The 65269-nt window shown below is 30.7% G+C and overlaps 7 protein-coding genes and 2 pseudogenes across 16 annotated transcripts in view; 4 read left to right on the top strand and 5 right to left on the bottom strand.

Moving 5' to 3' along the window:
* The window catches only part of LOC149882829 (uncharacterized), a 1657-nt gene extending 1148 nt beyond the window's left edge, over positions 1-509 (bottom strand). The window contains exon 1 of the mRNA XM_090100960.1: positions 1-509. This exon is cut by the window's left edge and continues 467 nt beyond it. The gene's annotated coding sequence lies outside the window, so the exon portion shown is untranslated.
* Positions 510-5361: 4852 nt separating this feature from the next.
* LOC149882828 (uncharacterized) lies at positions 5362-6551 on the top strand. Its single transcript, XM_090100959.1, has 2 exons — positions 5362-5712; positions 5794-6551. The coding sequence occupies exons 1-2, from the start codon at positions 5379-5381 to the stop codon at positions 6549-6551; spliced, it is 1092 nt and encodes a 363-aa protein (XP_089957085.1). The 5' UTR covers positions 5362-5378.
* Positions 6552-11443: 4892 nt separating this feature from the next.
* LOC149882827 (uncharacterized) lies at positions 11444-13963 on the bottom strand (annotated as a pseudogene).
* Positions 13964-14812: 849 nt separating this feature from the next.
* Positions 14813-18628, bottom strand: LOC149882826 (uncharacterized). Its single transcript, XM_090100958.1, has 5 exons — positions 18260-18628; positions 17752-18170; positions 16325-17512; positions 16068-16230; positions 14813-15097 (listed from the first exon to the last, which is right to left on the bottom strand). Exons 1-5 carry the CDS (start codon positions 18626-18628, stop codon positions 14813-14815), a joined length of 2424 nt encoding a protein of 807 aa, XP_089957084.1.
* A 1170-nt stretch (positions 18629-19798) lies between these two features.
* Positions 19799-22595, bottom strand: LOC149882825 (uncharacterized; annotated as a pseudogene). Its single transcript, XR_016444525.1, has 2 exons — positions 22343-22595; positions 19799-22205 (listed from the first exon to the last, which is right to left on the bottom strand). The product of XR_016444525.1 is annotated as an uncharacterized LOC149882825 (transcript).
* Positions 22596-23837: 1242 nt separating this feature from the next.
* Positions 23838-24733, top strand: LOC149882824 (uncharacterized). The gene is made up of 2 exons (XM_090100957.1): positions 23838-24298; positions 24577-24733. Exons 1-2 carry the CDS (start codon positions 24144-24146, stop codon positions 24731-24733), a joined length of 312 nt encoding a protein of 103 aa, XP_089957083.1. The 5' UTR covers positions 23838-24143.
* An 11480-nt stretch (positions 24734-36213) lies between these two features.
* LOC149882821 (von Willebrand factor A domain-containing protein 7-like) lies at positions 36214-65007 on the top strand. 5 transcript variants are annotated; one of them, XR_016456178.1, is made up of 12 exons: positions 36214-36618; positions 55582-55693; positions 55945-56150; positions 57079-57261; positions 57432-57599; positions 57712-57801; positions 57983-58176; positions 58309-58570; positions 58683-59047; positions 59186-59659; positions 59877-60059; positions 64495-65007. XR_016456178.1 is itself a non-coding variant. In XM_090099640.1 (12 exons), the coding sequence occupies exons 1-12, from the start codon at positions 36306-36308 to the stop codon at positions 64863-64865; spliced, it is 2877 nt and encodes a 958-aa protein (XP_089955766.1). In that variant the 5' UTR covers positions 36220-36305; the 3' UTR covers positions 64866-65007. The 5 variants fall into 5 exon arrangements, 3 of the variants coding, with proteins under 3 accessions (XP_089955766.1, XP_089955767.1, XP_089955768.1); XM_090099640.1 differs by having other exon boundaries at positions 36220-36618; positions 58727-59047; XM_090099641.1 differs by lacking the exon at positions 36214-36618 and adding an exon at positions 52944-53186 and having other exon boundaries at positions 58727-59047.
* On the bottom strand, positions 37785-54300 carry LOC149882822 (uncharacterized). 3 transcript variants are annotated; one of them, XM_090099647.1, is made up of 3 exons: positions 54157-54300; positions 39367-39542; positions 37785-38996 (listed from the first exon to the last, which is right to left on the bottom strand). In XM_090099647.1, the coding sequence occupies exons 1-3, from the start codon at positions 54190-54192 to the stop codon at positions 38957-38959; spliced, it is 252 nt and encodes an 83-aa protein (XP_089955773.1). In that variant the 5' UTR covers positions 54193-54300; the 3' UTR covers positions 37785-38956. The 3 variants fall into 3 exon arrangements, 2 of the variants coding, with proteins under 2 accessions (XP_089955773.1, XP_089955772.1); XM_090099646.1 differs by lacking the exon at positions 54157-54300 and adding an exon at positions 39706-40075; XR_016456180.1 differs by lacking the exon at positions 54157-54300 and adding an exon at positions 40961-41116 and having other exon boundaries at positions 38986-38996.
* On the top strand, positions 41188-42593 carry LOC149882823 (ribitol 5-phosphate transferase FKRP-like). 3 transcript variants are annotated; one of them, XM_090099645.1, is made up of 3 exons: positions 41209-41578; positions 41670-41912; positions 41990-42377. In XM_090099645.1, the coding sequence occupies exons 1-3, from the start codon at positions 41275-41277 to the stop codon at positions 42067-42069; spliced, it is 627 nt and encodes a 208-aa protein (XP_089955771.1). In that variant the 5' UTR covers positions 41209-41274; the 3' UTR covers positions 42070-42377. The 3 variants fall into 3 exon arrangements, with proteins under 3 accessions (XP_089955769.1, XP_089955771.1, XP_089955770.1); XM_090099643.1 differs by having other exon boundaries at positions 41188-41578; positions 41670-42489; XM_090099644.1 differs by having other exon boundaries at positions 41283-41352; positions 41670-42593.
* Positions 65008-65269: the final 262 nt, after the last annotated feature.

Below are 65269 nucleotides of genomic sequence, written 5' to 3'. Positions count from 1 at the left end.
CAATATTTGTACAAAATCTCATTACTCTTATCAACAGGAATAAAACTATAGAATTAGTGACAGAGAAACATTGTTTAAATAGAAGTCTCGAATGTGTCAGTGGCTACTCTAACAATATGGTTTCATTAACGGGTTGTTTTATGATGCAATCGCACAGGGCATGGCTTTTTTCTGAAAGTTTTATAAAAATCTTTAATAAGAATATTGTTTGTTATATAGCAGCGCCATAGCAATTATATATGCTTTTTATTAAATGTTATGATTTGCGAGCCGTTTTATCTTTTGATTGTATACAACAAGTTGATGAGCAACTGCAAAAGCATGATAGTTTGCGTTTGATTGGGTTGATCTGTGTTACAATATCAGGTAAATGTGCTAATATGAAAATAATATCATGAGAATGTTATGATTTCAGAATGACGGTATGCAAAAAAAACAATTCTGTTTACAACCATTTGGAATTTATCTGTCGCTGCCAAATAAATCATAACGGATCATCAGTTGCAATTGAATCGGCTGGGGCACAGACATTTTCAAATGCTCTTTTTTTAAAAAAAACATTTATTTTCAAAAAATTTTTGGGCGATGGTGTTACAAGTTTTTTTGCTGATGTATTAAAAGTTAGCTCATACACCCATGTAAGACGGAACACCAACTTAGTTAGAATAGTTTGCTCATGTCCAAAAAAAGTTCAAATGCTCGTTTGTGTAAAATTGTAAAATCTAAAAAAGGTACTAAACACCCCCGTCAGATTGAGGTGAACATAACCAAACTTAATGAACTCAATTAGTGAACGGAAACTTTCGGCTTTGGCCGAAGTTTCGGCCGAAACCGAAATTTCGGCCGAAGCCGAAATTTCTGCTTCAACAATTTTTTACTTTTCCTGTTTCGGCCGAAATTTCGGTTCAAACTACTACCGAAATGAACCAAAACTTTTATAAGATTTCGGTGTTTTTGTTGTCTAATCCAAAATTTCAATCACTTAGCGGACTTTCATCACATTTAAGAAGTCGGCACCCACAGCTTACTCTAAAAAATCTCCCAACTGAAAAAGTAATACTCACAACTACCGAAAATCCTGAATACCAGGATTGTCGGTAGTTGTGAGCATTACTAATAATCCGACAAGTCTTCATACCAGCAACTACAGATTTTTAAATATCTTACCAATGACTTCAATGAATTCCTCACATGTTGTTGCAAACGATATACATACATACATACATACATACATACATACATACATACATACATACATACATACATACATACATACATACATACATACATACATACATACATACATACATACATACATACATACATACATACATACATACATACATACATACATACATACATACATACATACATACATACATACATACATATAAATATATATTACATACATACATATAAATATATATTACATATAAATATATATATATATATTTATATACATATATATATATATATATATATATATATATATATATATATATATATATATATATATATATATATATATATATATATATAAGACGTTAATTCAAAAAGTTCGCCAACAATTGTTGTAAAAAAATGTAAACCAGTTGTCTCTCCCAAGTTGTCCTTAAAAAATGTGAGTTTTTTATACTAAGAAAAGTAGGGTAACAATTTGCACCCCTTAATCAAAAGATCCTCAAATATAGACGTCCAGCAATCTAGAAGATTTTTATCAGGCTCAGACTTGATACCCATGATAGCATTGTCCATCAACTTCTTGAAGGTTGCAGGGTCATTGACTGAAGCCTTTTGATTAAAAAGCTCCACAAAACTCTTGAAGGCTGAGAGATGAGTCAATTTAAAGGCTGGGGGATTTGCCATTTCAAAGGCTGAACTTAAAATTAAAAAAAAAAGAAATTAATCTTTAAGTTTTTATTGAAACTTTCCAAAATGAAACGCATTTTATTGAAAACAGAACTTAAGTCCCTCACTGAACTTAATGTTGAAATAAATCATTTCCAGGTGGTGTTGGGTGTTTAGGTGATACCTAGCTTTAGATGTTGATGACTGTTGCATTTTTGACCACATTTTTTGCACACAGCCAGAGAATAATTAGACTCTGGCACAACTTCTTCGTCAAAAAAAACCCAAAGGATATTGTTAGATTTTGGCATCTTGATTTTTTTAAACAAAGAACTTTATTTTAAGGATCTAAAAACAAAGTAATTCGTCACTATGAGATCCTAAAATAGAATGATATACATAATTTAGAAGGACATGCATAATTATGACTTTATGCAATATCCTGGACTGCAGGATTCATTTTTAAAGTTACACATTTTTGAGCGAAAACTAATTTATCGTAAAAAAATAAAATATTTTTAAAAGTGAAATTAACTTTTTGTAGCAAAAAAATAAAACAAAGCCGATGAAACAAGAAAGTTCTCTGACAATGCTAAACTTAGTTGACCAAGGCCAAACTTTTATTAAACTTTACTATACTTTACTTCTTTAGGACCATAATTTTAATTTCATTTACATTTGATTAAGCATTTTGATTGTGTTCAATAACACAAATAAGTGAAAAAACACACGGGTTTTACAATTATAAAAGAGCGTATGAAAAAAGTAAATGTGAAATAGTAAATAAGTCTTTTTTTTTTCTGTGAATGTATTCATGAATTTTTAATTGTATTGGTATTTTGTTTACTACATGCTTAAAAAATTGTGGTTTCAAAGAATATGTTTAGCTTTCCATTAAATAAAAAAATTTTAAAACCACAAAAGAAAAAATATGTTTGGTAAAAATAATGCATAAGGATTGGAAAAACCTAAATAGAAGCCACATTGATTAGCAAAAGAATTGCAAACACATCCCATTAATTATTTCATTTAACGGTTCTCTTAAGCAAAATTAATTAAACGAAAGTCTAGTGGCGTAAGAAAGGAGGGTTTCGAAGATAAAAAACTGATAAGAAAACTTGTTGTTTTCAATATTCAACATGGCCTCTCATTTAAAAAAGTCTTAATTTGGGAAGCTATACGTAGTTGTGGCAAAAAAGCAGCCCCTTTTATTAGTGAGTCCATACTTACTATTCAAATATATGTTAAAGAGTGACAAAAACGTCTTTTACCTTTCTCTAAATCACATGATAATGGAGGTTGTGCTCTAGTCTGACTAGACTTCATTTCATACAGGGTGGGCCAAAGAAGACCATCTAATGTAAAACCGAAATAACTTTTTTATTTTTTGACATATTTGTTTTTCTCTTTTTTTAAGGTTGTAATTGAATTCTTGGAGATTTATTATGGAACCATACAAAACAAAACAAAACAAAACAGCGCGTTAAAATTATCGAGGTTTTCTATTCTTGTCAACGATCAATTATTTTGACGCAGCGTAAATATCGGCAACATTTTAATTCCAGAAAAGCTCCCATAGCCTTCATGATTAGGAGTTTAGTTGGTCGTTTTGAGGAATTGTGCGGCAGAGTGTTGCAGATGATCCATCTGTCTCTACTCGCCGTCGTTATAGCCGATTGGGCATTTCCAGAACAATATTGCGTAGAATTTTAAAGTTGGATCTGAAGATGTACCCATTCAAAATTCAAATTGTGCAAACACTACTACCGCAAGATCACCAACAACGACTACAATACGCTATTCGTTTTACACAATTAGCCACACAAATTGATTTTTTAAATAATGTTTGATGTCGGATGAAGTGCAATTCCATTTAAATGGTTATGTCAAGAAACAAAACTGTAATTTTTGGGGCTCTAAAAATCCAAGGGCAATACACCAGCATCAATTGCACCCATTTAAATGTACTGTTTGGTGCGGTGTTATGGCCACTAGAGTTATCGGTCCATATTTCTTCAAGAATGAGGATGGAACGCCGGAATCGATTTCAGGAGCTTCTTACAGAACAATAATTGAAAACCTTTTGCGGCCAATGGTGGAGCAGAATCCTAATTTGTGGTTTCAACAAGATGGAGCAACTCCGCATACTGCTAGACAAACTATGGACCTGCTGCGTGAAATTTTTGGCGAACGTCTGATTTAAAAAAAATCAGATTTCATTTGACCACCTCGTTTACCAGATTTGACTGCGCCCGACTATTTTTTATGGGAATATTTAAAAAACAAAGTGTATGTTAATAAACCAGAGACTATTAGACAGCTGAAGCAAAATATTCGAGAAGAAATACTGAGCCTTCAACCAGAAACATTATGTGTTGCAATGGAAAACGCGTTAAAAAGAGCCAATCTCTGTATCGATAAAAATGGTGGACATTTGTCTGATGTGATATTTAACACATAATTTCTATAAAATATAATTAATGTATAAAAAAAAATTAAACAAAATAAATGATTATTTCAAAAGTTATCTATGTTTAAAATTAGCAGTTCTTCTTTGGCCCACCCTGTAGTAAACTGGTTATGCAATGGTATGAAGAAAAAGATGTGAACTTTGTGCATAAAACAGCTCCAACTGCCCAAAATTGAGAGTTATTCAAAAGTACCAGGTAATCATTAGACGAAAAATGAAAAAAACAGATAAACTTTGCAGAAACATCAGAGATTTGCAAACTTCATAGAAAAAAGCATCAAGTACTTATGATTGAATCATAGGAATAAATTAATTTTTCTAAAATATTCTATCTTTACATTTTGATTCTTCATAATTGTATTCATCGAGTTAAACATAATTGTATTCATCGAGTTCTCTTTTTTGTTTCGCATTCTTCTGATTTTTTCAACAATTTACTAGTTTATTTCGAACTAAACGGACATATTCAAAAACTCTACTAAAATTCTTCAACTATGGCCAAAAAAAAGGCCAGTGTAGTGCGCAAAAGACATGAAAATGAATTTGATGTGTTATTCCTTTAAAAAATAATTGTTTTTCATTTTTTTTAAGTTAAGTTTGCAATTTTAAAATTTTTTATTAAACAACATTTTAACGGTTTAAATCAAATTTTATGCTAAAAAAAAAAAATCCAAAAAAGTTGCAAAGAATGTTAAAGACGAAAAACGTGGAAAAAGCAGCTTCCGTTTTGAGAATTTTTTTTTCAACTATCCTTACCAATAATATCTTTTCTACAAAAAACTTTTAATATAAGTTTTAAAGCATTATTTTTCAATTATAGGAACGCTTTTCAAAAATTATATGAGAAAAGCACTTTTTTTTTTCAGAACACGTTTTTCAAACACTCATTTTGTTCAGAATATTTTTATTAAAACACATATAACCGCTGGCAAATGTGTATTTACTGTTTACTCCATCACACAATAAAATTCATTATAGCAAATAAATTTGCATGCAAAAAACAACTATCTACACACCAAATCTTATTTTAAGATCTTTTTTTGTAATGAAAATCTAATTAATGATTGGAATTTCGTTTGCCAAAAAAATGAAAGCCAAACCAAAAAATTTATCTCAAGTTTTATTTTGTACACTTTTATTGGGTTGTATGCATCTTTTTTTGCAATACCTACCAACTTATAATTCACGAGCTTTATTTACTCATGGAAAACTACAAGAACGGCCTTTGTCTAGAATTAAAAAACCAGAGCTTAAAGAATTTACACCAGTTGATGAGAGCAGAGTTTGCAAAAGCTTCGTCTATGATGTGTCTGAGTGGACGTTGCAATATCGAAAGTTAAACGAGACCATTGAAGACGAAAAGTGCAAAAAGATTTCTGAAGAGTTGTTAAAAGGTGGGACGCTCAACATTTATTGAGACGTTTTAATTGCTATAAAGCTTTGTTATTAAAAAACCTCTTGCATCTATTGCTTAGGTAGCACTGTTAAGCGTATCATACATATAAACGACACAATCGAAAACCGTGGGTGCACTAAACATACAGTTCAATGCAACGAAAGCGCACACTTCAACTTCATCGTCAATAAAAGAGTGAACACTCCACCCTGTTGCAGAGAAAAGCTGCTAGAGCTGTTAAATCACTTCTCACAAGAGTTGCAAAGACTGCATGTGTCCCATATGTTGGCATTCGGATCTGTGTTAGGATGGGCACGAAATGGTAAAATGATACCTTACGATCGAGACATTGATGTGATTGTTGATGCAGCGTTTTGGAATACTTCGTCATTCCATACTATTTTAAAAGAACTGGAAGTAAGACATGGGCACAAATCAGTTTTCAGGGACGATGGCAAAAAGCTGTGGATAAGTTATAGCGCAATCAATCAAAACACAATTGATGTATGGCCCTTCAAAGTTATTAGAAGTAGCTTCAAAGTTGTTAAAAGTAGGCCAAAAAGGTTAGCGGTAAGCATTCCACATTTCGAATGGAAACTGCAACCGTTAGAAAATCTTTTTCCAGAGCGCTATGTGAGTTTTGATGACGTATGGACTTACGTACCTCGAGATCCCAAGAGCTACTTGAACATTTTGTATAAGAATTGGAAAACTGAGCTGGATTGTTCCTATATAAAAGAAGGAAAATGCAGTAAAAGACCTTTTATAGATCCTGAGCCTAAAGTTAAAATTTTTCAGAGAGAAAGGTACAAAAAAAGGAAAGCAACTGCAATGTAGCTTTGGCAACTTTTCAAACTTTTTAAACGCGCTTTTATAAACAATTAACGCTCTTTTTGTTTAACACTGCATATAAATTAAATATTTTGCTCCAACATTTCAACAAAATTTTGTGCTCCATCTTCATCATCATCTGTTGCAGTATAAGTAACATTAGATTCGCTAAACTATAGTGCTCCACACAATGGCGCTAGATCCAAAGGATCCACGGAGCGATACTCTGAAAGCGCTAAACTATCATCAAAACACTTTATTTAATAACAAAAGCTAGATGGTACTATAAGGTTTGTATAACTCTTTTAATCTAATGATTCTTGTAAATGAAGTGGGTTTAAACATCTAAGACAGATATTTTTGCAATTCTTTTTTGTTGTTTGTGATGATATTAGGTTACTCATATCAGTAATCTGACAATAGTGATTTTTCTTTGATATCTTTGCGCCGTTAACTTCTTCTGAGGTGAATAAAAAATGAACACGCATCTCAGATGTGAACGTCAGCATCATATATTTTATTTGTTCTAATAACTCCTATCCTTCTTTATCGTACACACTGATATTTTTGGATTTTGTTTTTCAAACTTGTCTAAAGATTTAACATTTGCAGGATACTCAATACCAGTCTACTCAATAACAGATGCTCAATTTATTTCATTTTCATGGCTTTTAAGAAACTCGTTCATTATCATGATCTTTAGAGTATTTGGCTCTTTGTACAAACCAAACGAAGGCTTTTTTATTCTCCTTTTTCATGTTGATTACAGCCTTTTTGGAACAGACAATGTTTTGCTATTGATCTTACACTTTTGAGAAAAGATTGCAGATCCTTATCTATTTCACCATTAATTCTTTGTACTGCATCGGTATCAATAATAAAAATATTTGCAAACTTTTTCAAAGCAGAGTTTTCATTTTTGATTGATAGCATTCATGAATTTCTCTCTAGTCTGACTTGTTTTTTGTGTATTTCTTTAATTTGTTTTTGAAATTGAAAATCATGGTTTTTTTCTTTGCTTTTTTAATTTCCTGATCAACATCGTCTAGCTACTTACCCCGGTCAGTTCGAGTGTTTATTATCTGAGGTTTAGTCACTGAAGGTATTGCTGAAGGTATCACAGGTTCATCATCAAAAACAATCAAATCACATACCTCATTATTTAGTAAAACATTTGTTTTGATTAACTTCATCTTGGAAAAGCTTCTCTCTGCTGTTGCAACAGATACAGGTAGAGTTAAAAGTATTCTGAGAGAGACAAATAAGTTTTCCCAAAGCTGCATTCAAATTGTTTGAACAAATAAAGTCTAAAATATTTCTTGGAGAGTAGTTTCCCTTATAATGATTTCGCAAATACTTCATCTCTTCAAACAAGTCAGTTCCAGAAACATCTTTCAACTCATTGCAAGATAATAATTTTTCTAAATCCATGCATCTTTTTAGTAATTCATCTTCAGTAATGTCCTTAGCATTTAAACTGTAAAGAAAGTTGAACTGATTATTATGCTGCATAAGCATTTCAAACCGATCCTGCAAAGATCCAATAGCGTGATCTAAAATGCTGTTAAAGAAGTTAATCTTAAAGTTGTCTTCTTCAGTCATTGATTCCTCTTGACTTTCATAAGCAAACATTCTTTTTTTGGTACAACCACGCTTTTTTTCAAATTCGGGCTCAATATCGACCACACTTTTTTTTAAATTCGGGCTCAACAGACAATTTTCTTACAGTTTCTAACATCTTTTGAAACATCTTTTTCTTATTTTCTTTTTAGGTTTGAGCTCCTGATAAACATGATGGTTGTTTTTACATCCTCTTTTGAAACATTTTTTTTTTCACTTAAATTTGTAAAGATTAAAAAATGTAACATGCATTGAATTGAGTTAGCTTCACGAGCAAAAACTTGTTCAATGTGGATTAAACCAGTAGTACTGTGTAAACTGGTTTCTTAGAGTTCCCACAATTTTATTTATTTTATGGAAAATTTTCTTTAAAAAAAAGTTTTATAAAATTAAAATCTTAATCTAAAAACTATTTTATTTTTAATTTTTATTTATTTTTAATTTTTTTTGTTTTTGAATTTTGAATTTTCTATTTTTTTGGCGCCCCCTTTAAAGTGGCGCCTACGGCCAAGTGGTGCTTGGCCACGCTGTTAAGCTGGCCTTGCTCCTAGTTTTCAACTAATGTTGCTAAAAAGATACATTAAACCATTTTTAGTAAGAGTAGCATTAATCTACCTTCAAATATGGTAACTCTCACTTGGGTGAGTAAACATATCTTGTAACACAAAGTTTGTATGTATATCACCAGGGTTATTTAATTTTGTACTATTTTCTGGTTCATACAATCGATACTCTTACGAGTATCAGAATTTTTACTTTTACCTTTTAGAGGGGTTTCAGTGAGATTTAAAATGTCTATTTCATCATTCACCACAGAAAGTATTCTTATTTCTAAATATTTTTTCCGAATATCAAAAAAAATTATTTATAAAACCCAAATCTGTGCAAATAATTTTTCTCCGTCATCAACGCTACGAAATTTAAACGTAGAAAATGATTTTGTGATTTCGTCTTTGCATACACTTTATCACTGTACAATTATTTCTCCCGAGCCTTATGGTTTGAGATATTCATTCACAGGTACTTCTATTTATTTCATCTTATCCTTTTTTTGTTCTGATAGCTTTACAGTTACTTTTTGATGTCCGTGTTTTGTTTCTGTGACTTCTAGAATCTCACATATCTTTAAGCTGGTTTCAGCTTAAATTATATAATTATTTAAAAATATTTCATCTTAGTTACTATTAAAATGTATTAAACTTTTTATATGTCTCGGCGGAGTTCCATATTTTTTTATATGTACTAGAAGAAATTTTTTCTCTGTAAATTTTTCTCAAAAACATATTTTTTTTTTAGTCAAGCCCTTTGGAGCTACATCATAACTATCTTTCCAGACCCCTTGGGGTTTCTGTTCAACTTGCGTATAAAGTTCAACTTATTTATAAATATATTTATAAATAAGATAAAATGTGCAAAAAAACACGTTAATCTTGTACTACTTTTAGCAGAAGATAAGTGCGAAATAATGAGTAATTACCTCCAAATAAATGTGCAATATTGACCAGAGCGGAATGTTCAGTTTTGATTGAACTTCCTCAAAAGTGGATCTATCGAAAGAAAGAAGAGGGGAACTTCTCGTGCTCTAGAAACTAAAATAGAGGCAATCAAGCTGATTATAGAGAAGACTCCTCCGAATCTATCTCTTCTGAGCGGAAGTGTGTGAACAAAATATGGTACAAACTACTAATCTACTGCAATATTAAATATAATCTACTTATATCAATATTTAAATGTCGAAAGAATAAACGTTATGCATAGGTGATCCTCAAGAAAGACTCCGACGAGCAGAATTCCTTCAAGCTTGGCACGCAAGTTTCAATCCAAAGTATGTCGTTTTGACTGATTAGAGGATTTTTCACCATTTAGGAAATAGAAAACTCATTGAGGAAAAAGAAACCCAACCCATAAAACTACCGCGTGTATGCTGTCACAAGAAGATTATCGACACAGATCAATTTTACATTTCTCTGAAGCCAACATCAGCGATGGTTTTTGAAGTTATATATGGACGAGGTCCCTGGCATAACCTTAATCAAGACGTCATCGTATCGGTGTGTGTTGGCTCATTTTCAAAGAGATTGAATTTATTGGTTTAAGAAAAAGATGGTATGATGGAACACATGCTTTAACTTATTCATGCACTATGTTGTTCTTGTAATTTTAACAAAGGTTTGTTACTCCTTGTCATTCTCTTGTGGTTAGCAAACAAGTCGGTGTAACTATAACTGCATCACCCTGTGCTAATCAATTAAACCCATCCATAAGAACAGATGCCTTTTCTCTGGCATCGATCATCATCTACGGCTAAAGTGGTCTGCCAGACAGTCCATTTGTAACAAGTATTTAACAACTTACCATGCGTTAAACATAGAGTGAAGAAACAAGTCTGCCTCTAGATGGCTTAAACAGTTCTCCAAAGCTGTTTCTTTGTTATAAACTGAACAACTGGTTCGGCTATTCATTGAAACATGTATCAAACCATCCTTAAGCGACTTATTGATAAATAAGCTATTGGCTGAACCATTCACCTTACATGGGGCTGATAATCTAGCTATTCATGTTATTATATTCCTTTAGGACAGTTATTCTGATAAAATGAGTAAATCTATTCTGACCATACCGCATTCTAACCGTAACATTTCGCGAGGTTAGAATTATTTTGTTCTATCTCCAAGTTTAAATGTTGGGAGAAAGTTTTTGATTTTTTCTAAAAGTAAAAATTGTTTAAAGTTTTAGCTTTTATTTTTAAAGAAATAATAACTTATCTTTAAATAATTTATGTTTAAGCAATTTATTTAGAAAAAAAATAAAAAAATAATGCGTATTTTAAAAGTTATTATTATTAACTAAAATTAATAACTCATTTTCTCCTAACTTTTAAAATTGAAGATAGAACAAAATAATTCTAACCTCGCGATTTGTTTAAATTCAAAAACTTTATATTTTTTGTTGTATTACTTTACTAACGTAAACTTTTTTTAGTTCATTTATATGAGTGTTAATTGATTAATCTTTTAGTAAGCATTACTTGCTTAAAATGTCAGCAAGCTTTATATAAAAAAGCTGGTTTTAAAAGTTGCCAAAGCTGGCTTATAGTTGCTTCCCTCATTTGTACTTCCCTCTCAACGTCTTTTTAAAAAAACAACAACTTCTTTAAATGACTTCTCGAAATCAATAAGATTATAGCATATGTGGACATACTTGTGAAGCTAACCATAAATAAGTCAATAAATGTAGCACCACAAAAAATGTGACCACAATCACTATCATAGAACGGTTTACAAATCTGAGCTCAGGCACTTTATAAGGCATTTCCTGCATTTTCCTTCCTCTATATACAAGCAATATAGCTCACTTTCTCAATTTTTATACAAAATGTTCAAGTAGCTGTTAGGATCTCAGGGTACGTAAGTCCATACGTTATCAAAGATCACATAGCGCTCTGGAAAAAGATTTTCTAACGGTTGCAGTTTCCATTTCGAATGTGGTATGCTTACTACAGGACTTGTTCCGCTTCTTCTTATAACTTCGAAGGGCCTTACATTAATGGTGTTTTGATTGATTGTGCTATAACTTATTCATAACTTTTTACGATTGTCCATGAAAACTGATTTGTGCTCGTATCTTATTTCCAGTTCTTTTAAAATCTTAAAAAATAATGTAGTATTCCAAAACTCTATATCAACAATCAAATCAATGTCTCGATCGTAAGGTATCATTTTACCGTTTCGCATCCATCCTAACACAGATCCGAATGCCAACATATGGGACACATGCAGTCTTTGCAACTCTTGTGAGAAGTGATTTAACAGCTCTAGCAGCTTTTCTCTGCAACAGGGTGGAGTGTTCACTCTTTTATTGACGATGAAGTTGAAGTGTGCGCTTTCGTTGCATTGAACTGTATGTTTAGTGCACCCACGGTTTTCGATTGTGTCGTTTATATGTATGATACGCTTAACAGTGCTACCTAAGCAATAGATGCAAGAGGTTTTTTAATAACAAAGCTTTATAGCAATTAAAACGTCTCAATAAATGTTGAGCGTCCCACCTTTTAACAACTCTTCAGAAATCTTTTTGCACTTTTCGTCTTCAATGGTCTCGTTTAACTTTCGATATTGCAACGTCCACTCAGACACATCATAGACGAAGCTTTTGCAAACTCTGCTCTCATCAACTGGTGTAAATTCTTCGAGCTCTGGTTTTTTAATTCTAGATAAGTCTTTTTTGTAGTTTTTTATGAGTAAATGATGATAACGGATTATAAGTTGTTAGTTATTGCAAAAAGAATTATATACAACCCAACAAAACTGTACAAAATAAAATACGGCATAAACTTTTGGTTTGGTCTTTCATTTCTTTTGACAGACTTTAGACATCCAAACATGAGATTTTAATTTTTCTTCAAAAAAAAAATAAGTCTTATTTTAAGAGCGTTTCTGAAAAAATTTTCAAAATTTAGTGCAAACATATTTGCTTTTTTTTTTTCAAGCGGTTATTGTTAGCTGTAAAAAAATACAACGTATGATGTAGAAAACAATAAACACTTTAGCGGCAGTTATACGTAATTTAATGAAAATATTCAGAACCAAATGAGTGGTTAAAAATCTTCTAAAAGAAAAAGTATTTTTCTCATAAAACTTTTGAAAAAACAAACCACGGAAAAAATGGTCTTAAACTTTCTATTGAAAGCTTTTCGCTGGAAAAAAATGATAATAAAAATAAAAAGTAAACGAAAACAAAAACCGAGTTTTCCGTGTTTTTCGCAATTTTCATCTTTTCCGTTTTTTTCAAATTTCTTGGCTATTTAGCAGCTTTGCAATTTAAATTAAGCATCGGCGTTTTACTTCTTGGTTTTTGATAAATAGGGGAAAGGTGCCTATGATGGCATACTTAACTTTAATGTTTCTCTGAGTCATTACCTGAAAACTTAAAAAATAATTTTTTACATGGGTGTATTCTCTCTAGCATACAGAATAATAATGAACCTCAGAATTTTTACTATTTTGTTTTTTTACAAGTTTATATTATTAAAAAAAAAAAATACAAGTATGCCATCATAGGCAACTAACTGCTCCTATGATGGCACACTTTAAAGAAATTAGACAAACAAGAATTTTTTTTGTTTGTTATTAATGGAAACACAACTTATCAAAAAAACAAAATTAAAAATAAATATTTGGTCTATAAGCATAGTTCACATATAAATTTTTTTCTACTTCTCTTTATGCCTGCACATAAACAATGACACCAAGATCTGCATTTTTGACAACGAATCCATGATTCTTTAGAGCACGACAGTGAATAAAGTTCATAACAATACAAAAATGCTGTATCAGATTCGAAATTCATTTTATTATTACTTCCTTTAATCTTCTTATTGCAGTATTTTTCTTCAATAGCCGTCTTTCTTTTTGTTTTTTTAACTAATTTTTCCTTTTCTTTGTTATCTTTTTCTTTTGCCTTAACTTTTAATTCTTGAATATCCGGTGTGGTATTCAGAGGTTCAGTTTTTCCACGCTTTCATGCCCTTTTCAATTCGATTTTAGGGGATGCTAAAGGCACTGGACACAAATTTTATATACTAGATCTTATCCTTTCGTTGAAACAGAAGATCCAATGCATATGGAAGCTTCTGATGGGGGAGATCTCATTTCCAAATGTGTTGGTTTCTCAAACTCTTGTATTTCATCTTTGTTCTTAGTCTGATCACCTTTTTTATGAGCATAAAAATTTATTTCAGGCATTTTTTTAAATTCATTTTGCAGACTTTCCATAATGGCAATTCCTCGGTATGTCATCATAGGAAAGAGTCACCATATTTATTAAAACAAGCTGTGTCTACCTTATTCTACACATAGCATTAAATTAAGTATTCTAATAAGTGTACAAAGCCTGCAGATGAAATGCATGAAAGTTTTACTTCTGTATGATGTATAATAAAATCGTAATCCTAAATATATGAGGGTATTAAAACTACAACACCACATGCGAAAATTTATGTTTGTTGATTACAAAAGCATTATTTATGACAGAGGGACGAATTTTTATCAGAAGTAATGAATTACTAATATACACATGTTGGTCTAATCACTTATGCACCAAAAGTAATATTTTTGGAAATATGACCAGTATGCCATCATAGGCGCTATGCCATCATAGGCACCTTTCCCCTAGTAACGAATAACGTACAAGCTTCTGTCAGTCCATTAAAATTCGAATTTTGAAAAGCAAGTATAAATTTACATAAAAAGAAAAAAGAAAAAAAAAAAGCAATACCAGCCATAACTTGTTATATTGTTACAAGCTTTCTTTGCTGTTCTTGACAGAAGCTAATTTAATTACAAGTTCTAAAATAAAACATTTAACTTCCAAAGAACGAAAAACACGTATTTTTGAAAAGAATGACATCTGTCATAGGACTTGTATGCGATGTAAAGAATTTTATTTATAACTAAGCGTGCTAGAGCGGTCTTTTTTTCTTGTAAGAGAGAGAAAAGTAACATAAGGCTCGTTTTTTTATGTAACAACTAAAAGGAAGCGTGAGAGGCTGAAATGACTGCGCGATTGCGCGCAACATTCCCCGCCCAACATTAATTTTTAACTAAAAGTTTAATGTCATCTTCATCGCAAAATTTCACTTGAATAATCTATTTGTCCATTGTTTTATTTGAGGCTTCCAATAAATATAGCTTGTTTATAGGTTGTTTGATGACAATTGGTTTTCCATTATTAACGTACCTAACTTCTGCTGCTCGAATTTTCTTGTCATGTGATTTGATTAATTTCTGTACTATTCCAGTTTTCCACAAACCGCGTTTAGCATTTGGGTCATGAATTAATACAAAGTCATTAAATGCAATTTGATTTGTGCCATTTCTTTTTCTATGTTTATGATGTTCTCTTAGCTCTGTGATGTACTCTTCTCGCCAGCGCTTCCAATAATGATTTAGTACACTCTCAATATATTTACTATGTGTATTTAATTGTACTCTATTAGGTCTTCCTTAATTGCTTTAAAGTTTATTGTTCTACCATATAACATGTGATTCGGTGTTAATGGGGTGTCCAGGCATTTCTTATTTAAATGTAATTGGGCGATTATTAATAACGGCTTCAACTTCGGCTAATATGGTCAGAAGTTCTTCGTATGTAAGGCGGGCATTTGCAATTATTTTGTGGAGGCAACGTTTGGTCGAAGCAACAAGTCTTTCGAAAAATCCTCCCCACCAGGGCGCAGCGGCAGCGTTGAAATGCCATGATATACCACGAGATGAATGAAATCTTGAGTAATTTTAGATATGAATTGTGAGCCGTTATCGGAAATGATTTTAGTAGGCGCGCCTCGTTTCGCTATAAACCATTGTAAACTTCGTACACAAGACTCAGCTGAAAAATCTGGAACGAGATCTAAAAGCATCTTCGAATAAGTTTTTTAATATAATTTCTAGCTTTCGGTACCCAAAACATACTGCGTAGTTGGTTTAAAGTTTCTTTAACTCCATTATGCATGACTAATGAGTGATGATAGTAAATAGTCCGTAAATTCTGAATCACTCGGTAAGAGGATATGATGTTTCATATCTGACGTAATCGGTGCATTTTTTAGTCATTCATAACATCGTATAACATCATCAACATTTTTTGAATTTAGATCTGTTGAAGTTGTTTATAATTTTTTGTATTTGTCAAGGTTTTTTGTGTATATTGAATCCAAATTTTTAGCACGGCTTCAATTTCTGTCGAATCTAAATGAGATAAATTTAAATCTTCTTTTGATTTCTTCTTCCTTAGGTTCTTTATAAATCTCATTACTAAAGCTGTAGTACGTAATAAACTTAAATAATTGTTAAACCTTTTGATGTCAATAATATCTAAATTAATAGGGATGTCGTTTGTAATTACATTGGTTAAATATTCGTCTAACATAATCATAGGTTGATTTGTTAACTCAAATTTCGGCCAATCTTTAGGATCATTATGTAAAAATGAAGGTCCATTAAACCAAAGCTTGTAATTATGTAACTTTGCTAGAGTTGTACCTCTTGATAGTATATCTGCCGGGTTGCTTTCAGAGTCAACATATTTCCAGTATGAAATGTCAAAAGTATTTCGAATTTTTTGTACAAGTTTTTAAATAAAGGGATGATAACTTTTTTTACTGTTTAATCCAATGCAAAACAATAGTAGAATCAGTCCAGCAAACAACTTCTTTAAAGTTAAAAATTGGAGAACGTTCTTTTAAAGTCATAGACATAGTTTCTGCTAGTAACAACGCAGCCCTTAATTCTAGACGAGGAATAGTACTTTTCTTAACTTGAGCAATTCTAGATTTTGCTATAATTAGTGAACAGTGGTATCGTTTATCAATAAAAGAATATAACAAAAAGAGACAACAGCTGTAAGCATTAAGACTGGCATCACTAAACCCATGTAATGAAATGTCCAGAACTGGACTATTAGAATGATTAATGTACCACCTTAGAATAACGATGTTTTGAGAGAAACGGAAATCATCAACAATGGTTTGTTTCACTAAAGACTCTGGAGGAGATGATTCTACTAACATGAAATGTGCAGTGTTAACACAACTACCTGACTCACTATTTTCAAATACTTTTTTAACAAAAATTGGACCACTTAATAAAAAACCTAGTTTAGATTTTAAAGCAATAGGATCATTGTGGAAGCCTCTAATGGTTGTATTTTCTACAAATGACCAATAAAAGTCAGCTCCAATCAGAACATCTACTTTCATACTACCATTTCTCAAATTACTGTCTGCTAACTTAAGATTATGTAAGTGTCTATACTTTTCACTAGCAAGATTTATATATTGTCCGTTAAGAGGAGAACATATATCTTTTACGTAACAAACTACTCGTATTGTGCGGCCGAGTAGACATTTAATTCGTAACTCAACTTTTTCTAAGATTTCTGTTGTATTGTAGTTACCAAATGTTTTTATACATATTTCCTTCGTACCTAATGTTTTGACTTTTAACTTTGAATGTAATTCGAGTGATATATAACTTAACTGAGAGCAATTGTCGAAAAGTATTCTGCAATCATGTAAATTGCCATCGTTGTCCGAAACTTGAGTTGATGCAGTTTGCAGCAAAACAGATGGCTGACCTTCAAAGGTAGCTTTTGCAACTGAAGTTAATTGTCCTTCAGATTGATTATGATGAGATTGATTTTGTAGGTTAGAATTCTGTGTATTGATACATAATGCAACTTGATGATGACGTCCACATTTAAAACATTTTATTTGAGATAAACACTGTTTACTTATGTGACCACTTCCTAAACATTTGAAGCAAAGTTTTTTATCACTGATGATTTTCTTTCTTAATTGAATATTCGTAACTGATTGACATTATTGTGATTTTTGTGGCTGGTCACAAAATAAACATTTATTTCGTTTTTGGAGATCTCTTGGATTGTTCCTTTCAAAATAGGATGCTTGACCTGTATTATTTGAATAGGAATTGTACCGATGTGTATCCTGTTAAACGAATTAGATGAATGAATTCAATTTGATTCTCTATTATTTGCACGAGTGTGAAATGTTTCTGTAGTAATAAACCTGTCTGATTTATCTAATGAGTTAATTAATGCTTGTTCTCGCGCACGCAATTCAGTCTTTAGAAGATCAACTACTAATTTAACATCCCAGCTGTCATTGTTATTAAATTGACGGTTGACAATTAATGTTAGTTCTTCTGGTATTTTTTCCAAAATTACTGGGATAAGGAGAGGTCCGTACATATTACTATTAATACTCAGATTCTGGAGACTTCTTACTTGTATTTCTAAGTAGTTAAAAAATTGTCTTAACTTTTCAATTTTACTAGTACTATGAATTTTCTCTAATGACAAGAGTTTACGCATATGTGATGATACAAGAGCTTGCTTATTGTCATATCTTTGTTTAAGTATTTCTAATGCAGCCTTGTAATTTTCGTTAGTCAAGGCGAGACCGGTTATAGAGGCTAGGGCAGGTCCCTTAAGTAAGTTGCGTAAGTCATTTTTTGGATGTCAGATAAATCATCATTAAGATCGATTGCACAATTAGAATTCTCTATAAAAGTTACCCAGTTTTCTGGTCTGCCATCAAATGGTTCTAGTTTTAATATAGGAAGTTTGATTGTTTTATTTTTAGAATTGCTTGATAAACTTAAAGAATCGATCTTGGGATCGTGTTTTTTTAAATGCCTGTTAATAATTGAAAGCTCGTTCTTACATAAGAGTGTAAATTCTGTAGATGATTCTGCGTCCTGCTGTAGTTCATCATCATCTTCAATAAGCAAGGAAATTTCTTCATCCAATTGAATAACCTTAGTGAATTTCTCATTAATAGTGTCGCGAATATCGATTAAAATTTGATATTGGTTTTCGTCATTGTTATTAGATAGAATTTCGGATGATTTTTCAAGTCTACGTTTTGATTGCAGGTTTGACATTTTGGCAAAATTAACAAACTTTATAACTCGATAATAATAATCTAGTATCTAAACTGATTGGAGCGTGATATGAATTTAATAATTAATCATGAGCAATTGCAAATCGAAATGGCTCTTTAACTGTGTAATGGCAAATCAAATAACTTATAATGGTTATTTAATTACGTAAAAATGTCGCCTTAATGCTTTAAATTTTTTCCTTTTTTTTCTGTTTTTGGCGCTACGAATAAATCACTGTAAAATAATTCAAACTATCTTTTAATCGAAGCGATGTTAGATGTAATTAAAAAATCAATCTAGTAGAGCACTGTTCACAAATTATCTAAAATCCCAAACGGTTCTTAGAAAAAAAGGAAGAATAAAAATAAACGTAACTAATCCTTTTTTATCTTAGTCATTCGTGCTTTATTCAAAAACATCTCTCCGTGGGCTCCATGTTGTAGTACTTGTATACGATGTAAAGAATTTTATTTGGGTATAAATTTTTCAAAAAACACAAAAAAACACAAATCTGCACCCTACATCACTAAACTTTCTGAAATTTGGCACAAATGTTTAGACACATAACTTAGGAAAGACTGTAAATTTTTTTTATAAAATTCTTATCCGTTTAGGATTTACAGCAACTTGAAGTTTTTTTGATTTTGACTGAAAAATGAGGGGGGAAAAGTGCCGGAAATGTGTCCTTTTACTATTACCCTTATATAGTGCTTGTAGTAATTTTGCATAGCTAAAATTTGGTACCAAAGGAGTTTGAATCCTGTTTAATCTGAAAATTATAGATTTGTATCTCTCAAAACAACAAAATATAGTTTATTTCAAGATCTACAAAACGCACCATCTAATTATAATAAAAAAGAGCATTGACAACTATAACTCTAGAAAAAATCTGACTGATAGAAAAAACTTTTGGTTTTAATTTTCTTAAAGATTAGACATATATCTACTTTACGAACCAATTTTGTTTTGGCCTTACGTTTACTTGAGGAGTTGTTAAGGTTTGATATGAACACAAATTTTTTTGATATTTTAAAAATCAGGCAATCTATCCCAATTTTCTACAAATTAATCAAATTAGAAATTAATAGTTTAGTGACTTAATTATTTTTATTAATTTTTTAGAACAAAATAATAAGTTATAAAAAAACCTTTTGAAAAATGAATGCTCAATTTAAATGATTTTATATATGCTTTTCATTCACATTATTTAAATTGTACAAAAAATAAAAGATTAAAAAAAAAGTATGGATAGGACATATCAGACTCAACAAACTTGAAATTAGTTTAAATATAAAAAATCTCTATTTCCTAAGGAGAACAATTTTTTTCAAGTCGTCTTTGGCTAAATCCACCACTTTTGCTCATAGGAAACACAGGCATAATCACCTGGTACTAAGTATACAGTTGTTACAGGAATGTTTCCAAAATCATGAATGAAAGCAAAATCTTCATCAACACTGCATAGCTTTGCACCTATCTAGAAAAGAAAAAGCAACATTTAAATCAACATTTTTCCGTTTTACTTATTTTCTCAAACATGTTTTTTAAAGGCATTAAAAAAAAATTGTAAGTCAAAAATAAAACAAAAATACTTTTGAGGATGATTCCACACAAATAAAAAACCTATTCGAGTTTATCAATAAAAAATTATGCATATTTTTTAAAGATGATAAAAGGTATATTAATTAATTTTAATCTTTTGATGGCCAAGTGGTACAAACTGATGGAAACTACGTGTTCCAGGTATGGTATTTGCAGTATCCAATCATTCCTTAAGAGTGTTTCTCACCAAAGTTAAATCTTCTGATGATATATAAATGAAATGTACACCTTCAACGTTTTGATTGCAATATTTGAGCATTGCTTGTGGAGATAAATATGATTACCCATATCTCTTTGCAAGCTTGCTAGTGTTGCTAAACGTTTGACTGTACCATCTATCCCATCACAAGGTTGCTTACCGTGACTAGTTGCAAAAAAGTTCCATTTAGCAGAAAGACCAAAATCTTCAAGATGGAAACAAAGATTCAAAATATTTTTACAATTCTTGTATTGACCTGCACACCCATCCGAAAAGTATTCAATATTTTTTATTTGAGGTAGATTTGTTTTAATATCATTGCTGACAACATCAATAATTTTGTAAACCATGTTCACACCATGTATCATATCATCTGACATAATACAAAAAGATTTGTGATTGAGAAAACCTTCTTTTTTGAAATAGATAATCACAGGATGTAGTGTACATTGTAAATTTGTCTAATGAAAGCTTTGTACTTCATCCTGAACTACAAATTTATAGTTTTCTGAAAAATCACCCAGAAATAATGATGTTAACTCATTCATATCTTCCTTTCTTGATCTCAGGTATGATGCTTGATTCTTAGGTAAATATGAGTGTGGTGCAAGTTTAGTCAGTTTTGTACATACTAAGTCAATGTATTCAGACACTGGCACTTTATTATGTGTTAAGTTTGACCTATCTGTTGTTGTCAACTGATCAAGTTCTACTTCATCGTCATCTTCAAACTCTCCAATTAAATTTTAAAGTTTTTCAACCAATGCATTCATAGTTGCTGGGCATCTTTCACATTTATGCATCATACAGTCTTTATTAGTCATGTCACATACAATATAAGGTAACAGTTCTTTATATGTCACACCAAGAGGATGTAAAAGCAGTTTTAAATTCTGATGAATAGCACAGACACATACTGAATGTGTTCCTGAAGCACCAGCACCATTTTTGTCGCAATGTGCAAAACCTTGAAAACCCTATTTTTGTTTCTGGGTTCATGGTTTTGAAAGCAACAAACAATTCCTTTAAATTACATAATAGCAAACGTTTTTGCATGTAAACATTTTTCTTTATGCTTACATAATCCTTTTTACCAGGTATTATACGACTATATTCATCATCTTCATAAAAAGACTTGACCAGTTGAACTGTTACATTTGGAAGAACTTTCCCTAATTTAGGATTAGGCATGGCTAAAATACCTTTTTTTAATGCTAATCTACGTGCAGTTCGAGCTACATAGTTTGTTACATGTAATATTTCAGAAACTATTTTTATTGACCAGTCAGTTGGAGCAAGTGTTGTCAGTTGTATTTTTTTAGATGTTGCTGTAGACTCTGCAATTTTATTAGCTTACAATACTATCATGTTATCAAACAAGTTTGCCTTTTCCATATACTCATTACCGAAACCTGACTGTTCTTCAAAACTTTCTTCTGGTATATTAAGGGAAGTGGCTACTTTTTTTTTTAATGGAGGTTGTTAATGCTGTCAATTTTCGTTTACTTTCTCTAATTTTACCTGACTTATGCAATCTTTTGACCTTAATAGGAGATACTCCAGCAACTGTAAAGTGTGTATTTACACCCTCTTTTTTATTTTGAATGGATGTTTCAATAACAATATCAAAATCTTCCTCATTTTCACTCATACTTTTTGATAAATGTTTCATAACTTTACTTCGATAGCTTGGACACAACTTTTTTCCAGGTATAAGATTTAAACCTATGGTTTCTGCTTCTAATACAGTATGCATTGTAACCACACGTAGAGATGCTGAAAAGAAAATGTACTATATTACTCAAATACTATAACATTAATTATACTATTATTATAAAACAATGAACAAATCCTAATAAACAATTTATTAAGAATGGTATTACCCATTAAAATGTAAATGGATAAACTTTTACCTCTACACGCTTTTTTGTGAGTCAGAAATGGATTACAGCAACTTTTCTGATTACTCTTATATCTAACTATTAACATATCACGATGATGTGTGCATATACTAGTAATTTGTTCTTCTTTCAAGTTTGTTCGTTTTACAAGTAATTTAAGATCATTCCTGTCAATATCTTCAATCAGATTTCTTACTTAGGTATATGATTGTTTATAACAAGCTCCATAATCATTTACAAATGAACAATTGATTTTGTTATACATATAAAACTATAATGAGGAATTATAATCTAAACACTTAAATAGAAGAAATCTTCAATACAATATTCCTAATGAGCAAAGTACACTTGAACATGAACAATATGTTTAAAATAAAAATAAAGTTATATTTATAAAGAACATTTGCTTGAACAAATAGCTATTAGTTTTAATAGACATACTTTAAATGCCTAATTATCTACTAATTATTGTCAATTCTCTACTAATTATCTACCAAAAGTTAGGGTGAAAGTAGATTATAACTAAATATAATTATATTTAGTTATATAATTTAACAAGGTAATATTTATTGGATATTATTATGTACACTTGTCATTTTAGTTTATTGATGAGATAATCACTATTTTATTACAATAAAACAATCAATAAGAAAAAAAACATTACATAATATTATTTAATTTAATTACATAACTACTATGTAATGAAAATAACAATGCAAATGACATAGGAATTATGTAATGAAAATAACAAATTTATGTTTACAAAATATTTAACAATATTTTGTAACAACTTTGTAAAAATTTAAATCACATAACACACATTCTGTTGTTTTTTTAATTAACTGACTCAAAATTTGATTAAAAACAAATATAATTGTATTTAGTTCAAAGCCAAAATGAATTTGCTCACTTATTTTTTTTTAAATTTCTTCAGAAAAATTGAAAAACCAAAACATCAATAACTCCTCAGCAAAAAATAAAATTGGTTCGTAAAGTAGATATATGTCTAATCTTTAAGAAAATTAAAACCAAAAGTTTTTTCTATCAGTCAGATTTTTTCTAGAGTTATAGTTGTCAATGCTCTTTTTTATTATAATTAGATGGTGCGTTTTGTAGATCTTGAAATAAACTATATTTTGTTGTTTTGAGAGATACAAATCTATAATTTTCAGATTAAACAGGATTCAAACTCCTTTGGTACCAAATTTTAGCTATGCAAAATTACTACAAGCACCTTATAAGGGTAATAGTAAAAGGACACATTTCCGGCACTTTTCCCCCCTCATTTTTCAGTCAAAATCTAACAAACTTTAAGTTGCTGTAATTCTTCAAGGAATAAAAAATTTTTGAAAAAAATTCACAGTCTTTCCTAACTTACATCTTTACACTTTTGTGCCAAATTTCAGCGAATTTGGTGATGTAGGGTGCAAACCTTTGTTTTTTGAAAAATTTTTACTCATTTATAACTGAATCAATGTATACAAAAATGTTCTAAATCATTTTTTTTTTAATATTTGACTTTTTGATGAAAATTTGTTCTTTGAAAACAGTTCCATCATTGTATAGTAAAACATTCTAAGTCAGACCTCTCCGTACACTTTAAATAGAGAGCTGAAATATTGTCTGTAAACTAAAAGGTTCTAGGTCAGTGACTTAGAAGGTTTTTGTTGGCAACACTGAGAAAACCAGCTATGTTCTGCTGGTAGCTGTCAGATGTTTTTAATCCAATTTTTGTTTTATTTTGGTTATAAGTTTGAGGTTATTTGGGCTTATTTTATTATTCATGTCGTTGTTTTAATAAAAATGACTTATAATGGATGAAGAACCTAGTACTAGCAGTGGAAGAAAGGTTAAGAATGAGGCTCTGTGGAAAAGGAATGTTATTAAAGAAGCTAGAGTGAAAGGTAAAGAGTACATTGACTACAAAGGAAGAACTGTACCTGCTACTACTGTTGGAGCTGATTGCAGGTGAGATTTATATTGCAATTTCGATACCCAATTAGTCTTTTAACAATTTGTTTAGGGCTATCATAGCATATCATGCAACATGTTTTTATAAAAACGTCTCAGACAAAACTAATCCAACACTTTCCATATCATTCCATTTAGGCTAGTGAACTGACCTTAAACAGTAGCCAAATGTTATAGCCGAATTACTCAAACATCATTTTTTAGAGTTTTGCTATGGCATTTAGGCCTACCTCGAACATTTATATCAACATAATCTAATGAGATTTTGCTTTCAGATGCTCGAAGAAATGTACGGAACGTCTAAAAAAACCAGAGCGACGAGATCTTCGCACGCATGAGATCGTTAGAGACAAAGAACGAGCAAGATGTGTTTTTACGGTAGTCCCTAAAATGCAGAGATTTTTTAAAATTGAATATCACATCCGCGGATAGACTTTTTCTTATTTAGAATTGAATTCTGAGTCGAATGGCGACACGCGGAATGTCGCCCGACCAATACCTGCTGAGTTATTAAACAAAAACCCGATCAAAATGCATAAAAACCGTTTTTACAACAGCAGCAATGCATTTTCACACCTGCGGAGTGAGCTAAATCGATTTAAAATTAAATTTTCTATTAGAAAAGGTTTACTTTACGACTACTGCATTAAATCCAGTTAAGATATCAGTTATAATCTAAAGGGCGTAAAGTAATGTTGGGTTTTCCCAACATTACTTTACGCCCTTTTTGAAGCATAAAAGTCCCCTAAATTAAAAGTTGTATCATAAGATAACATTTGTTTTAATGACGGATTGGCACTGCTTTCTTTTATCAGTTTATTAGCGAGCTCCAAAGCTTTTGGATGAGCCATAATTAACATCAAGTCACGATGAATAGCAAAATGATGGATGAAATCATATAAATCTTGATTGGCTAGCTCTTGGACTCCGTAAATTTCATCATTTGTAGTTCTCCGTTTTTTCACTTCGTTGTATTTGATATTTTCTGTTTGCTTAGTGTTGCGTGGTGAAACCGATGCTTCAGCATCAATAAAAGAACAGGGAGTATTTTTTAGAATATAGTCTTTTTTTGATAGAGTTAAAAAATTTTCATATAATTTTTGTGGTTCAATATCCAAAGCATTTGCCTTCATAAGATTTTTTAGAGTTGTTGTTGAACGGACAAACGGTCTGTCATAATTGCTATTTCCGTGAGGAATTGAAACTGAAGCGCGATGATCTCCAAAATAGTGAATTATCACAAAAGACATGTTGCTTACAAAAACTTGTTTTTGAAAATCGTTGTTGTATTCATTTGTTTAGCCAATTTAATTTTTATAATAAGTTTTTGTTATACCAAGTTGTCAGTTTTTCATTCTCCCAGTGTTTCGAAGTCGATAATGATCGCATAAATAATCATCATCAAGTTCACTTTTCTGTTTATAGATGTAAATTTCTCCTGCGTGAGGTTTGATTGGCGCTGATTCAATTATATCGCAATTTAAACTGTCAATTCTTATTTTATCAAATATTTGCATAACAAACTGAAAACTTAGTGGCTGATTTATTTTATCGTATACAAAATTTTTTACTTTCTCAGTACGAACGAGGTTTTCTTCAACATTAGTTGTCATTTTCTTTAGGTTTACACCTTTTTTAAATTAAAAACTCAACCAAAAATCCTCAGATATAAAATGGTTAAAAATGATAATTTCAGAAAAAACCTAAATTTTTTTTAAGCAGATCTATTCAAATGCGTTCAAGACTGTATTGACGCCAAATTTAAGCGCACTAATTTTAACCGTTTTCTGTTTTGTTACGTTAAGTTTTTGAAGACAATGACTTTGGAAAAAAAATTTCAGTTAATAACTTTTTATGAATGAAAAGCTTTATTATGTTCAACAAAAGGACATTGCAGCGCTTCTATTTAACAAATTAACTTTATAAACAATTTAATTAGATAAACAGAGAACTGGATACAAATATTTCGTTTTACCTATCCTTCATATGTAGTAATAATAAAATATTATTTATTGTAAACCTAATTATATCTACGCTTTCCCATATTTTTCTAAAGTATATATAAAAGGTGATCAGTGTCCTTCTATTTTTGTAGGAGAGCGCCACGAAAATATAACTTTTAGTTACATTTGGAGCGAACTCTCCTTCCTAAATAGGAGGACATTGGTCAGCTTAAGATATCTTCAGCCGAGAATATATATATATATATATATATATATATATATATATATATATATATATATATATATATATATATATATATATATATATATATATATATATATATATATTAATTTTTTTATTTTTTTTATTTGCATAATTGCATTTTTTTTTGATTTTATGCATTTTGATTGAAATTCAAACTCAGAATTCAATTCTACATAAAAAAAAGTCTATCCGCGAAGATATAGAACGTCTCCTTGTTTCATTTCGATATAAATGCGGGGAAAACCCAACATTACTTTACGCCCTTTAGATTATAACTGATATCTTAACTGGATTTAATGCAGTAGTCGTAAAGTAAACCTTTTCTAATAGAAAATTTAATTTCAAATTGATTTAGCTCACTCCGCGGGTGTGAAAATGCATTACTGCTGTTGTAAAAACGGTTTTTATGCATTTTGATCGGGTTTTTGTTTAATAACTCAGCAGGTATTGGTCGGGCGACATTCCGCGTGTCGCCATTCGACTCAGAATTCAATTCTAAATAAGAAAAAGTCTATCCGCGGATGTGATATTCAATTTTAAAAAATCTCTGCATTTTAGGGACTACCTGTTTTTACAATCATTGATTACAAGCATAAAGGTGAAAACTCACCGAACCAGAAAGGAAGGTGCTAAAGGAAGAGTAGCTTCCTGAAGCAAAATGTAGCTACAAATTTTTTCTAAGCTACTTTAAGGACAACTTTACGTAAAGATTTGGCCGTCCCCAGATAGACTCTTGTTGCACCTGTGAGGAGCTTAATTTAAAATTACAAAGCCCTAATCTCAGTGATGCAGCAAAGAGAAATGCTGCTGCTGAACTGATGCTGCACAAACGTCGATCGAAAAAGTTTTACAACTAACTCCAAAATGAAAGCAACCCGGAAACAAAACAAAATGAACCGCATGTCTTAGCGATCGCATTTGACTACATGCAGAATATCCCTTTACCGATGATACCAGTCCAGGAAACCATTTACCTCAGACAGCTATCTGTTAACCTCTTCTCTATTCACGATGTGAAATGCAATAAAGGTCATGCTTATGTGTACCATGAAGGCACAGCCAGAAAAAGCCCTGATGAGGTGTGCTCTTTTGTGTACAATTACCTAATGTCTGCTCCTCCACAGTTTACTGAAGTCCATGTCTACTGAGATAACTGTGGAGGCCAAAATAAAAACCATGCACTAAACAGAGTCTTTTTGGCTCTCACAGATACTGGCCGATTTGATCGAATTAAGCAGTACTACCCGATAAAAGGTCACTCGTACCTACCATGTGACCGGGACTTCGCGGTAATAAAGAGAAAACTGAAAAGGTATGACAGGGTGTACACAGTTCACCAGATAACTGAACTTATCATTACTTCTAGTACTACTAGTAAGTTTACTGTTGAAGTAGTCGCAACAGAAGATATTTTAGATTTTCAAAAGTGGTGGCCAACATTCTACAAAAAATCTTGCATTTCGGACAAAACACGGGGAAAGAAAGTTCCTGTTAAGGATAAGGTAAGTTTTGGAATAAGTTCCCTTATGCACTTCACTTACAGGACTTCTCCAGGTGTAATTGTCTGTAGGCCACTCATTGATGGGCTGATGTTCCAAACTTGTAAGATGTCTCAAGTCGTCGATCGCATCGTCGAGTTTCCGCAAAATGTGTGCTACCCATTGGGTTATGTTCCGATAAAAAGAGTGAAACTGCAGGATATTAGGAAACTAACGCAATATGTTCCGGATGAGTTCAGTGGTTTTTATGATGAACTCATGAGCTGGCCAACAACCGACGAGGCGAATGACGGGGAAGAGGAACACGATATCCAGTGAGGTGTCTGACAAAGGCTTTGTGATCGGTCCTTTTATACATTGTGTGATTTAATATGTGTAATAGTTTGACCTTTGATTTTTAATAGTTTTTTGTTCAAAAAATGAATAAATATATAAAAGACAAGCATTTTGTTATTATCTTTAACACGTGTAAACAAAAAGGTTCTAAGTCAGACAACTTTAACTATGTATAACACATATATATATCACAAATTTTGATATATATTTTAACAAATCTAATATTTAAAGGTGTCAAAAAGCACCTAGATTTTTTTTGAATTTATTAAAGTAATAATTTTGGATTTAACAAGTTTTTTCTCGTTCCCCGAAAAAATAGTTTTTATGACTTAGAACGTTTTTGTATACATCGATTCAACTAAGAGTGCTAGAGCGGTCTTTATTTCTTGTAAGAGAGAGAAAAGTAACAATGTTCTTTTTTATATAACAACTAAAAGCGTGAAGGAAGTGTGAGAGGCTTGAATGACTGTGCGATTGCGAGCAACAACATCAAATCAAAAGTCTTGTCTTTTTTGCGTATCACAAGTTGGAACATAAAATATAATTTATCTTATATACATTTTCTAAAAAATGTTGAATAAATAGCTTTGAAAATTTATAATCAATTTGTAGATCATCTGTATGTACTTCAAGTCAATCAGGCATCCATTTATCAACTGTATGATTAGAAACAGTGCAACTTTTTAAGACAAATTCTTTTAGTAATCAAGCTTAATTTACAACTCGGTCAGTTGAATTATATATAAATTATCTTTATCTAAACGGATATAACAACATTAGTTACTTTTGGTTATACCTTAGTAAAATTTAAGTCCCAGTCCCCTGATGATATGCATGAATTCAAAATGCATAGCCATTGTAACCATAATTGTGAAGATATGCAACCATAATTGTCTTGATTATCCGTTGCCTCGGATTGAGTTTGGAAAAGGTCCTTAGACCAAATAAAACCTTTAGAAACTCTTCCTTTATTTTGCTGAGACCAAAATGCTTTCTTCTTTTTGCAGACGTTGTACGTGCAAAGATGTTTGCAGGATGTTGATGCTGCTTCAGAGTGTTTTGTACTTGCTTCTTTCTCTTTTTCTTGCTCTTCCTGTTCTGCAATTTCTTCATCCACATTTTCTATTTGTTTTTCAGCGCTTTGACTTTTGTTCCTTTTGTTCACCAGCTCATGTTTGACTTTTGTTAGAGTCAAATGGAAGTTTTAGGGTCCAAGTTTTGCTTTTTGGAGTTTACAATCTTTTTACTTTGTGAGAACAACCTCTCACTGCTACTTGATGCTGCTGAAACGTAGAGCCACTTCCTAGCAATCTCTGCATTTAAAGGTTGGTGTGCCTTGTTGTTTTCACATCGCAGGAGAGTCACCTCTGTGTCTTTCAGGTATCTGAAGCACGGCTTTAAATGAGCTAATTTCCCTTTGCAGTGTTGGTTGTTGTTACCTGTAAAAAAAAAAAAAAAAAAAAAAAAAATGAAAGAAAAAAGTCTTTGAACAGTTTTGATTTACATTATTGATTTCCAATTTCTACTGCAAAAAAATGAATTTCTACTGAAAATCATCATTTGATAACTTGTATGTAAAAAAAAAAAAACTCAACTTTTTCAATCTTCCAATATTTCAATCACCTTTAAAGTTTACTAATCTTTAAGAAAAATTATTGCTTCCAATTTTTTTTTTTTCATAAAACAAATCTATTTACTATTTCGTTAATTTGGTAATATTTTCAAAAAATAGACAATTTTATCGAAAATCAAAAAAAACTTGGATCAAAGCCCTTGTATTTTCCCGTATATTGTTTGTATTTTCCACAAGATACTGAACTTTATCAAAACATAAATATAAAAAAGTTTCCTTAGTAGGAAATGTCATCGGGTCCGTTTCGACCGCCGAACAGGTAATTTCAAAAAAATTTTTGGATCCGAAACCCCGTTTGGGATTAGACCCGTTAAATGTCCAGTAGCCCGATAACCCGGAACAATGGTCAAAATGATTAATGAGCAATGACAGTTTAGGAACCAAATCCGATAAATTATTGGGTACCCGTTCGAGTATTAAATTTTTTGATAACCGAAAACCCAACCCCGTTTGGTTTTTGGCTTTATCATGGTTCGGGTCCCGAAAATGAGTAAAAGATTTTTAAAAATTGCAAAAATCGCTAAAAGTCACTAATATTTGCTGCGAGTTATTGCTCATGGTAATTTTTGCATTTTTGGAAGTCTGCGAAATGTATAAATAAAATTTAAAAAACGTACTAAATTAAACTTATTTAAGCTGTGAGTTAATTAAAGATGTGAGTTAATTAAAGATCTAATTAAACAGATCGAGTCCACAGTTAGTTAAACAACACGAATAAATGAAACAAGTTAAATGATATGAAAATAAATGCAGTTTTGGTATCAAAACTTAACTTTCTAAACACATTACTTGCCTTAGTCATCATTGAAATAAAACACTGGTTAATATAGCATTTTCACCTTTGGATTTTTACCTAACATGAATTACCAAATAAACATTTAAAATTTGGAGATGTAATGTTTTTTCATGAATTTTTTAGCATGAAATAAATTGAAAGAAATCCAAACCAAGGTTTAAATCATTTTCGACAAATTTTTTGTCTTCTTCGATGTCCATACATGTCCATAATTTTAATTGCATCAACAGGGGCTCCTCTATGTCATCATCTGGTTCCTCATTTGGAATTGATGAAGAGCTTTTGGTTTCTGATCAGAATTTGAGCAGCATTTTTCTCTCAAACTGAGAATAGTTACTCTTTATCAAGAGCAGTTTTTTAGTTTTCAGAGGATCCATGCGATTTCTTTCCTTCTTTGGGGCTAAACAAGCGCTCTGAGGAAGCTGAACTTGCAGGAATGCTCAGGATAGCAAAGGCAGTCTTGGAAAGAAAAGGATAGACGTTTCTTTTTATCACCCAGAACTGCATTGGCTTTCCCATCCATGTAGAACTGTCTGAACATCAATTTTATTGGCAAAAAGTTCTATTTTCAATCCAATTGCGCTCTTCTTCAGCTTCTTTGAATGGATAAAGCTCAAAGAAAAGCTTCAAAGTTATGAGTGTCGAAGGCTGTCGTTGACAGGGAATGGTTCAATCTCAGAGTCTTCTTTCCCACTTTTACTGAACAAATTTAACAAGAACTCTTTGAAAGCTCCTTTTAGGCCAAATACTGGAGACTGAATTTAGTTTCTTTGGAATTGGCTTTCAAGAACTTGGCGTATTGGTCTAAAAAAATATAAAGTAGAATTAAAAAAGTCTAAAATTTATGGGCAAAATAACTGACTTTATGGGCAGATCATACTTATTCAGACTTTTTTTTTACTTAGTTTTACTTCCCCTCAGCTAAAATGCCGAAGCAAAGGGTGGGATGTTTGATGCTTTCCAACATCACCCAGTTTAACGTCTTGGTGACAGATAAAATCTTTATCCACGACGGATCTGCCTTGAGAAATTCTGGGTTATTGAAAAAAAACGAGATAACGAAGGCAAATAAAGCGACAAGAAATAAAAACCCAAATTCTCTACCTGAGCTAAATAATTTAGCTAGTACCACCGGCTCACCACATTGGTTTACCGCTTTGGGTGCTCCAGTTTATTGGATGAGCTTTACAATACTACACTTGATCTTAGCCATTAGGTCGAGACTTACTCATATTTTAACCAATTTTTAAGAAAGCGTAAGAAAGCAAAATAAGGAGGGTTTGAAGATAAAAAACTGATAAAAAAACTTGTTGTTTTCAATATTCAACATGGCCTCTCATTTAAAAAATGCGCAAAACCTAACAGTATTTTCTCGTACTTTTGTTGCCAAAGTTCGAAACAAATGTGGTCTTCATTCGTTTTTATCACAAAACGTGAAAAACCATTCCAAAGCTCAAGTACAATTATCAATAACTTCCTGGGGCTGTCTGTTAAATCCAAATGTAGAAGAGAAGTAGATATTTCCAAATGTAGAAGAGAAGCAAATGTTCAAATAAACAAAACATGATAAGTGTGCTCAAAAAGTCTTGATTTGGGAAGCGATACGCAGTTGTGGCAAAAAAGCAGCCCCTTTTATTAATGAGTCCAAACTTACTATTCAAATATATGTTAAAGAGTGACAAAAACGTCTTTTACCTTTCTCTAGATCACATGATAATGGACGTTGTGTTCTGGTCTGACTAGGCTTCATGTCATAGTAAACTGGTTATGCAATGGTATGAAGAAAAGGATGTGATCTTTGTGGTAAAACAGATATTGCTCCAACAGCCCAAAATTGAAAGTTATTCATTAAACGAAAAATGAAAAAAACAGATAAACTTTGCAGAAACATCAGAGATTTACAAACTTCATGGAAAAAAGCATCAAGTATTTATGATTGAATAATAACTTCATAGGAATAAATAATTTTCCTTCAAAAATTTCATCTTTACGTATTGATGAATTGGAATTAATAATTGGTTTTAAGTAAAATTTAATGTATACTCTTTTTTAGTGGTTTTTCTTCTTTCACATCTTTTTTTTGGTTTATACGCTTCATACCTACATTTAAAAATAAATGCTCAACAAAAAAATGCCTTCAAGGTTCAGTTATGATATATTGACTTTCAACTCCCCCTCAAAAAACTTTGGTTTTTATTGAATTCTATGAAACATAATACGAGTTATATTTTTCATTTCTCATTTTAACAACTATTACCTAATTCTATTAATTTCTTTCGAACTGAACGGACGAATTAGAAAATTCTAAAACAACTTTTCAACTCGTTACAATAATTCAAAAAATGGCAAGGTGAGTGTGGTGCGCAAAAAGCATGATTTTCAAATTGATGTGTCATTCTTCTTAAAAAGAATCGTTTTTCAAATTTTAAGTTTGAAATTTTTAAAACTTATGATTAAACAAGTTTAACGGTGTTTTAATCGGTAGGTAGTAATTTAATCGGTAGGTAGTAATTTAATCGGTAGGTAGTAATTTAATCGGTAGGTAGTAATTTAATCGGTTAGTAGTAATTTAATCGGTAGGTAGTAATTTAATTGGTAGGTAGTAATTTAATTGGTAGGTTGTAGGTTAATCAGTAAGTAGTATTTGAACGATATTGTTCACTCCTATATTGTTGTATCACGCCAATATTGTTCAGCCAATATTGGCGCAATATTTTTCATCTAATATTGCCCAATTTGGCAAAATAATATTGCGCCAATATTGGCTGCACAATATTGGCGTGATACAACAATATTGTAAAGTATATCGCGCCAATATTAGGATGTCAACATTTTCACAAAATTGGCCAATATTGTTCAGCCAATATTGGCACAATATTGTATCGCCAATATTGCGCCGAATATGTTTATTTACGACACAACAAAAATTTTGGCAATCGTTTTTTTTTTTTTTGAGTTAAGAGTTTCGAACCAAGGTAACGTAAAAAAACTCCTCACTTTGAATTTTACAGCATACATGCGGTAGTTATATAAGTTGGGTTTCTTTTTCCTCAATGAGTTTTCTATTTCCTAAATGGTGAAAAATCCTCTAATCAGTCAAAACGACATACTTTGGATTGAAACTTGCGTGCCAAGCTTGAAGGAATTCTGCTCGTCGGAGTCTTTCTTAAGGATCACCTCTGCATAACGCTTATTCTTTCGACATTTGAATATTGATATAAGTAGATTATATTTAATATTGCAGTAGATTACTAGTTTGTACCATGTTTTGTTCACAGACTTCCGCTCAGAACAGTTAGATTCGGAGGAGTCTTCTCTATAATCAGCTTGATTGCCTCTATTTTAGTTTCTAGAGCACGAGAAGTTCCCCTCTTCTTTCTTTCGATAGATCCACTTTTGAGGAAGTTCAATCAAAACTGAACATTCCACTCTGGTCAATATTGCACATTTGTTTGGAGGTAATTACTCATTATTTCGCACTTATCTTTAGCTAAAATTAGTACAATATTAATGTGTTTTTTGTACGTTTTATTTTACTTATAGACATTAAAGAAACTGGAGCATTACTAAATTTCTTATAATCATATAATCAGGTTCCACTGAATTAAGTAAACAACACAGAATACACTTAAACACATTTAATGAAAAAAGGAAGTCATGACAATTAGATCACGACAGAGTTTTATAGCTTTGCAGCAAAACTCAAAAAAATTCTCTTTCTTAGTGTTTTTCGAGGTTTCGAAGATTTTAAATAGTCTTCATTTACTACAAAAATGGTGTTATCATTGCTGCTTCTTGATGTTTTCGTAAAAATAATCAAAGTTATATTAAAATAATCAACAATACCCTTGTTTAATCAAGAGCGTTCCAGCTTATCAAAACATTATTGTCATCTTTTAAGCAATCCTTCCTTTATTCTGCTTTATAATATTATCAATTCCAGTCATTTAACCATGAGAACCTTGTTCACATTAGGAATTTAGAAATCCTCGGTTTTCTAGAATTTTTATTCGTTGCAAAGCATCCTTATAAAGCCGTGATAATTAAATTACCTGTTATCAACAAACCGTGCTTCGTGTCTATGCTGCGTCTCTGAATGCTTATTTGAATTTTTTTAAACGTTATCCTGATTTTACGACGTCTTTCAAAACTTTAAAATGGAGCTTTATTCTTGACGAAGTGGTATCTAGGCTTTGCCAAATAAACACAGCCGCCCCTCTGAAAACATCTATGATTATACTTGAACCTGCCAAGCCTTGATATACTAAACTTGTTTTTTGAATATCAAAAGATGACCAGCGGTGTATGACATTTGTTTTGTGCTAACAAACATTAATACTAAACATTCCACCGTCTCCTGCCTCATCTAAAATAAGTTGGTTAACATTAGAACCAGTTTGCACTAAGTCTTGAAACAGGTATAACGACGGCAGAGTTCATAAACAAGTTACGTGAAGACTTACATAATGGATTATTAACACGGCAAGATAACTTCTAAAGTAATAGCGGATAACGGGAATGCATGTTTAGAGTCTAATTTAGGTTTGATTTCTGAGGAAGAAGATGCGGTTAGTTTGAAACAAAACAACGACGAAGTTTTTTACTTTGATTATTGTCCCTTGTTCATTCAGACGTGAAATAAGTTCTTCCTATCAAAACCAACAGCGAAATGTAATTTTTCTTTTTTCAGTAAAAGATGAATGATAATTGAAAGTGCTTATTGAAATGTCTTCTTGTTAAACTTTGTATCATTTATAACGCGATTATTAATAACGATTATTTATAACGAGATTATTATCGCTTTCAACGCGATTGTTTCATAAAAAATCAATTGCTTCTGAAACATTTTTATTGCTAAAATCATCTCTAGAGTTGAAGTATGTACTACTATATCCAACGATTTGTGTATCTTTTTAAAGTTTGACTTGAGTATCGTTGCTACATTATTAATTTCTTGAGTAAATTTGCTTACAAATCAGGTTTGAAATTTTAGATAAGAAACAATCCAAAACTCTGTTTCCCTCCGTCTTTCAGGGGACTAATTAATCATTGTAATGCTTTAAATTGGTGAATGAAAAAATGTAGTAAATTGAATTTGTTGCTGAGAAGATTATTTCATTTTGAAATTGACTGAGTTTGATTTTGCATACCCGATAAATGATGTTAATAATCTTGAGATAGTTATATCATGTTAAGCTTAAGGCTACTAGAAAAAGCATTTGGATTCCATTTTATAAATTAATATTTCAAAAATCAGTTACCTTTCAGAAACCATATTGTTAAAAGAGCCGCTCATACGTTAGAGGCTTACATAGGAAGAATGTTTATGTCACTAATTCTACCCTTGGTTTTATTTATGTTTATGACAATAATGAGATTTTGTACAAATATTGTGCTTTGATATTTGATGCTATGCATATAATACATGATTTTATTACAGTTCATAAAAGCTATGAACAACTGTTGCTTGAAAATTATTTGCTTTAGGCTTTATTGTTTTAAGGATGAAGGATTTATCGTTTCACAGAAGAAATGAAAGACCAAAGGAAAAGTTTATACCGTTTTTTATTTTATACAGTTTTGTTGGGTTGCATATATATATTTATATTACAATACCTAATATCTTATAATCTACAATCATCATTAACTCATGAAAAACTGCAAGATTGGGGTTTATTTCTAATTGAGAAAGCAGAGTTTATAGAATTTACACCATTTATTGAGGGCAGAGCTTACAAAAACTTCATGTATGATGTTTCTAAATGGACGCTGCAATACTGGAAGTTAAACAAAGTTATTGAAGACAAATGTAGTTATAGAAATATTTCTGACGAATTATTGATAGGTAAGTCAACTTTAGTGTTTATTTTTGACGTGTTTCTTGCTTTATTTGATATCGTGAGTGTTTTTAAAAGACCTTTTGTATCGATTGCTTGGTAACACAGTTTAGAGTCTCGTACGTAAATATCTATTCTAATAGTAAATGGTTATATTAATCTAGAGATTGTTGCATCATGTTAAGATCTTAACAACATAATAACAGTAAATAAAATGTAAAAAAGAGAACTTACTTTTTTTAAAGTTGCAAACTATGAGAAATTTAGAAATTGTGGAAATGATACTTGAAAGATATTTGCTCTTTTTTTTTTTATTGGTACAAGTAAGAAAGATGTATTGAATTGACTTGTATTCTACCATTTTAAATGTGTTTCAAAAATTCTTTGTGAACAAATTCTTGAAAACAAAAACAGATTGGTTTATATTCTAAACTTTAAAACATGGCAGTTTTTTTAATTTCGATTATTATAATACTCAATGAAGAGCCCGCTATTTAAATCCTTAATGGTTCATAAGCTTCATAAAGAGTCTTCAAACTAATTGTGATTTTCTAAACGTGACGATGTTTTACATTTTTCATAGTTAACTTTTTTTTTTAATTACAGCTTTTCTTTCAACACTTTTTCCAGCTTTTAACATATTTTACTTTTTAATATATCTAATATTTTATATTTTTTATATATTTGATTAATATGTCATAAAAGTATTTTGATGTTCTGAATAAAATGATATTCTAAACAAAAACAAAACTGGTTCACTTTAAAAATTTAAAACAAATTAGGAGCGGTTTTTCATTTGCAATAAAATTTTATTTTTTTGATTTGTAATTAAATCGTTGAAATATTGCATCAATGTTTTAATTAATTGGCTCTCTCTTAATTAATCAGCCCTGACTCTCTTAATTAATCAGCTCTGACGAATTTTAAAAAGGGTAGTAGCCGATCTCTTTTCCTGGACTTTTTTTTAAACATTTTTACACAGTAAGGATACAGCTTTCGTAACAGGTTCAGCAACTTAGTAATAGTTTAAAACTTCTTAATCCATTTTCGAAAATTCCAAGCGCGTTTCCGATAATAATTTGATATTTAATATTTAAGTAAAAACGTGGGTTTCTTTAAAATTTTGAATTAAAAGCGGGTTATTTTTGAAGAACAAAATAAATTTATAAATATACTTGAGAATTCATTTTATTGGGTTTAAACAAAACACATTGCAAATTGGCCATTAAAATGCTTCCTTGTTAGAGGTGGATTAACTGTTCTTCTAATTATTCATAATTTTATTTGTCTCTAAAAAAAGGAAGCGCTTTGAAAAAAAGTGAGTAGCATTTTAAAGTCTTACTGTTTGTCGCTAAAAATCTACTTTAAAACTGGAGTAGCTTAATAGTTGTTGGGATCCCATCAATTGCCAGCTCCCTTAAGTATCGATGAGATGTTCTTCCCCGCCTTCGTTTCTCAAATGCTCCACTTTTAGCTTTTCAAGGGGTCAATAAAGTTAACTTGATTTAAACCAAACTGCATCATGATCGTTCGGTTCCCGAACTATGGAAATGACTATTGATAACTCATAAGGTAATATCCTAAATCTGTACTCAATTAGATTATTTCTCCACAATAATTTTCAAATCACAAATGCTTTTCGAAAATACATTTTCTGAATATTCAAGAGTAAAAAAACACAAATTTAATCAACTTATTCATCATTGTGCAGGTTGTGCAAAAAACGAAGATTAAATCAAAAAGGAATGAAAAGAATAACTGAAGAATAACTGAAGAGCCAAGCGACTCAGTATTTGATGAAGATTGAGTAGGAATTTTAATGACAAGTCTTTAAAATTGAAAATTGTAATAATGAGGAAAATTGAATTTTTTTTATAACTAAAATTGGAAATTTAATGAAAAAAAATTGGATTGATTTTGGATTATCGGTTTCTTATATGGTTCTGATACTGATAGAACCGATGGAGGTTAGTTATTTAAACTTTTATCAACCAAGGAATTGAGTCGGGTCGGGTATTCAAAATTTAAAATGCCCACTGAAATCAGTCCTATCGGGTGATATTCGATCTGGTTATATAGCCAAGAAGATTGTTATCATTTCTCTAAGTTTGTGGCAGCTATTTAAATTTTGTAAAAGACTATCACGCTTATTACAACATCTGGATTTTAACTGGTTTGTATAAGAACTAAAATCAAGATCATCTCTACCCGCTCGATCACACTGCCACTATCTTTATCTCCAAGTAGCTTTGCATGAAGTAAATGTCTTCTATTTATGTTAAAACGCGAAAAAGAAAATGTATTCAAAAAACTGACTTGGTTTTTATATTCCGTTATTGTTTTTATCTACAAAAAAATACTTCTTTCAGTGTTGCATTTGTCTTCGCTAAAATGAAAATAAAAAAGGTTCAATGATTTTTCTTCAAAATTATATAACATCTAGCTTTAGCAATTTTTTCAAAATGATTTCAAAGTAAATGTTTTCTGTTTGGGGCCATAACTAAGGGTTGTCTCACCCATAACAAAATTGGAAAAAAAAAATTTACCATTTACGTTATATCTCACAATTTATTTTTTAATCAAGAATTTCTTAAACTGAGAATTACCTTTTGTGGATTAGTTTGATTCCACTTTTTAGTTCTCTCCCCCCACCCCCTATTCAAGATCGGTTGTTAGTTTTTTTTTTTTGTAATTATAGAGATAAACGGATTTGAACGTTAAACGAAGTAATTTTAATTTTTCAGTAATAACGTTACCTTTTTGAAACAACAAGTTTGAAGACCACTTTCGAATCCGTTTCTTCAACGCTATATTCATCACACGGAGTATCTTTAAGTGTTTTAAATTCTTGAGTTAACTCGTCAAACTTTTGAGAACCTTTGGTTTTAGACTCAGTGTATAATAATATATCATCGCACAGGAGTTCTTCCTTCTATGAAAAATAAAAGTCATCAAAAAACAATTAGTTAAAATTTTGATGGACACCAGTTTATTCATATTAACTTTTTTTATTCGTTCCCAGCTTATTTACTAACTTTTTCTTTTTTGAACAGAATTAATTTTAAGTCTCAAATCACTTTTCTTCTATTTTAAACCTGTTGCTCCTCGTTGATGTTCACATTTTCTATGCATCCTGAAACTTGAACGTTTTTTGCTAAAAATAAGTCATAGAACCCAGCCGATCGCGATGGCCTACAATTGCAATTCCCACTAGAAATATCACTTTGTGCATTGCATGAAGTAACTGCTATTTTATTTGATTGCATGAGAGGTCTTGATTTCCCAAAATTAACTCCAGGATAATCAATATAAGTGAAGTCTTCGCTTACTGTTTTGATTGGTTTTTCTAAATGTAGTTTATCTACAACCACAGGTATAAGAAATCTACTGGAAACCGCTGAAATGCGCAAGTTTTCTTGCATAACTTTTTCCATTTTTATTAAGACATCTTGAATAGAGCTTACTAAAAAGTAAAAAAGAAGACTCCACACTTCATTTTGTTGATTTTTACAATGCAATGTCACAGTGTTGTCAATAACCAGTCTTTTGATTTTTCTTTCTTTTTCTACCAAATATTTAATGAGAAAATTTTGTATGGCTTTGTGGTTTTATTTAAAGAAAGATTTTCCGAAAACATTTGCATTTTATATCCTTTTTTAATTTAAAACAGCACGCAGTTATAAACGCTAAAATGATCCTCCTCCGCCAAGTTTTAAACGCTAAAACGATCCTCCTCCGCCAAGTCTGGGTGATTTCAATATTAGGTATAATTATTGAGTTCCATTTGAATGTAAATCAAGATACTTGATGCAGATGATGAGATGATGCTTTGCCATAATCAAGTTAATCAAAAAAGTTCCATCCTCAATTTTTGGCTCTTTATTTGTTAGCAGTCACAAATTTATTCCTTTGAAGATTTTTTTAAGCTAGAGCCTTGTTTGGGAGGTGGCCGATCATGCAAATACTCTATTTTTTTTTTATTCTCGAGACCTTTTCGTAGCGTTTTAAACAAAAATACAGCAAGTATTCCTATAATAGAGGTTAAAAACTGTGTTTGAATTATTTCCAAAAATATTAAGAGGTAACCTTGTACAGGTTTAGTCCTAAATTTTTTAACCGTCCGTTACTTTTTTAAAAGTCTTTTAATTTTATTATTTGTCTAGTATTTAAAAAAAAATTTCTTCACACAACAAAGCATATTTTCCACCAGTAGCACTTATAAAAGTGCTTCACTTGACTCGCCTAAAAAATGCTATGAAGTTAATTGTGAAAAGTTATTAAAATAAAGTTGGCTGAAAATTTGCTTTCAATAAATGTTACACAAAATTTATTAAAAATAGAAAGTCAAACCGTTAAGTAATAAAATTTAGATGCATCAAATAGAATCCATATTTTTAGATGCTTCCAACAGTAGTCTGGTACAACACTACAAATATCTTGGCCTTCCTCGTCCGCTGCCCCTGCTTCCAACCTCTTCCAAAGCTATTTAAACCATGTATGAACTTATACACAATAAGCGATCTTATACACAATAAATTTATACATCAAATCTAAAAACCGTTTTGTAGATGCGCTCATTAAGCAAAACACCGGAACCGTTTCGTTAATAAGTAAATAATAACAAATGAAAATCCAAATATTTAGATTTTTATTTGTTTTCACAAATGAAAATCCAATTGAAAATTATATGTCATATTTCTTTTTGTGCAATTATATTGGGTTGTATATTTCTTTTGCAACAGGTAATAAGTTATAATCCATTATTATCATTCGCTCATGAACAGAAACAAGAGTTGCGTTTGTCTAGAAAAAAAAAATCGGAGCTCAAAGATTTTGCATCAGCTATAGAGGGCGGAGCTTGCAAAAGCTTCGTGTATGATGTTTCTGAGTGGACGTTGCAATATCAAAAGTTAAACGAGACCGTAGAAAACAAGAACTGCAAAAATATTTCTGAAGAGTTCTTAAAAAGTGGGACAATTATCATTTTTTGCGAATTGTTTTTCGTTTTAATTGCTATAAAGCTTTTATTATTAAAAAACTTTTCGCGTCTATTGCTTAGGTAACACTGTTAAGCGTATTATACATAAAAATGGTACAAGCGAAAACCGTGGGTGCACTAAACATACCGTTCAATGCAACGAAAGCGCACACTTCAACTTCATCGTCAATAAAAGAGTGAACACTCCACCCTGTTGCAGAGAAAAGCTGCTAGAGTTGTTAAATCACTTCTCACAAGAGTTGCAAAGACTGCATGTGTCCCATATGTTGGCATTCGGAGCCGTGTTAGGATGGGCGCGAAACGGTAAAATGATACCTTACGATCGAGACATTGATTTGATTGTTGATATAGAGTTTTGGAATACTACATTATTTTTTAAGATTTTAAAAGAACTGGAAATAAGATACGAGCACAAATCAGTTTTCATGGACAATGGCAAAAAGTTATGGATAAGTTATAGCGCAATCAATCAAAACAAGATTGATGTATGGCCCTTCGAAGTTATAAGAAGAAGTGGAATAAGTCCGGCGGTAAGCATACCACATTCGGAATGGAAACTGCAACCGTTAGAAAATCTTTTTCCAGAGCGCTATGTGATCTTTGATAACGTGTGGACTTACGTACCTCGAGATCCCAAGAGCTACTTGAACATTTTGTATAAGAATTGGAAACCTGAGTTGGATTGCTCTTACATAGAGGAAGGAAAATGCAGTGAAAGACCTCTTAACGACTTTGAACTTGGTTTAATAAAGCGCTCTACGGTGGTTATTTTCGTTTTATTTGTTATGTTGATTATATTGAGTTGTCCATGGTTAGTTTTGTAGACATGTCCTCGTTTGATTTAATGTTAATTGAGTTTGGGATATCAATTAAAGAAACTATCGTTTTTTAGCAAGATGTTTTGACAGAAATGAAAGTACGAAGGAGGCAAATTTTGTTTGCAATTAAATTTACAGATTCTTAGGGGTGATCTCTTTTCTAGGCAGACCTGTGTTCTTTGCAATTTTCAAACTATTTTAAGCACAAGTCTGCTTTGAAATTGCATTATAAGTTAAAACTAGTTCTTGCATAAAATAGATTGCGAACTTTGAAGATATGAATGTTAAAAATAGCAGAGGTTGCAAACTGGTTGCAAAAATGGCGTCAGCTTTTTCGTCTAAAAAATTAAAAAGTAGGAGATAAAATATTATCAGATAGAATTTCTAGTCAAGTTCATAAATTCAAATCAAGTTCATAAATTCAAATCAATTTCATAAATTCAAGTCAAGTTTATATAAATATACTACTTGATCTTTTAAATATTAAATTTAGTAACCTCTTTTTATAACTTTTAGTGAAACTTTCGAAAAGTTGGCACTAAAAGGGACAACGAAACAAAGGGACAAGATCCTATGATCCTCTCGTTTTACCTCAACATTTTCTCAAATTGAGATTGTGTAATTTTCTTATGCTTGACCTGGAAATTTTAAAAAAATGTCAAGATATAAAACTAGTTTAGCAAGTATCGGGTGCAAGAGACTCATTCATTCTCAAATATAATAATGAGATGTTTTCACTCATAAGAACAACTAAAGATAGAGAATCGGCATTAATTTTTTAAAATCTTTCATTTACTTCTAAAGAAAATGACCTTGCATTTTTGAAGAAAAAACCTAGTATGAAGATGTTTAAACCTTTAGTAAGGGCAAAAGAGCGTTTTTCTCTAACATCAGTTTAGAATACTTGACAAAGGATTTTTTACTCACCGTTAATTCATTTAGTTGCATTTAATAAATTAACTATTATTGTAATTTATTACATGCAGCCTGAATACAATTTTCTGTCACTTAATCAAATTTCAGCCCTTCTTTAGAAAAGTACATTAATTAGAATAACCCTTAAAACTCCCTTCCCCAATGAGGATGTCCTCAATTTTAAATATCAACCGCTCTCCCTCATTTTTCCTTCAAAGAGAAATCCTGGTTGCACTACTACATCAAAATACTAAAGCAATAGTTCTTCAATTATAGATTTGAGGTTTTCTGAAACATCAAGTTTTAGTGTATTCAACTGTAGCTATTGGTTACACCTATTACAAGAACTAAAAGAGCATTTACAGTTGTAATTGTTACATTTAAAGTCAATAGTATTGAGCCATTAACAGCAATTCGGCATTAATCGCTAAGAGTTCAGTTGTTGCTGAAAATTTGATGTGGTCTTTGATTTGCTTCTGTTCTTGAAGTTCTCACTCTTTGGGATCTACCTCCATAAATTTCCGGGAACAAACTAAAAATACTTCAAAGCTATGTTAAGTTTTTTCAAAATAGCTTTGAATCTTTTTTGTACTCAAATGTTTAAAAAATACTTTTTTTTTACTTGAAAGCTGAATTAATTTTAAAAAGTTCAAGGAGCCTTTAATTAAAACTGTTATTTGGCATTTCTTTCTTCTGACAATTACAGAAGCGTCAATGAACGCAAGCATAAGTAAAGAGATGCGATGTTTAGTTTAAGTAAGCGGGTGAAGATAGGACCTTACCTGGATAAGATTAGTCTGTTGATTTGGATGCTGATGTACCAGGTAAGGTCTAATTAGAATGGTACTACCCTTTTTAATTTTTAGTTTAACGTTTCAGTGGAGATAGCAAAGACATTATTCCTCATAGAGTTGATTTACCTGCATAGAAAATATCTTCGCTTGAGTGAGTAAATTTACAAAGTTTTTATAATAATATATGTATAGTAATAGTTCCAATTTTAAGAGTAAGTTTTATCAAAATAGTTTAATTTGATGAAACTGATTTTTACCCTCTATGAGTATTCGGCCTAAAAACACAATTCCTTCTATTTCTTTTTCTGTTAGCAATCCTGGACTCCATTTCCCTTGATAGCGCTTCTCCATTAAAGAAATTTTCTTATGAAACCTATCGTCTTGTTCGTCACATACAGCGCCCAAACTAGCAGGAAAAAAATCCAGATGAGAGTTTAGCATATGTATTTTTAAGGAACTATTACAACCAAAGCTTTTAATGGCATTATAAATTTATTTATTAAGTCTTTGTAATTTTTCGCTTAATGGTTCGCTAAAAAGTTTTGGACAACATTCACAAAACATTTCCAGACAGGTTTTTCTTGATCATTCAGTTTTTTTTAAAAAACTTTTATCCTTCATTAGTATTTGTGGACATAAAAACACTTCCTCTTTAATTTTTACCCCGGGCGTAGGCGTAGCTTTTACAAGATTTTTTATCAGGATGAGCTTTATGTGTAAGAGTGGTAAAAGTATATCATTAGGGTTCACTAAAGGATCATTTTTAAAGATTTTATGGCCTGGAGTAAGCGATTCATGTTTTGCTCACACTTTCTTTATGTAGTAACCTTTTTTCTCTCTCCTGTCCCATTCGCAAATAAAACAGCAAAATTTTGTATAACTAAGCTGTAATCCAAGCAAAAGTGTAATTACTTTAAAACTGCCACAAATTTTCCAAGCATGTTCACTGTGTTTAAATTTTTCTAGAACAAATCTCATGTTTTTTAAAGTCTCTTTCATATCAAAACCATGAGCAACTGGCACTGAAGGAAGTTTTTTTTCGCTATGCAGCAACATTGCCTTTATACTAGTTTTTACGGAGTCTGTGAACAATCACCAGTTACTTGAATCATATTCAATATTTAATAAATTTTCACAAAAGAAACGTTTTTACAATGGAAAAGTAAGGCTTTTATTTTATCATCACGATGTCAAAAATCAGAAATTTTTGTATCAAGAGAAAGTAAATTCCAATCGTTTAATCTTCAGAACCTAAAAGCTCTATTTTTTTTTTTTTTGACGGATTCAAATCACGTACTAAACAATTTAAATCACTTTGTGCCAGGAAGTGTGGTTCTTTTAAAGTTGAAAGTTCATGACTCAGGTCACGAAGTTAGAACAAGTTCCGGGCTAGAATTCCAACTTTCTGGTGATATGAAGGCTTTGGCACAGACAGTTTGACACTATGCAGGATGGATCTGTCTGCCGAAGATAAGTTTGGATACTGGATATTGTTTGGACTAGGCTGAAATACCTTTTATTTGAGTAAAACAAAAATAACAATTACATGATCCTTTGGTTCTGTTCAAATTATTGGTATAGCAAATGACAAATGGCTAGAATCTTGTTTACCCCAACCCAACAGGAGTCTCACACACGTTACACAACATTCGTATAAACTCAGGGTTTACCTTGATACCGTACAGGAAATCCAAAATATTCTTAATCGAACTGTTCAATTAATGGTGTGAAGTTTCGATGCTAAGATTTAAAAGTTATTTATCCACACACTTAACAAAAACTGATGGGGTTGTTAGAACATGTTCGTCGCATAAGATGGAACTAAAATAAATAAAATGTAAGTTAATTGAATAGTTATACAGTTGCCTAAATGAAGTTATTCAAACAAAGATACGTCAGAAATGAATATATAGCTGTCAAAAAAAACTGGATGTGATTGAAACAAAATTATTATATATTTTTAATAAGGGTACACCAACATAAAGAAAAATTTTCCTAAAGTTCGTGTGACAAAAACAGTGTTTACCAGTTGTTGTTTTTTTTGAAATTGCCTTCTTTCTAATCGTCTCATGTAGAGGACCTTCATTTACATATTTAAGAATCTCCTTTAACCTTTTTTTCAAAAACAGTTCCCATTTCCTTTTAACTTCAATTGATATTCCCTTTAAAGGTATATTTACCGTAGCACTTGATAAATTGTTACTATAATTTTACCCTTATAACTAATAATGATAATTCATTAATTTTCAACATTTTCATTCATTAATGCATTACAGTCTAACTTTGCTTTACTCTTCCACCCAATTCACAAATAGTACCAACATCAACAGTTTCTAGCTCAGGTTTGTCTTTATGTGCATCGCATCAATAAAGTTTCGTCCCCACTCTTCCTTTGTCCCTCGCCTCTTCCATTAAACGTCCATCAAGACGATTTAATATTAGCTATGTAAATAAAGCATGCGATTTCTGCCATATTTGTGATTTAAAATGCTTGTATTTTGGTTGCAAAATAGGAGATCAGGACAAAACATGAGTGCTACACACATACTCTTTATTATGTGGATCGATACTTGTCTAATGGGTAAATGGTATAAAATTCTGTTTTTGCAGAAGACTGTTTTCCATCACAAACTATATAATAAATAAAAAATCCGTACGTGTAAACGAGGCACATTAGCTCACATGACAAACGTGCCTTGTGTATGCAGGGTTAACCTTCTTTATCGCCATTTTTAGAATCAAAATGATTTTTTGTTAACCCATTAATAGATACAGTGAAACATTATAAGTTAAAATAATGCTTAGATTTTAAACTTCAAATAGGGGAACCTGTTGTTCCTTTGACCACGTTGTACCTTTAGTCACTCTGTCATATTGGCCGACTATTATCATTTTGCAAAAAATTGAAGTGCCATTTGAAATATTAGTCCATGACGACTCTTTTTACCTTAAAATATCATGGTTGGGGAAGATTGTGTTGATCCACAAGAAATTATTAGTTTTAGCTCTTAAAAAGTAAATATTTATGTTTATCTTATTTTAATAACAAAACTGTCATAAATAGTTGTTTGGCTAATTTATGATATTACTTACATTAACCAACATCTTTTTTTTATTATGGAAAAGTTTAAATAATTATTTCTAACCCTAAATGGGGTTTGAGATGATAATTGTTGAAGAAACCCATCTCATGTACCTTTGACCAGCGTAGGACGTTGTACCTTTGACTGGTTTGTACTGCGCTTTAATTTTTTGCGAACTTAAAGAGGACACTTTTATGAAATTTTTCATCAAATTTATCAGACAGCTGTACTCTTGCATGTAAAAATCAGCGAAAAGCGTACTATTACTTTCTTGCTGGTATTTTGAAAGTTTTAAATATAATATAAGTGATAAAATAATATTAACAAATTATATTTTTATATATTTCTATATCTTATGCATTGTTTTATTTAATTTATTGATAAATAAGAGTAAATTTTACACTTGACACACAATCCATTATTGGAATGTATATTTTTATGTACTTATAATGCTTGATAATCAGTTTTAATAATTAAGTTAGTTGGCAGCTGTAGCAGCTTGATAATTAAGTTGATTATATAGTTGTACTTGATTTCTGTACAGCAATAAGGAAGTAAGAACAAATAAATATATAATCATTTCTGTTAATATGTTTTAATCTTAAAATGCCAAGGAGTAAGGTTGGTGTTTTTCGTAAGAAGATTTGCGAGAAGGATATGTTTGATGCAGTGAATTTTGTTCTTCAACAAAAAATGAGTCTAAGTAAAGCAGCAAGACATTGCAACATTAAAAAATCAACTTTGATATATCAGTTAAAGCAGTTTAAAAAATCTGGAAGAACCCAGTATTCATATTCACATAAGAAACCAAAAAAAGTATTCTCAACAAAAGAAGAATTAATTTTGGTAAAATACTTGGCAGATGCTGCAAATATGCATTATGGGCTTACATTAAAGCAAATCAGATTCTTTGCATATGAGTATGCTTTAGCAAACCATAAAAAAATTGAAACTTCATGGATAAAGAATAAATGTGCTGGTGAACAATGGCTATGAGATTTTCGGAAAAGATATAATGATAAGTTATCCCTACGTAAACCGCAGCCAACAAGTCTTGGTAGATCTTCTGCATTCAATAAAGAAACTGTAAGAATTGTGTTTAAAAATTATAGAAATGTTTTAGAACGTTATCATTTTGAGCCATCAAACATTTGGAATTGCGATGAAACAGGAATTACCACAGTTCATGTACCACCAAAAATCCTAGCCCCAAAGGGCAAAAAGCAAATAGGAAGTATGACTAGTGCAGAACGAGGCAATAATGTAACAATGATTGCAGCCATTAATGCTACTGGAAGTAGCATTCCACCATTACTTGTATTTCCGCGTGCAAAATTTAAGGACTACATGTTGAATGGTGCTCCTCCTGGAAGTGTAGGAGCAGCTAATAAGTCTGGATGGTCAAATGAAGTCATTTTTCTGCAGTTTCTTGAGCATTTTATTAGTAATGTACGACCTTCGGTAGAAAAACCAGTTCTTTTGTTAATGGATAACCATGAAAGTCATGTTAACATTTCTATTATTGAATTAGCTAAAAGATCGGGCATAATTTTAATGACATTTCATCCTCACACAACCCACAAAATGCAACCCCTTGATCGTGGTGTTTTTGGTCCATTTAAAATATTTTATAATAATGCCATGAATAATTGGATGATATCACCAGGAAATGCTGGTAAACCAGTTACAATTTATGATATATCTTACCTTGTTGGTCAAGCTTATCCTCATGCTTTTGTACCGATTAATATTGTTAACAGTTTTAAATGTACTGGGTTTTTTCCCTTTAATGAAAATATTTTTACTGATATTGACTTCTTAGCTGCAACTGTTACTGATAGGCCAATAGTGGATACTGAAACTTGCATTTCTAATGATAGCAATGAGGTTGAAACCACTCCTGGCAATTTACCATCAACATTGGAAATTGTTTCACCTGAAATAATACGACCTCACCCAAAAGCCAAATTAAGAAAGGCAGCTATTTCAAAAAGACGTAAGGGAAAATCACGCATTTTAACTGATACACCTGAAATGAAAGTTATTTTACATTCAAAATCTAATAATGAACAATGTCAAAAACCTTTTTCAAGACAAATAAAATCCATGGCAAAACAGATTATTTTTAATCAACATTCTGACACAAGTTTAACTAATGAAAGTTTTGATGAAATTGATTTTGGAATAAATATACTTGACAATGAATCAGAAAATAGTGAAATTGTTTCAGGAAGTTTCTTACTTGTCAAGTTAAGTGAAAAGAAATACTCTAGACATTATGTGGCAGAAGTTATTGAAGTTGTTGGTTTAGTTTACAAAGTTAAGTATCTTAAGAAATCAGGAGACAATAAATTTATACGAGAAGATGACAATGTTTATGATGTAGAACTTGAAGATATTATAATGAAAGTTCCATCACCAAGTGTTGGTCATGGATCATCTAGACGCCAGTATCTTATGTTTGATGTTGATCTGACATCTTTTACTGTACAGTAATGTTTTTTAATATAATATATTTTATTTTCATATTTTTCATTGTCTGCATTAAAAGATTTCCTCTAAAAAGCATTATGGTCAAATCTAAATGAATCTGACAACTAAAAATAGTTTTGGTTGGGTTTTAAGAGGTTTCTAAGTTAAAAACCTATTTAGGGGATATTAATCTACTTAGGGCCAGATTTTTTGTATGATCATATCATACAAATTACTTCCTATTGATATCGACATAATTACTTAAAATATAAAACTCCGCCAAGTAAAAGGGTTTTAAAATCGGTAAACTTAGGTACAATGAGTTCATTTCTAATTGCAAGTATAGCAAGTTATAGAAATATATTTTTGCTCTTAAATTATCTAAAAGAGAGTAACAACTTAATTAAAAACATTTTGTACAATTCAATCACATTTGAAGTTTCCAATCTTAACCCGAACCGTCCCATGTAAATAGCATCCAACTGAAAAAAATGTGACTAAATCGAAATAGTACTGATAATTGATGTCATTTTCTTTTATTTACTACAAAAAAACAAAAAAGCAAAATCATAAGGATTATGACCGTAGGTGTTACTTTAAAACACGGCCCTAAGTACAAGGACAATGAATGACCCTTTGTACAAGACTAGATACAAAACAAAATGTATCAAAAAATCCAAACTAAGGGAGACTTATGTAATGCTGCAGTTAGTAGTTATTTTTCAAAGCAAAATTAATAAATTGAATTACAACAAAACGTTTTACTTGGGATTGTAATATAAAAGCGACAAGAAACAAAATTTTACTTTAGACCATCAAAAAATGTTTTTTGGTTATAACTTGCTGCGGCTGTGTCTTTAATTTCTTACAAAATGGTTTTATATAAGCATTTATTGACATGTGGTTGGCTAGAAATTTCTTTATAACATATAGCAAAGCTGTAATATGTCATGATTACTTATTAAAAGTCCAAATAATTCATAAGAACTTATTAATAACATTACGGTCAAAGGAACAACACACCTCGGTCAAAGGTACAACGTACATGTTGTACCATTGACTATTTGAGTACTTTTTTAAAAACGCTCAAAAATGATACTTATTGGTTGAATGAGAAAAAAGTCAAAAGTATAATTTTTGCGCAAAATATAAGAGAATAACATTAACTTTGAATGGTATAAATTGATTCAACCGTCGAGCAAAAAAACGCCCGGAAACAAAAAGTGGTCAGAGGTACAACAGGTTCCCCTACAATACATACCTAAAGAATTGCTGTTGATGACTAGTGAAAAAAAAACACATCAAACAAGTTGTTCAAAATTTTTTCAACTTATCCGAAAACGATGTAAAAGACGCTGCAATATCAACTGTGCTTAGTAAGAATAAGTTTTAATATTGTGGAAAGCTGAAAATTATGAAACTTTTCGTTTACCGGTGAATTAGAATAAAATAATCCTGATTAAAATAACTAGTCTAAAGAAAAAAACCTGTCACACATACGCTGAACACTTCCCACATGCACGCCACACATCGATACATGTCCAGTACTGACATCGTGCGAGCTCAGGAGAGTGGATAACGGTATCAGCGCTGTTGTGCTTACGACATTTATTCTTCTGATTTTGCTTAATGTTAGTGTTGATGAGCTCAGAATATTTGCTCAATGTCAGCGCATTTACAAATTAACATTTCATAATTGTTAATTCTCGTTAAAATATCTTCAAATCTTTGGTCACTTTTAACTAGTTAAATTTGACAATCCTTAGAGAGAAGATCAGAACATTAAACTAAAGCTCAACAGTTATAAAGAAAACTTCATAAAAGTTCATCTAGTGTGCATCTTAATCACACTTATTCAAACTATAGAAACTATTTTCTTGAAATCTCTAATCAACACAAAATCATTATAATTTTGAATAACTTTTAAAATTGTATCGGAAGTCTGCTTCAACTCTCGCAAATGTGGATAAATCTACAAGCTTTTTCACTTCTGCTTCCCCTACAGCTTCTGCAAAATCCTAACAGAAGTTAAACGAAAATATAGTACTAGGGTGAATTTGGCCGCCTGGATGACTTTTTAAAATCTCTGTATTCATTATCACTTTTAAAAAATGATAATTGAGAAATAAACAAAAAAAGCAACAAAAATTACTAATACTTTCTTATGCTTTAAATAGTTTCTTTGTGAGTTGGCGATTGAGTGACTTTGTGAGTTGGCCATTAAGTGACTTTGTGAGTTGGCCATTGAGTGACTTTTGCCACCGTTTGTGATTTTGTTTCTCTGTAAATTTTTCTTTTGCCATTTTGTTTTTGTTCTCAGAAAAAATTTTTCTGTTCATCAGGAAAAAAAAAATTATTAAATGTTTTGTTGTTTTATTTATTTTACAGTTGTTTTTTTTTTTTTTTTTTTTATTGATAAACTAATGAACACAGTGTGGTTATAAAGTAGACCCACCCCTTTTTTAAAAAATGAGCTGAAAAAGTATTCCGACGATCTTTGAACTTTGAGTTTTGTAATTTCTTGAAGTAAATTGTTGGAAATGTAGAAAATTTGAACTAAATAAGGAAACCAAAAACTATTCCTGTTGGAAATTCGGTGAACAACAAAGTGACTTTTTGTTAATTGTAACCGACGATGATTAAATTTATCATTGTTAAATTTTGAATGTTGACAATGAACTTTTTTACTTTCTATTCTACCAATCCTTTTAGAACTTCTAATAAAGATCCGCACCCACTTTCTAATACACATCCGCACCCACTTTCGTTATAACAATTCCGTTATATACCCCAATAAATATGTCAGGATGAGGCATTGACCAACTTTTAAACATCAAAAACTTTCCTTCTATGATTCTAGAAGAAAGTTATATAAGAGAAGACGTTTTTAAAGCGATAGAGGATTGCAGATGACAGATTTTTGGAAGGTTTTGGCATAGATTTAATATCAAGTAATTCTAAGCAGATAAATGGTGAAGGTGTCCTATCTTATTCAATTAAAGCTTAGAAACTAATTTATTTTTTCTTTTCTAGATTCTTTGTATACTTGCATATACTTTGCTGAATCACGTGTCATTAAAATCAGTAAAGACCTAGAAAAAACTTAGATTAATTTCATATAAACATACAGCTTTGTATACTTTGTCTAATTGCGAAAAAATAGAACAGCTGCATGATTTTTTTTTTTTTCTAACCTCGGGATTGGCTTAAAATTCCAAGTAGAATCGAAAGTTTATGCAACTGCTTCAACGAAAGTTTACAAGAACCGAAAGTTTACACAAATGAAAAACAGATATTTGTTTTACTTTCCCTCGTTATAAAAGCCCAGAAAATTTATTTATTATATCAGAAAGCAAACTTATAATCTCTTACGCAAGAAAGAGGTAACATATTTCTCTCATATTAACGCAAGCCGATTGTTTTTTATAGAAGATATGGAGTGGAAGAGTTTCTTTTTTTGGATTGCAATTGCATCAGAAATATGTGATGTTTTAGGTACGCTTATGTAGAATTCTTCATTTTCATTGTTAAGAGTCTAAGTTACTGATCTCTATAATAGTTAGATACTGCATCTCTGTTTATGGAATGAAGCTAAAAAAAACTTAGTGGTTATATTAGGAGGGTCCCTTAGGCAAATTGATAACCCTTTTTTTGTAATCATGGAACTCTCTAATTTACCACCGGCTGAGAATCATTGGCTTCAAAAACATGCAAAATTTTGGTTGTTCCACCCAGTTATAATGTAATTAGTGGCTCTAAACTTATCGAAGCGTATATCTAATGGTTGTTTGAAAGTTTTAAAACATTTTAAAGCTTGCAATCAAACTTCTACAACAATATTTTATAAATAATTGTATTACCTTGTAGTGAAAAGAAAATGAATAACCTAACTTTATTAGTGCGAAATTTAATAAAATTTGCACTGTTGCAACTACGCTGCAAAGATTTTCTTAATTGAAACAACACTCAAACTTTAAAGTCAAAAAAATGAAGAGCTTTTCAGTGCTTGCATAAAGGAATCTTAAGCTTACTTTAAAGCTACTGCTACAAAACTTAAAATGAAATTACGTCATCAAAACAAACTAAAAATTGCACTAAAATAACTTTTTTAAATGAAAATAAACTTTTAAAATGAAAATCTTGATAATTTTTTTGGATTATAAAGCCAGTAGAATGTAAAACCTACTTAAAAACACCAAAAATTTTGTAAATTACAATTGTCAGATATTTTGTTGATTACACTCTTTCTCAGAAATATTTTTTTAAATTACACTCCATCTCTTGTATTATCCGTACTCTAGCCTCGCCAGTGTGTGGATTCAAAGTGTAGCTAGTAAAAGTCTTAGTTAACATTAAAGAAGAGTGAAAAATGCAAAAAAATACACAGTAGTTCGTGGTTCCTTGTAACAAAATTTATGCCATAAAAATAAATTTAAAAGTAGTGATAATTATTAAATTTTCTAACCATGTTTTTGCGCGGCCTTTCTCTGACCTTCAGCATAAAAAATAAATTCAGCTAAATCATCTGTAACAAAGCACATGAAGACAATCTAGAAACATTACTGACGGTATAATCAAGTCTACACTCATACTATCGTTTTTTACTTAAGTTATGATTTGTATGTGTGATGCTCTATCAGTTTAAAGCTATTAATAGTTTCCAAAATGGCCAAAATACCTTTGATTTTCTATATCAATTATTGATTCTGCTTCAGGCATCAAATATCAAGAAAATTTGAATATCTACCTCAAATACCATGAGATGATTTAGCTTTAACATTAAACCAAACAATACTTCACAAACTTAACATTTGATTAGTTACAATATTCATAAAGAGCTCACAAAATTTAAATTTGTAGCCTGTCATCTTTAGCATACAAGCTTAACTTAGATTTTCTCCTTAGTAACTGAAAAATGTTCACATGTATTTAACAATTGCCCAATTTTAACTAAATAAACATTTGGTCCTTAATAACAACATGCTTTTAAATCAAATCCCTTAATTGTAACTTACCTTAAGAAGACAAATCAGCTACTCTAAGGTTCTATCTAATTTCGTTTTCATCAAATGTTGTTTGTTCCATCACAATCAATTACTCTTTCTTCATTAGTATTTATGTTTTTCTTCATTAATTTAATAAAATAATTAAAATATTCAACATACTTAATGGTGTTATATAACCTAAATAATATTTGGTCCTTGGACCAGAGATGCATGCTCTTCACTGATCATTGTGGCATATAACTTTTTTTCTTCTTTTCATTTGAATTCTTATTTTTTCATACATTTGATACTTCATGTCTGATGTAGTTTTCAATCTCATCTGATAGAGAATCCTTTGCTTTACTTATACTTAACACATCAATATCTTTATAATTACCACAGTGCCACATGACAATGTATTTGTTGGCATTGTTTCCATCAATCTATTAGTTTCAATTTTTTGTTCTCTTGTTTCTCTTTGATTTAAATTATGGCAAAGTCCACATTTATTAATTTGTATCAAACAAAATTTTTGCTGTATAGAAACTCTTTCTGCAAAAGAACTCTTTTTTTTTTTCACAAGAGCATCTTTAAAATACTTGTATTCAACAGTTCCAAATAATTGTGAATTTACCTCACTTAATTCAGTTTTAATTGTTTTAGGTCATTTCTTCTTTTATAAAATAGCTTCAAAAAGTTACATCTGTCATACTTATGGTTGACAACCAAAGTCTAGTTTTAAGCAACAACTAGTCTAGTTTTAAGTTTTTCCTCAGACTACATATGATATATTTGAAACAGTGTAAAGGTGTCAAGTGAGGAAGTAGTACAACTATAATGGATTTTTACTTAACTCTAAATCTCTCAAATGTGGTAATTTTTTACTTAAATTACTTTACTTATAGGCACTTCCACCTATCAGAAACAAGGCTGTTATGAAGAACATATTGGTGGGATAATTATATTTAATGATAGATATAACATTGATTGGTGGCAGTTTCCAGCATATGTGCAAAAGTATTAAACTATATTTCTCTTAGTATTGAAAGTATTGCTTATGCATAATATATATAGTATGTGTAGTATACCTATTTTTCATGTGTTATTTTATAGATATAAAAATAATTATAACAAAACATTTTCCAAACTCTATATAATGAGAAAAATAGTTGGTAAAATCTACAATAAGCTGTTGTTTGTAAAACTCTATTTGTTTAAGATTACACAGTTAGTATTAAATATTACACAGTTTTTTTCTTTTATCAAAGCCTTACAAAAAAATGTGAATTGGAAGCTAAAAAGAGACATTATTCATATTTTTCAATCCGATTTTATGGTATTTGTGTTGGATTAAATGTTACTAATATTGGAAAACACAAAAGCAATTGTAAAGATACTGCTTACAAACCGTGTGATGACTTATCTACTGCTGATTGTGTAGGTGCAGAATGGAGTGATTATGTTTATTTAGTTGGTGAGTTTAATTTTAAAAGGGTATTAGAATATATGACTATATATTTATACAATTTGAGTTTAAATTTTTTATTATCATGAATTTATTGAACAAAAATTAACATTAAAAACAGAAATGTAAAATTTTCAAAAATAAAGTTTTATAAAGGAACAAAATAAACTCAATACTTGGTTAAAAAATTGTTTATATCAGTTACTTCTGTAACTAGTGTAAAATACTAGAACAATTTTAAGGTCACATAAGTTTAAAGTAACAAATGACTTTATAAAAGTATGCTTTAACAATGAATTTATGAAATATTTATCCAAAAAATACATATATAAATGACATTTTTACATCAGATCTTGCATAGTAATTTGTCATTTTTATTTAAAATGATAGACCTGATATAAAAAAAACCACTAGAACTATTCTTGGTTCTCTTCTTGGTCTTTTTTTTAAACTTATTTAAATTGCTCTAAAAATTTAGGACTTTTACTGTTTCTATTTCAAAACTACTGTTAAAAAAGTCTTCTAACAACAATTTATTAAATTTAACAGGAAAAAAAAAAACCAAGTTTGCAAATTCAGAATTTTTTTTCAAACAATATTTTTAGCAATTGATATAAGGTTGATTTATATACAAGGCTGTTTTTGTTAGTTTTTCTTTTTTTAAAAAAAAAGAAAAGGAAGAAAAAAGGTTGAATAATAATCAAACCTAGGAATGTCAGCTCTGATATGTATGAGTTAATAGTAAAAAAATAACTAAAAACAAAAAGTTAGTGTTTTATAAAAGTGTTTATTTTTTATGCATCTTTTTCATATTTCTGAAACTCATTCAAAATAAAAAGTAGAAATAAAGGACCTCAAACTCACTACTAGTTACATTATCCACTCTAAGGATTGAAGTATTTAAAACAAAAACATTTTGCATTGCAATCATTCCTAGGACAAAATGGAGGATATGGTAAATGGAGTGATTGGGGACCCTGCAGTGTTACATGTGGTAATGGTTTCTCTGAAAGAAGAAGAGAATGTGATAGTCCTGTTAAATTAGGAAATGGAAAGCCATGCACTGTTCTCGGACCAAGAACTGAAACAAGTTTATGCACAAGACCATCATGTGGAAATGGTATGATCAAATAAATTCTATATATTCCATAAGTTAGTACAATGACTTTATACTGCAGTAGAGATAAAATCACAGCTCATCTAGATTGATCTTTTTTCACCTTATAAATTTTTTTGTTTGTTTTGTATTTGAAAACATAAATACTTTACTCTTTTTCTGCTCAATACCAGATGGTGGTTTCGGTGAGTGGTCAGATTTCAGTATCTGCTCAGCTACATGCGGAGGAGGTGTACAGATTAGAACTCGTGATTGTAATAATCCAAAACCTGTAAATGGGAGCAAAGACTGCATTGGAGTAAAAGAAGAAACACGTGGCTGCAAAAATGATTTTTGTCTTGGTATGCTTGTTTTCATGAAAATTGTATTTTGAATAAAATGCATTTTAAGTAAATAGGGGTATTAAATGAATGTTTGAGGAATAATTTTTAACACAAAAAGAATCTATTTCAGGCACAGATGGTGTCACAAAAGCTCAAGCACTTGTTGATGGATTTTTAAAATCTTTTTATAATTCAACAAATCCTGGAAAACCTGTATCAGGTAAGTCACTAAACAATGATATAAATATTTTTGTTGTTGGAAACATAAAAACAAACAGTACAAAAGATTGAAGACAGTGTTTCACTTCATGCTTAAATGCAATTATAAGAAACTTTCACTGTTAGTATTGTGCATTCATCTTATCTAATATTGACTGCATATTAATATTTTTATTGTGTAGGTAAATTCATGAAAGCAATCTTCAAGATTCAGGAAGCTGTTGCTGCTGAGTTTACTTCAGTTGATCCAACATCTCGTAAACCTGTAGAGGTTCTATTAAAAGAGTTAGAGGAGTTCCTATTAAAAGCTGCAGAAGGCGGATCCATTGATTTTGCACGAGTCACACTTGGAAAGGCTTTATTCAACTTTATGAAAGTAAAATAATATTTATTATGAACATATCAAAATAGCTTTTAAGGCATTTAAAGATATAAAAATCATTATTAAAAGTTCAAAAAAAGATTTATAAGCAAAATACTTTTCTTTTTTTTTTATTTACTTTTATAGAAAGAAATTGCTAATGGACTCCCTATGGATGATATGAGTAAAGCATCAGAAGGTTATTTAAAATGGGTCAAGTCTCAAGTTGGAGAAGATAAGTTTTCTCGGATCATCTCTAGTCAAGGTGCCAGTACTTTGATGTTTGTGATGGATACAACTGGATCTATGTCTGATGAAATCAATGCTGCAAAAGGAATTGCAAAGTCTATAATTGACATAACTAGGGAGTTTCCTGTTGATTACATACTTTCACCATTTAATGATCCTGGTAAATATTGTTAGAGTTTCTTACATTCCATTACTTTGAAATTAATTACTTTAATGATTGCTTAAAAATAGGCAAAATGCTTGTGTTGCAAATATTTCTCTTCTCTAAATAGAAGCAAATCCCAGATGCAAAAATTTACATCTTTTCTTTGATCAGGTGTTGGACCAGTTGTTTATAAAAGTGAAAAGCAGCGTGCAGAAGTCATATCTGCAATCACCAATCTTCGCATAGATGGTGGTGGTGATTGTCCTGAACTAGCATTTGCTGGTATGTTAAATGCTTTTACTAAAGGACCCCAATATGGTAGCCCAATGTTTGTGTACACTGATGCCAGTGCAAAAGATGATTCAAGATCAAATATTAATGCATTAAAAGCTGTAGCATCCTCTTATTCCTCACCAATTACTTTTTTTGCAAATCTTGATGGTTGTGGATCAGGAATTGATAGTTTTAAAGAAATAGCATCATATACATCTGGTACATTTGTTTGTTTGTTTTTTTGTTTATTTTATTATGTTTTTTTAATGAATTGAATTCTTTTCTTTATTGGGTTTTTTTTTGAGTTCTTTGATTTCTTTTGTATAAATATGTTAACCTAAAGTTGACCTTATTTAGGTCAAGTTTTTCCACTAAAAAATGACAAGGAAATATTAAGTTTTACAGAATTTGTGAAAACTAGTTTACAACAAGACACAGTAATTGTAACAGGAGAAACAATACATAGCAGAGTTACTAGGCAATTAGCAGAAATAAGTCATGATTTTGTTGTTGATGAGGGGATTGAAATGATCATTGTATCTGTTTTAACTAATGTTGAAAATGCAGTTGGCCTGGTCAAGTTACAATATCAAGATGGCTCACTTTTGTCACCTACTATAACTACTTCAATGGCTCAGATTTACCAAGTATCCAAATCTAGAAAAAGTTTATTTGGTAAATGGACTATTACCTTTCCATCAAACTCAGTGAACTACAAATACAGTGTGCAAGCTGTATCACATGATCCTATTGAATTTGCTTACTCCTTTATTTATCAGCAGAATCCCTTGAAGAACAGCCCTGCATATACTTTCAGCAATCCTATCAAAGGTTGTTTTTGTTTTTTTTTCAATCGTGATTAAAAACTTATTTGACAAAAAAAATTTCATTTACTTAAAAAACTTTACTCCATTGATAACTAACATATTCTAATTTTATTATTATTATTATTATTATTATTATTATTATTATTATTATTATTATTATTATTATTATTATTATTATTATTATTAATTATCTTTATTGTTAATTTATTATTAACTTTTAGATCATGAAAATGATATGATTATACGAGTGAAAGGGGAAAATGTTGACTTATCAACTCTGAATTGTCAAATTGTAGATTTAAAAGGAAGCACACTTTTAAATTTATCTTTAAATAAGCGGGATAACAACATGTTCTCTGCCAAACTTCTACCTCCACATTTACCATTTAAAGTGAGATGCTATGGTAAGGACTTTTTTACTTATGACCATCTTATCTTATAACTTTCTTTTGAGTATTTCCTATTAGTATCTTGTCCCTTTTTCAGGAAAAATTTAATCAACTAGGAGTTAAGAAAATTTAACAAACATTTGGAGTTTTGAGCAAAAAATTCAATCAATCACACTTTTTTTAATCAAGTAAAATTTGAATACTTTTGAGTTTTCAGTGCTCTCATCACTTGCTTACATCATTTGCTTACATCACTTGTATCAATAATAAAAAACAATATTAATGTACTTGCAATAGTAATAACATCTTCTGGATATTCTTCGGAATTTTGAAAACAATCGATTTGGTTCGTTTTGATTTTTTTTTTATAAAAGGATACAGCAATAAACATGGTTGTGCACATCACACCATAAAACTACAGTGGTTTGCATAAATATAGTCACTAGTTTTTTTATGCAAAATTTTTGTTTTTTTCAAAATTATCTTTGAAACTAACAAATTAATACGATTAAAAGCGTATTACATGTGTTAATTGATTCTCTATCGAATGGTATATAATTCGAACTCGTTAGGTTAACCAGTCTTGAGTAATTGTTAATTCAATTAGAACATACCTGTATTTCTAATGTAGCAAAAATATAGAGTCAACTAAAACGACTTAAGTTGAAATACCTCAACGAAATTTTATCCGAACGATCTTAAATTTGGTAGTTAATTTCTTTCAAACTATATAAACGTTCTTGTGAAAATAAAATTAAGTTATCATTTTTATATCTTGAGTTATTCGCCTTGGTAATTATTTGGTAAAGTAAAAAGACAAAAATGGGCAAAAAAGCTGTTTCAGACAACGTACGATGGCAAGTTGTAGGTCTGCTAAAAGATAAAACAAAAAGCCAACGAGAAATAGCTCGAATGTGTAATGTTTCGCTTAAATGTGTACAAACAACGTTGAAAAACCACGAGCTACATAATGATGTCAAAGATTTACCAAGGCTTTGTAGGCCTTTAAAGCTAACTTCAAAAGACCAAAGTTATCTCTATCGAAGGTTAGACAAGACTCTAAAATTTCTTACCACGAACTTGCTGAAGGGTTCACAAATACGCCTGCTAACGTTAGTGTTAGTATATGGACTGTACGAAGATGCCTGAATAAGAAAAGCTTAGACTGCTATGTCGCTGCTCAAAAACCACTTTTGCGTGTCTCAGATCGCCTAAAATGATTAAAGTGGTGTAGAGAAAGACTTTACTGATCTGTAGAAAACTGGGCCAAAGTCATTTTCAGCGACGAATCCAATTTTGAGGTGATAAATCGCAAATTAAGATTAATCATCAAGAGGCTGGCTGGTGAAAAGTTCAAAGAGCATTTTTGTGTACCAAGGATACAAGGCGGAGGAGGATCAGTCAGAATATGGGGAGGCTTCTACCATAAAGGAACAGGGTCATACAACATTTATAACGGCAGAATTAACCAGTGCAACTACAAAGAGACCCTTGAAGGTAAACTTTTGCCAACAGCTAGAGCTTTTAATTGAAGACGACAACAATCGATTTTTCAGCACGATGGCGCAACAGCTCACACTGCAATCTCGGTTAAAGAGTGGCTTGATCGGAAAAACATTACGGTCATGCCTTGGCCAGCTCGTTCTCCAGATCTCAATCCTATCGAGAACATTTGGGCTTGGATAGTAAAGAGATTGGTCAAAAAAACCATAGCTCACTAGCTATGGGCGTAATTACAGCAGGCTTTAGAAAAGCTTTGGAAAGAATTTCCAAGAGAATTATGCATTCGACTAGTGGAATCTATGCCTAGACGTTTTCGTGCATATGTGAAAGTTCGTGGTGCGCATACAAAATACTAAAATGCAGTCTGACTCTATATTTTTGCTCTGTTTTTTTGTAGTTTTTTTTTAACAGTTGTGTATATTTCTCATAAAAAAGTATCTTAAATTTTTTTTTTTTTTGAAAAAATTTTTTTTTCTTATTTTGTTTATAAAACCACTGTTAATAAAATTTAAAACAATCTAAATTATTAACTTTTTTGTTTGCTTTAAATTTTAAAAAAAACATTAAAAAAATCATAGTAAAAGTCAACTGACTTTATTTTTATGCAACCCACTGTATAACTTTAAGGATTAAATAGTGACTTAACTTTAGGTCTCCTTTTTTATATATCATAAAGTTTCGACCGCTCTTTTTTGGGCATATTTTAAATTTATAAAAAACAAGACTTTATTCTTGAAAAGTCACATGCATTTTAGATGATATTTAATTATATATCATAAAAATATTTTAGATGATATTTAATTATATATCATAAAAATATTTTAGATGATATTTAATTATATATCATAAAAATATTTATGGTAGGTTATACTATATATATATATATATATATATATATATATATATATATATATATATATATATATATATATATATATATATATATATATATATATATATATATATATATATATATATATATATATATATATATATATATATATATATATATATATATATATACAGTACTGTGAATATGTTTTAGACCACTTACATTTTTTCAAAAAATCCCGGAGAATTCTTCTCTAATATTTAAGTTTGTAGTTCTATATTATAAACTCATTAAAACACATGTATTTCACACAAAAATATGGAACAATAACAAACTATTTAATGTCAAACTTCATAAAAAACTCTTAATATCTACTATGTCCTCCTTTTGCCTTAATCACAGCCGATATTCGCCGGGGAATAGATTCATACAAATTAGTTATAAATTCCTGGGGTATGTTGTGCCATTCTCTCTGAAGTACTTCAAAACATTCTTCAGCATTTCGGGGAGCATGTTCGACCTTCTTTCTGTCCAGGTAATCCCATATATGCTCAATTATATTCAAATCTGGACTCTGGGGAGGCCAGGTCATCAATTGTAGTACTCCTTCCTCTGCCATTTTACTTAAATAATTTTTTGCCACTCGGGAACAATGTTTTGGGTCATTGTCCTGCTGCAGAATAAAATTATGACCTATTAGTCTCATTCCGGATGATACAGCATGGTGCCTTAGGATATCCACATAACGTTCCCCGGTGAGTCGCCCCTCTATTTTGATCAAATCACCTACTCCAGATGAAGATAAACAGCCCCAAACTTGTAAAGAGCCTCCTCCGTGTTTAATGGTAGGGTTTAAACACTCGGGCTTATAGGCTTCTCCAATTCTTCTTCGAACATATTGGCGTCTTTTTGTTCCAAAAATTTCGAATTTGGACTCATCGGTGTACAGAACCCGATTAAACTTTTCTTGGGCCCAATCTTTGTGTTGTTTCGCATATTTAAGTCGTTTTTCTTTATTACCACGCCGTAATAATGGTTTTCGAATTGCAACACACCCTCTTAATCCCGATTTGAGTAGGTGTCGTCGAATACAAGAAGAGCTGACATTTTTCCCAGTTGCTGTGACATTTTTCCCAGTTGCTCCTTTGCCAGCTCGGTTGATGTTTTTTTCCTATTTTTTAAAGAAAGTGTTTTTAAATATTTATTGTCATCTTTTTTTAGCTTAGGAGGTCTACCACTTTTCTTTCTATCTTCAAGGGAGCCAGTTTCTCTAAACTTTTTAATGATTTCTGTAACAGCAGTCTTTGAATATCCTGTTTTGGACGAAATTTGGCGCTGCGAATAACCTTCTTCGTGAAGCACAATAACTTTTTGTCTCCCTATTAAAGATACTTTACCCATTTAATTAATCTAAAAATGCAAAACAAAACATTTAAAAATGAAATCTAATATATAATTTATCTAAAAATGCAAATTAATAACTTTGTTTAATTATTTTTAACGATTTGTCTAACTGTGTTCATAAAAAATAACAACTTTTTAAAAATGTACCAAAACCCATAATTATTGTACTAAATTCATTCTATCACTGCACTTTATAATGTCAAAAACAAAAAATGAAGGAGTATGAACCCGAATCACTATAAACCAGTTTATTTTTATTTCTTATTTAGATGAACGCTTGGTCGGTAGTTATTATGACACATCGCTTTAATAAATAAACAAACAAATCCCTCATGTTCTCTCATCAATTTTGTTTATTTATTCAAAATAATATACTCTTTCAACTTTTCTTGTATATTATTAAACTTAAGTACGCTTTAAAAAAATTATATAGGAAAAAAATTGTAAATACGTCTAATTATGCAAGTGGTCTAAAACATATTCACAGTACTGTGTATATATATATATATATATATATATATATATATATATATATATATATATATATATATATATATATATATATATATATATATATATATATATATATATATATATATATATATGTAACCTACTTGTCTTACTAAAAATGTTTATTGGTTTAGGTTGTTGAATTTAAAACCCAAAATGAGTTTTTAGTTTTAATAAAGAGCCTTTGTTTTTCCACTAAAGGTCGTACTACAAACGGATCTCTTTTTGAACGTTTATCTCTTGAAGTTTCTACAGCGAAATCTGCTTTCATGATTCCCATCTTTGCTGGAAATATGTTTACTGCGTCATTATCTACTATTGTTGATGTTCAAATAATGGTATTCAATTTCGGTGCAGAAGAATCTATTACTTTTAGTGTGAAATCAAGTCATGGAAGTGTTTCATTGGTAAAGCAAACTTTGTCAGTTCGAAGGAGCACCTTTTTACAGTTTAAATATAATGCACCGAGTAATTCAAATTTAATTGGAGCAACAGAGAGAATAACGGTCAGTGCGCAGCGCGATGTTACTAAAGAAGAATTTTCTACCTCTTTTAATATATTACTTGTTTAAACAACTTTAGTTTAAATCAAATTCTTGATGTTTATTAAATCTTGTTTGATTTTATCCTGTACTGTGCACACTTGTTAACCTCTAATACTAGTAATGTAGTTAGCCTGTGATATTTTTATATGAAAAAGAAACGTTTTCAGAACTGCCTTTTATGAAGCAAACTAAGTTGCCAGCTGCATTGGATAGTTAGGTCTAGGTATATCATAAATCGTAATAACCTTATTACTGATGTATTAAATCAGCAATTGTAAGAATAAGTTTCAAATTAAAATGTTCAATTAAGATCAACTCTTCTCGAATAATTTTTGCATATATTGTCATCGATTTTTACAAATCAAACCATGATTGGTGGCCCTTTTGAAGTAAATTTCTTACGTTTTAAAAAAAGATCGCCCGTAGTACTT

The sequence above is a fragment of the Hydra viridissima genome, unplaced genomic scaffold (assembly GCF_058129835.1).
Source record: "Hydra viridissima isolate aposymbiotic clone 2 unplaced genomic scaffold, HvirCarnegie_v1 scaffold_10, whole genome shotgun sequence".
Taxonomy (NCBI): domain Eukaryota; kingdom Metazoa; phylum Cnidaria; class Hydrozoa; order Anthoathecata; family Hydridae; genus Hydra; species Hydra viridissima.
This window is presented reverse-complemented; position numbering and strand designations above follow the sequence as displayed.

What these genes read in the sequence shown, in the direction of transcription:
- LOC149882828 (XM_090100959.1), top strand. Translation starts at nt 5,379, where the DNA reads ATGATTGGAATTTCGTTTGCCAAAAAAATGAAAGCCAAACCAAAAAAT. An exon ending in TTCTGAAGAGTTGTTAAAAG is followed by an intron (nt 5,713 to 5,793) that starts GTGGGACGCTCA and finishes TCTATTGCTTAG; the next exon opens with GTAGCACTGTTAAGCGTATC.
- LOC149882826 (XM_090100958.1), bottom strand. Translation starts at nt 18,628, where the DNA reads ATGTCAAACCTGCAATCAAAACGTAGACTTGAAAAATCATCCGAAATT. An exon ending in TCATTAGATAAATCAGACAG is followed by an intron (nt 17,513 to 17,751) that starts GTTTATTACTAC and finishes TATTCAATTAAG; the next exon opens with AAAGAAAATCATCAGTGATA. An exon ending in GTTTTGCATTGGATTAAACA is followed by an intron (nt 16,231 to 16,324) that starts GTAAAAAAAGTT and finishes TGACTCTGAAAG; the next exon opens with CAACCCGGCAGATATACTAT.
- LOC149882824 (XM_090100957.1), top strand. Translation starts at nt 24,144, where the DNA reads ATGGATGAAGAACCTAGTACTAGCAGTGGAAGAAAGGTTAAGAATGAG. An exon ending in ACTGTTGGAGCTGATTGCAG is followed by an intron (nt 24,299 to 24,576) that starts GTGAGATTTATA and finishes TTTTGCTTTCAG; the next exon opens with ATGCTCGAAGAAATGTACGG.
- LOC149882821 (XM_090099640.1), top strand. Translation starts at nt 36,306, where the DNA reads ATGAAAGACCAAAGGAAAAGTTTATACCGTTTTTTATTTTATACAGTT. An exon ending in TTTCCAGCATATGTGCAAAA is followed by an intron (nt 55,694 to 55,944) that starts GTATTAAACTAT and finishes CTTTTATCAAAG; the next exon opens with CCTTACAAAAAAATGTGAAT. An exon ending in CTTTATTCAACTTTATGAAA is followed by an intron (nt 58,177 to 58,308) that starts GTAAAATAATAT and finishes TTACTTTTATAG; the next exon opens with AAAGAAATTGCTAATGGACT.
- LOC149882822 (XM_090099646.1), bottom strand. Translation starts at nt 40,044, where the DNA reads ATGGAAAAAGTTATGCAAGAAAACTTGCGCATTTCAGCGGTTTCCAGT. An exon ending in ACATCAACGAGGAGCAACAG is followed by an intron (nt 39,543 to 39,705) that starts GTTTAAAATAGA and finishes TATTTTTCATAG; the next exon opens with AAGGAAGAACTCCTGTGCGA. An exon ending in AAACTTGTTGTTTCAAAAAG is followed by an intron (nt 38,997 to 39,366) that starts GTAACGTTATTA and finishes TTTTCATTTTAG; the next exon opens with CGAAGACAAATGCAACACTG.
- LOC149882823 (XM_090099643.1), top strand. Translation starts at nt 41,275, where the DNA reads ATGAAAATCCAATTGAAAATTATATGTCATATTTCTTTTTGTGCAATT. An exon ending in TTCTGAAGAGTTCTTAAAAA is followed by an intron (nt 41,579 to 41,669) that starts GTGGGACAATTA and finishes TCTATTGCTTAG; the next exon opens with GTAACACTGTTAAGCGTATT.